This window comes from Oncorhynchus mykiss, chromosome 5, assembly GCF_057628025.1.
Source record: "Oncorhynchus mykiss isolate SJ-2025 chromosome 5, ASM5762802v1, whole genome shotgun sequence".
In the NCBI taxonomy this organism is placed as follows: Eukaryota; Metazoa; Chordata; class Actinopteri; order Salmoniformes; family Salmonidae; genus Oncorhynchus; species Oncorhynchus mykiss.
In genome coordinates, this window is record NC_143026.1 from 12,863,435 (window position 1) to 12,932,097 (window position 68,663).

Below are 68,663 nucleotides of genomic sequence, written 5' to 3' on the forward strand. Positions count from 1 at the left end.
CCTTGTATTTACATAATTTACGTTATGCATGACTGATACGGAACTGTGAATAAATCTTCTCCCCTTATGTTTTCTATATCTCTCCTTTTTTCTTCTTTCATCCTTTCTTTTTTTTCAAAATCTATTTTCTTTCCTTTTCTTCTTTGCTCTCTTTCGGTCTTTTCTGTCTCTCAGATGATCAGGCTGACCCGCGCTTGTGCCTCATCTGTGGCGACCGTGCGACGGGCCTGCACTATGGCATCATCTCCTGCGAGGGCTGCAAGGGCTTCTTCAAGCGCAGCATCTGCAACAAGCGCGTCTACCGCTGCAGCCGCGACAAGAACTGTGAGATGTCACGCAAGCAACGCAACCGCTGCCAGTACTGCCGCCTGCTCAAGTGCCTACAGATGGGCATGAACCGCAAAGGTACGTGGGGAAGAGTAGGAAAATGTCCAAAAGTTTACTGAAGGTTTCAGGAAAGGTGAAATCACTATACGGTGCTAAGCTAGTTTAAACTAGCTGACCTCTGCTAAGGTTATACAGTATTCATACTTATTGTCACTGTGACTGTCATCGAAGTATTGCTCATAACTTCTGAGTAATGACTTCAACTACCTCCAGAACCACTCTGCTTCTGCAATGAATATACCGCATTGAACATCTTTCAGCACAAATCCCTCTCAAATGAGTGTTTAGCCCCACATCCTGAGGGCTTTATCCTTATCCCACGTAGCGCTCTGTCAGCTGTAGTTCAAACGGCCGAGGGCTACAGCTGCTGTGCAGGGAGCAGCTGTAGCCCTCTCGAAACATTCTCCTCATCAAACGCCAAAGAGAAAGACAGCGTGCCGGTATCGATGAGTGACAGGCCCCAAAACCACAGAGAGATTAAGATAAAGAGATCGACGGAGAGGTAGAGGTAAATAGAGAGAGACAGATACAGAGAGGTAACAACAGGGAGGAAAGGAGTTTGGAATTGGACCTCACATGGAGATTACACCTGGGTTCTGTTCATTAGGCACCAAACTAAAGAAAACAGACAAACACAGAGGGACGACCTGACTTTCTCCAATAACAAACAATCTTTTCGCGTTCCCTTCCGTGTGCACTAATGAATATGACACTGGATACCTTCTCAAAGAGGGAAGATTGGAGGGTTGAAGAGGATGATGATGACGATGATTAAGGTTGGCAGTTACCTCTGATAGATCTAGCCCCAATGCATTCTGGTAGAGCCGTTGTTGTCAGTTCTGGTCAGAGTCTATTTGGGTGATTGGATGGATCTGGACCCCTGTCACCCCATCTTGCCTCACCCTACTGTCTTATCTCCCTTGTAACTTAAGATGACATCACGTTCATAGTTAGACACTGCTTGTCATACCGCCCTCTTTATTCTTCTCTCTCTCTCTCTCTCTCTCTCTCTCTCTCTCTCTCTCTCTCTCTCTCTCTCTCTCTCTCTCTCTCTCTACCTCTCTCTCTACCTCTCTCTTTCTCTCTCTTTCTCTCTCTCTCTCTCTCTCTCTCTCTCTCTCTCTCTCTCTCTCTCTCTCTCTCTACCTCTCTCTCTACCTCTCTCTCTACCTCTCTCTCTCTCTCTACCTCTCTCTCTCTCTCTCTCGTTATGGCACTTCATTTTTATGATACACTTACTGTTCAGATAATGTCAATGCTCCCAAAAAGATGAAACAGGGCAGATTTTCAAGCGGTTGTGAGGGTTCAGTTCGTTGGAGCAGGGTGCTTAAAACACCAGGCTTGTGAGTTTGATTTCCATATGGGCCACATGTACTGAATATTAGATTGAACCGTAAGTCGCGTTGGATAAATGTCTGCTAAAACTGCATATTATTAAAGAGAATGAACCATACACATGCGTTCCATTCTTCATCCAGAGGTCATTAGCCATCAGTTAGTGTGATGCTCCATTAATATGACAGCGTCGTTAGGGTTTGGCCGGGGTAGGCCGTCACTGTAAATAAGAATTTGTTCTTAACTGACTTGCCTAGTTAAATAAAAGTATTTTTTAAAATAATAATGGGGCAGCAGAGAAGATATGACACACCGCTGTCCCGAATCACAATTTCACCCTCACCGCGCCATGAAACAACTTACTTTCCCGTTCCGATAAGCCCTCTGGGGAAACACGAGTACTCTCTCCCGTTCCATGTTCTACCTCTACTTACACTCTCTGATCCTCGATGTTCCAAAAGATAAGAACGTGCTGTGTCGAAACCCGAGAAGAGGAGGAGAAATCCTTTGCTTTGATGTCTCGATATGCAAAGTCATTGATAAATATTGCCTTTCGATTTGCCACACCTAAGTGGAGAAGGAAAGGAGGGAGTACGAGGGAGGCCTGAAACAGCTGGTTAATCAATGGCCCCCAGGCAGTGGCTGGAGAGAAACGAGAAGCGTTATCTGATTTGTAAGACCAGTAGATGTACACTTCCAAGCATGGTGAATGAAGCACCTTAAGCAATATGCAGATAATCCAATTAGAGTGTGTAGTCACTGCCAAATATGTGTCTATGAACTTGAAGTACACAGATGTCATTTTCTCTTGGTCTAACCGTAAACTAATGGGTTTATTTGATGAGGGGTGACGGGTAGCAAGGCCACCCTCTTGTGGTACACCATCCTCGTAGTGCACCCCCCTCGTAGCTGTTCTCTTTAGAGTGTGCACTTTGGCGAAGGAATGGTCCACCATTAATTCCCCAAAGAATGAATTTGAACCGATAGCATGGCTGGTCTCCACAACAGTGTCAAACAACTGCAGCATTCCACGTGCAAAATGCTTAGTGGCTTGAGCTGAACTCGAGAGTGTGCCTCCACTGCCTCCCTGTGGCCGCTTCTGAGATCACACCCACCAATGCTCCATTTCACACAATCAGAATAGTGCTAAGGACCTTAGTCAGATCCACAAAGCCTGACCAGTGGCCACCACATCTACATCACCAAGCGTTTGCAACCTTATGTATGCGAGTGACTGAAAGAACAGGTTGAAACCTGCTCCTTTACCTTGTCTGTCAGCTGAGATGGACCCTGTCTCTCAGCTGGAAGTAGTCAGTTAGACATGTGTTTATGTGTGACGTGTAGGGAGGAGGGCAACAGAAAGACGGAGAAATAGAAAGACGGAGAAGAGAGGGCTTCTGTGTTCTATGTTTTTCAAATTCAAATGTTTAGACACATGTACACACACACACACACACACACACACACACACACACACACACACACACACACACACACACACACACACACACACACACCATTCAACTGTTAATTCATCACGCAACTCAATTGATGTCAATCATATGCTCTTTAGGGTATCCTTCTATTTCTGTTTAATCCAGTTCAGACCAGTTAAAACGCTGATGCCTTTTCTCACCATTAGAGGGTGCCACGTCCCTTCCACAAATCTCACAGCTCAGATTCTACAGCCTTCCACATATCTCCCTCAACAGTAAAAAACTTCCAGTCATCCTATGTTGAGTTGCTGAACCCAATTCCAACCCTCCTGTCACCATCTTTTTTCTTTCAACTAGTCTATTTTAAAATGGTTTTGGAAGATGTGAAATGCATTTACAGATTTTCAGAATGGGCTTTCTAAGTTCTGTCTGTGTGTCTTTCCACAGCAATCAGAGAGGATGGAATGCCAGGGGGAAGGAATAAGAGCATTGGACCTGTCGAGGTATGTCACAATTTATTACAATTTATAACTGTTTAAGCAAAAGAAAAGAAGAAATCTGTGTTCTTATTGGACAAGTTCAAGTAGTCCCTCCCTTTTTCTCTCGGTTTCAAAAAGTTTTCTCCATACTGAAAACCGCAGACGCTGTTGCCCTCAATGACTTTGGTTGTGCACTGTGGTGTTAGTGTTTTCTATGTTCCTCCCAGTGGAGGCTGCTGAGGGGAGAACGGCTCATAAGAATGGTCAGAACAGAGAAAATGGAATGGCATCAAACACCTGGAAACCATGTGTTTCATGTATTTGACACCATTCCACCGATTCCACTACATTCATTACCACGAGCCCGTTCTCCCCAATTAAGGTGCCACCAACCTCCTGTGGTTCCTCCCAGTGTGAGACTGTGTTTTACAAAGCAACCAACCTCAATAGAAGAAACTTTTAGTTCCATCATTCTGTTTGTAAAGCGTATTCAGAGAATATATTTCTCACATTACAGGCAACTCGAAAAGGGACATGATTCTCTCTCCAATTGATTCAGAGCCCACGTTTGTGTACGACATGGACTTGAAGTGCTTTATTTTCAGACTATTATTTATTTATTTTATGTTCCATACATTTCAGCCTTTTTATGTTCAGCTACAAAAACTAAAAACTGCTAAAACGTTTTGAGACTCAACACAAAAAAGAGGCTATTTTCCAGGTGTACTTTTAAAGAGAAGCCCCTGGAAGCAGCTGAGTAGCCGAACACAAAGGTTTGATTGATGAGATCTGATTGATGGTGAAAACCAGACCATTTTAACAGTAGCTTTGCATTTCCAAATGTTTTAACAGGCCACAAAAACGTAGTTGAATATGTTTAATTGTTGGCTTGTTGTGAACCAGTAAGGTAGGCTTTCATTTTCACCAACTTTGTTCTTATTGTCATCTCAAAATGTTTAAAACCACACAATAATGACAGCAAAAGTCAGTCTTTACTAGACCACTGTACCTGCATGATATTTTGCAATAGTTGAAATACCTCTGTTTTTTTTTATTTGCCTGGAAAATATCTGCAGAATGGTTTTAGATAACATTCTCTGCCTAGCATCTTTCAAGGAGCAAAATCATTCAGTTGATTCCAGCGATTGCCTCAATATCGGTGTCCTTGCTCCAAAGCTGGATTCAGGCCCTGCGAGACAATCAAGTCTGTCCCTCATTATTGCAGATAGGGTTAACTCATTAGGCTTAAATCACCCTTCTGCTCAGATGTGAACGATAGCGCTGCAACTGAGTAATCAGACGCCTTTCAAACACAGATAATGGGAAGGCACCGCTTGTGCGGCGGAGAAAAAGTTCACCCGCTTCCCGAGGCAAAGAGTGCAAGAGCGAGTGCGAGATGTGTCCGTGGGAGCTTGTTTTGTTCTCCAATCTAAGAAGCTCCTGCCATCTGAAATCCACTCATAGCCACATATTGATTCCACTGTTCACGGGTACACTGATAATATGTGAAAGAAAAGCTGCCCGCCACCGTCTCGGGAACATTCTTAAAATATTTATATGAAACCTTTGTCATTTCTCATGAGCAGGGTTTAGTATGCTACATAGCCGAATAAAGAAGCTTAACAATGACCAATGTGTAACATTTTTCTTATCGTCAGACAAACAGGCTTTTGTTTGTACAGGGACTAATGCATCTGAATCAATAACCCCATGACATACTGAATGACAAGAGAAAATGAACAGAGGCTTTCTCTTCTCTTACCTCCTTCCTTGTTGCCCTCCCTCCTTTTTCCCCTCGCTTCTCTGCTATAGATTTCGAATGAAGAAATGGAGCGCATTATGACAGGCCAGGAGTTCAAGGAGGATGCTGGTTTGCCAGAGCACACCTGGGGAAATAACGGGGACAGCGACCACAGTTCCCCCGACAATGGTGTCTCCGAGGGCAACCAACCCTCGCCGGTCTCCACCCTGTCGTCCAGGTGAGCTGTTGCAGTAGGGGTACAGACCATTACCTCACTACCACTGACTGAGTAACTATGACTTCCCCCAGGAGTGAAATGCATCCACATTTTGTGGCCAAATTCAATATCTTTAAATGAATTTCTGAATAAAATGACCTATATCTGGCAGTCGTATCTCCTATGAACGAATACAGATATATTTTAGTTTGTCCCCTCAGCTTCATGACACCTTTTGAATTTTCCATTGCATGCCTACCAGTACCAGTAATGTTTTTTTGAATGTTGTTGTTATGCGATTGAGTGAAGGTTCCTCTCATGTTAAAATGTAAGGTCACCCACATTTCACTCCTAAGCACATTTATGGGAGAATTTGAAGCTCCACACAACTGGATTCTCCCTGGGTTTGTTGCCGCGGAAACAGAGGACACAGTTTTCATTCCTCTGCCTTTGCTGAAGTCTTGCCATTCCACAATGATAAATACTGTCCTTAACATGATTGTCTCAGGGTCGATGCTTTCTGTCTGCAACCCAGTCCTCTCTGGCGCTGTCTCCATGATAAAGCGTAGAGTTCTATCATGATTTTTTCATGCTTGCCTGTGCCCAGAAAAATATACATTTGGTAGAAAACTCACGCTTCACATTATGGTGCCAAACTCACGCTTCACATTATGGTGCCATTATTCTTGTGTAATTATTTCTGTAAGCACAGTGTAATAAGTATTTATAGTAGAGCAGTTCTTTACTCTGTAATGGTTTCCTGGCTTGTGTCTTTGCAGCAAGTCCCTGGAAATGAATAGCTACACTGCTACCTACCGGGACCAGTACGTGGGCACGCCCGTGTCCTCACACTACAAGTTCCTGCCGCACCTTTTTGGTTATGCCCAGTCAGTCCTTAGGCCCACCCTGGCCCGCAGCCTGTACTCCCAATCACAGACCCTGGTCTCCCAACTGGTGGCAGCTGAGGACCTGGCCCCCCTGGGGACCCCCATGCTCATAGAAGATGGGTGAGTTCCCACGGTGTACACATCTGTGTCGGGAACTGTGCTTTTGACGTTTTCTTTTGGTAGACTTTTAAGGTTTGGAGTCTTGACCCCAGATGTCTTGTTTTGTCTGATCTTTACTAAAAACGTTCTATCAATCACTCTTTTTATTCATTATCTTTGGTTAAAGAGTGCGAAGAAAGTGTGTTATGCCTAACCTTCACACCTCCCTGTCTGCCATGTGTCCCCCAGGTACAGGGTGACCCAGGGGGAGCTGTTTGCCTTGCTCTGTCGGCTGGCAGACGAGCTGCTGTTTCGGCAGATCTCCTGGATCAAGCGGCTGCCCTTCTTCTGCGAGCTGTCCATCGAGGACTACACCCTGCTGCTCAGTGCCACTTGGCAGGAGCTCATCCTGCTCTCCAGCCTCACCATCTACAGTGGCCAGATGTTCGGGGACCTGGCCAACGTCACCACCAAGTACTCACCCTCTGACTACGAGCTGCAAGGGTAAGAGAAGCCCGGGATCTTACGTCTCTAGGTTCTTGAGTCTGGTAACATGGATCTGGGGATGGGTTCCATTGCCATAGCCTTGGCTCAAGGTTGGCCTTTTTGGGAGACTATTAGGAATGGTGGTTACCCAGAGCCAGATTAAGCCTGTAGCTTAATCTGGCTGAGAAATATCGGTCCTGGGATATATCATTAATTAAGTATTTTAAATGCAACTTAAGCCATTCTTTCAAATGATTTTGATTGATTATCTCTCATCTGCCAGGTTTAGTGAAGATGGAATGGATGTGATGGAGAGACTGATATACCTGTTCCGCAAATTTAATCAGCTGAAGGTTAGCAATGAGGAGTATGCCTGTATGAAAGCCATCAACTTCCTCACCCAAGGTATGTCAATTCTACATACTTTTTAAAATATGTTGGAAAATCCAAAAAAGGATGGGATGATAAAATGGGTGCTGGGCTAATTTTTACACTGAAAAAAAAAAATGGAACCTATGAAATATAATCTGAAATGTCAGTAGATACTGTGCATATTATTGTGTGTGTATCTATTTAATTCATATTTTATTAAACCAAGTCTTGGCAATGAAGGCAGCACAACTTGTTTTAAAGGGACGTCTGTATTAGTCGTCATCATAATCCGTAACCCTCTCCTCTGTGCAGATATCCGAGGGCTTACCAACGTTTCTCAGCTGGAGAAGCTGAACAAGCGCTACTGGTATGTGTGCCAGGACCTAGCTGAGTACAAGTACCCTCACCAGCCCAAACGCTTCCCTGAGATCATGATGTGCCTCCCTGAGATCCGCCACATTGCCGGTGAGTACATACAGTTCATTCAATTTTCACCTTATAATGCAAACCCTTTTCAGCTCTGACTGATAGCCATTTTCACTGTAAGGTGTGCAATATGTATTATGCATATGGCTATACGAAACGTGTACAGTGTGTATGACATGGGTAATGTGCAATGTGTGTACTATGTTATGTGCCGTGTTTATTTTGTATACAGCACAGTGTGTCTAAGGTTAAAGTTCATCCTATCCTATTTTAGGATGGCATCAAGGGAAAACATTATACACCCCAATGTATGGTAAATAATGTACTGTAATAGATCTGTGGTTGTGAATACTGTGCACGTCAATGTCCATTGGATTTGCTTGGGGGATAGATGTGGATTAAGAGAGGTTGTTTTCTGTGCTTACTGTCTTTGATGGTGCAGTACAAAAATAAAACAAATTGTATGGAAAATGTATGCACTCTCTGGATAAGAGCATATGCTAAATGACTAATGTGTAAAATGTAATGTAAACGGTCGTTCCTTCCAGGGAAGCTAGTGAACGTTCCGTTGGAACAGCTCCCCCTGCTGTTTAAGGCCGTCCTACACTCCTGCAAGTTCAGCCCCAACACCCTCCGAGCAGGCACCACCACCTGCCTGACAACAGGCCTCATCCCCGGCAACTGAGCCACGCCTCTCAAAACCCACCGTTCACCTGAAGGAGGGGGGGACCCCCTTCTTTCTTTTGTGAATGTGACAGAATTGTTTTTCTAAATGTATTTATTACACGACAGATCTGAATGTATTCTCATCTACGCAGAGCACACGCCTCTGCAATAAGAAATGCACAACCAATGCATCGTTCAGATGTGTAAGTGCAGTTTACAAGTATGTGAAGTGTTAACATGGTAGCTATTTTTCGTATAGATTTCCAGGAAGTTTTTAGTTTGTTTGGGGATCCACTAGAAAACGCTGTTGTAACTGAAAGACTACCTCAGGAAGTGTTTGTTGTGTTTTCAGTGGACATATGCCTGTGTCAGTGAAAAGATAACTTCAGCAGTCTTTGGTATGTTTGTACTATCCTCAGCTACAGTAAAGTACATGAGATATACTTCCCCAATGTGTTTTTTAAAAAATCAATGCGGCGTTAATGATTGTTACCAAAGGTCTCTAAAGATACACTCAGTTACTAAGTGTAGTTGAATTGAGTTTTAATATATACTACATGCTATACATTTAGCTTTTTAAGATTAGTTACATTTATCATGGTGGGGGTGGTGTGGTTTCTCAGGTGGCATTGGTATATCTACTCCCAACACGTCTGCCAATAGTGACAGATGAGATGTCCCAAGCTGCCTTCACTGATGCCTTGTTTCCCATCACCAGTAATGTCAACATAAAGTGGCGGCAAATTCAAGCCTCTTTTTCATTTACATTTCTACTCAAGCCCTTTAGCGAGTAGAAATTCAATTTAGTCAAAATTGATACGGGTATTTTTAAGGGGAATGGTAAGTGGAAGTGAAGGAGAATCTTTCATGTTTCCAACTACACTTGAAAGATTTTCCGATGGAAGATTGCATTTCTTGATCAATCAATTAATTAACTGAAGGACCACTCTGGGATTGGTGATGATAGGCCAGTAAAGTGTTACTGTCCCAGTCGACCTTCTCCTGAGATGTACCAGTTACTCCAGATGCCTGGGAGGACGAGAAGTGCAATATGCACACTGTTGAAAACCCAGGGTGTGGGTGTGTTTTTTTTTTTAAATAGATGTGAAATGCTGCCAATAGTGGCAAGCTCAGCCATAGTTCAAGAGTATTGTTGTTGTGCATTCTACTCTTTCAAGAGACATGTTCAAAGCAAAATCCCACCTGTGACCTCTAGGGTCACAGGGATTGTTATGTCTGCATGTGCATCAACAAAAATGTTGCAGCTGCCAGTTAATTTTTTCTGTGATATTTTCTCACTCGAGTTCGTCAGAAGTTGAGTTCTAAACAGGGTAAGACGGAAGTTTGGTGTACTGCACTCAGAAGTTACTCAGGATCACTTTGTTGAATTGCGCGTTTAGTATTAGTAGTTGTAGGTTTTGGGGGACGTCGTAAGTAGCCGTCTTGTCTTTTGGGGTATTTTTTTTCTGTAGGGGAGTTGTTGTATTTGTGTGGGTGTTTGGACTATATGGAATAGAATACGATTTTAATGGACTAATAAGGACACAATTTGGGTTCTGAATTGATGTAAGGCTCTGTGGTTAGACTCATATTCACTTGTATTCTCAGGTGTGTTACACACAAGGCAAAAAAAGGACAATATGTTTTTTGAGCAAAGTGCAGCAGTGACCAGACTCAGTCAGTTAGAAGTGTTACATCAGAACTGTAAGGAAATACATGTTGTAAGGGCAAACTGGCATCAGATCCACGGAGTGCACCCCTCCCCTTCAAAGCATTCCAAATCCAACTGAATGTATGTGTTATATCTATTGAATGTTTACATATTTGCACCAGACAATGATTTAAGTGAAGGGACTGTGCCAGAGTTGATGGTTTTGCTATAGGTCCTCAGTCGGAGCCAGTTGTGGCATTTTGACTAGAAGTGCCTCTATCGTAGCCATTCTGTCAACATCTTGGATACACATGTCTTTGAACAAACTGGGAATTGATGCGTATTCGTAAGTGAATTAATCACATCTATTCAATGTCCCGCTTTTGTCTGTTTTTATTCAACTTTTAACATTTGTAATTTACTTGGAATGTATTTTGTTGTTTTCTAAGAATGTTTTGCATATCAATTAGATTTGATTGTTTGAAGTGAAGGTGACTAGGATTTTTTTTTTTTTTAAGTCAGTGGCTGAATCTCAAATCATTCCCTTTACCGCACCCCCCTGGCCAGCCATTTGCACATACACGTGTGCCTCTGCCATATGCATAAGTGTCCCAAAGCTGAGGGAGTGGAAATGATCAAGGGTGTTGGGGCTAATTAGACCCTTCTATAGCCACTTCGACCAAGCCAGAAAGGCTGCAGGCTCCAGAGGGAAGTGCTATCCGGGGAGGGGGACAGGAGTCTATCACCGGCTGGGCTGAATGCGTCGACACCTAGAGGTAATACGACGTCAGGAAGAACTACGCCCTCTAGTGGTCTAGGCGCCAACTTGAAGCACCGCGAAATGTTAGGAGTTTGCATAATTTCATACAAAAGAGTGGACAAGTGTTCCTAATTATATATGTGCATTTGTTTGTGTCTCTTTCTGATGCTTGACACGTAAAATATGAAACATCTCCCAAATTAAATGTTTGACTGTTGTGGTCATTATATTGTAAAACAACGAGGAATTGTATCATTTTGAATTTCATGCCCGTTTTATTATTTAAATGTTGATCTGGAATTGCATCGTTCAAGCTAACGCCGAGACCCTTAGTAGTTCTTCCTGACGTCGTATTACCTCTAGGTGTCGATGCAGTCAGCCCAGCCGGTGATACACTCGTGTCACCCGGCGATGAGCAGCTACATAAAGCATCCTCCATTCATGCTGCAAAGGCGTCGGTTTCCTCCTTAACTAGCTTTAATGGCGAGCAGCCCTAAAATACCTGGGAAAATATGCATACTGTCTTAATAAAACACAATTTTCTACCACCATGATGCTACTTCCGGACGTTGCATGCAGCCTTCAGACAGGGGCAAACAACAGACTGGTGCAACCTAGCATGGTGGAGGAAAATTGTTTAATTAAGACAGTACGCATATATTCCCAGTTTTCTTTAGGGCTGCTCGCCATTAAAGTTAGTCTAGGAGGGAATCGTCACATTTGCAGCCTAAACGGAGGATGTTTTATGTCGTTTCTAGTCAAGGGGGGACACAAGCATATTACCGGCTGGGCAGATCACCCTGGGACGTCAGAGGGCAAACGACGTCAAAAATAATATTGCCCTCTGACAGACCTTGGGGCTGCATTCAAGTCACGAGTGTGTCCCAAAGTTGATGGGTTTATTGAGCCCCTCTTTACTCTCGTTTCGTCAAGTGACAATTGAGGGTCCTCCGAGTGAGTTGGTAGGGAAAAAGTGAGAGCCGGTTTGGGATATAACTAGTATTCTGTCCCAGTCATTTACCAGAAACAAGGTAGACATCTTGGAGATGCATGGTTTGCGATGCATGTGTTGGCCTGTAGGTAGGTGCTATCTGTCAGTGGTGCCCAGTTTTCAAGGGGCATCCTGCAGCTCAGGGATTCAAATTGACAGGGAAGCTCTGCTTTGGTTCATGGTTGACATGTTTGATATTTGTTGACCGGTGTGTGTTTTAATGGATGTTGGCTTTATAATTGAGGAACCTTTTAATCTTGCTCAATTGCATCCTGCAGCTCAGGGATTAAAATTGACAGGGAAGCTCATCTTTGGTTCATGGTTGACATGTTAGATTTTTGTTGACCTGCGTGTGTGTGTGTGCCTTTTTAATCTTGCTCAATTTAAGTGGTAACGGTCCCTAACCACTAAGTGTCAAAAAGAATAGGGCCAGATCATCACAACACCTTTGCCTCTGACACAAACAATTACATTTACGCTCATAACTCTTTACTCTGCTGTGCTGTGTTACAATCAACACTTTATTTTATTTGAGGGAACACTATTGGGGTCTTATGCATAAAGCCATTATACACTTTATTGAAGTGGTGACTAACAACCTCTCGCTTATTTTCAATACGTATTTGTCAACATCGTTTTTCTCATTCTCTTTGATAGAATGTATCAATCAAAAGAAAGGCTTTTGAATTGCCGTGATATCAGGTGTCATATCATGTTTTAGGGGGGCACAATGCTTTGTTTGTTTATGTTGTTCTGGGTTTAAAAAAGTTGCAGGCAGAGAAATTAAAAAGTTAAGATGTGATGTTCTACTGTAACATGTTGTTTCTTAAAGCTACAATCCTTTGAAATAATAACAAAGGGTCACCCCACCTCTGTTTTGGTAAAAATCTGAGGGATGGGCCTGGAGAAGTGTTACCACTCTCAAATTCATAGACAGAGCTATGGATGCAAGGACTGACCATCCCATGATATAAACATTCTAGTTTTTGCCATGTTTTGAGGCTATAAAGTGTTTTTTAAATATATTTTCTTTGTTTACAAACATCGGAGCAAAACAAGCTACGTTATATTTTGGATTCTGATGGGGTACAACAATTGAACTCATGATGCGTTTATAAGTACAAATGTTCAAGAATCAATGGCCTATGTATCATTAATCCGTGAGGCCAAAAATTGATGTTGCAACTAAGGATTCTAGCTTTAACCTCCAACATGGGTTTATATACTTTGTGTCCATGTGTCTGCCCTGACTGTAACTTTGACTACCTGTGGCTATCAGAGCAATACGTGTTCAAAGCATGCATAGAATGTCAGGACTTGAAACTAAATAAACATGAACCTTATGCAACTGAGAGACCAAGGCCTCAATGTTTTTATTTCTCTCCCTTTGCCCAAAAATGTATAATTGACCAAAAGTAAAATTTCAGATGAATGACCCCAGCTTATCCATTTAGGATGCGCTCTCAGAATGAATGTCTGTGACCCTCCACTCCCCGTTTGTTCTCCACGCCTTTGAGATGGCATACGACGGGCACAAATGAAAATAGCCACTGATCACCCATCATATAGGGTGCCTATTTTAAGAGGCATACGCATGATCCTTGCAAATACCGATGATAGCCCGGGTTACAGAGGCTATATTAGTCTAAACATGGTGGGGTATTTACCCAATGATAGCGGTGCCTCATTACACTAGAGACCTTAAAATAAAAGAGCTGAGTCGTCGTAATAAATTACGGGGAGCCCGTTTGCTGTGTGACAGTCACATCCTGTTGTTGGCTCCTCCCCTTCTTGTGGACAGGGCAGAGAAAGTGGTGTCGTTTTTAGCATGTGCCTCTTGTCTTGTCAATCTGAACCAAGGAGAAATAATGGCTTCCCATACTGTGCCAAATCGAGCTCCTTTGCCAGGGCCACTGACAGCGTCACTGCCCACCACAGCTCTGGGGAATTTACGTAGCTGGCCACATTTCAAAATGGGCCAGAGGAAGCCAAGGCCTCCACTGCTATTTGAATGATGAAAAACGCTTCACTAATGTCAGATCTATCAACAGTCTTTACTGTGTATGGTAGAGGAATTAAAACGATAGTTCAAGAGGAATTTTCTCACCTCTAGAAGATTAGTTGACTCCAAACACTGATACATTATTGGTCACTTTTCAGAACATGCTCTTTATTAAAGACACAATCTATAAGTTTCCAACAAATCTCCTTTATGGTTTTAGTAATACTGTACTTGCTATACATCATGTCAAATCTTCCCACGTTTTCCCGACTCCATACCCATTCTCAAGGAGGATCCTCTTCCTCTTCTGCCAATGTCAAGTGGCTGCAGAATTGCTTCACTATTTATGGAGTTCCCCACAAATTGTTATAGGAAGTGACAGTGTTTTTTTGGGCCTAATCATTCCTCTCTTCCTGTCAAATTTTCCTGGAAGGGCTACCAGGTCATTCCCACCTTTATCTGCACATCACATATATGTAGACCTCCCTTTAACTGATTCAGTTGGACTCTTCCACCTGAAGAGAGCATACATTATAAAGGATGTGAAAAGTGTAATGCATTTTTGGGCTTTACCAAAATGACATATATAAATATGTATAAAGCTCATTCTTGCAGTTTCTGTGACCGTGAGATGTTCTAAAGGGACATTTTGTCTGCTCCACCAAGATCTGAGCAAGATGTCAAATGAAAATCAGGAGAGGTAACAGAAAATACTTGAGCTTGGCTGTACAAAGATGGACACGTGGTTTGTTGTGTGCTGTTATGGGGACCTTGAGGAAGCTCCGGTGGGCCACCTGGTGTTCAGTAGTTTGCTGAAGAAGCCACATACCGGCCTTCACAATGAGTTAGGCCCTTCACAATGAGTTAGGCCCTTCGCAATGAGTTAGACCCTTCACAATGAGTTAGGCCTTTCACAATGAGTTAGGCCCTTCACAATGAGTTAGGCCTACACAATGAGTTAGGCCTAACTTTAGGCCTTAACACTGAGTTAGGCCTACACACCGAGTTAGGCCTACACAATGAGTTAGGCCTAACTTTAGGCCTACACAATGAGTTAAGCCTACACAATGAGTTAGGCTTTCTCACTGAGTTTGGCCTACACACCGAGTTAGGCCTAACTTTAGGCCTTAACACCGAGTTAGGCCTTAACACCGAGTTAGGTCTTCATACTGAGTAAGGCCTACACACTGAGCTAGGCCTACACAATGAGTTAGGCCTACACAATGAGTTAGGCTTTCACAATAAGTTAGGCCTAATTTTAGGCCATCACAATGAGTTAGGCCTAACTTTAGACCTTCACACTGAGTTAGGGCTACACACTGAGTTAGGCCTACACAATGAGTTAGGTCCTACATAATGAGTTAGGTCCTACACACTGAGTTAGGCCTACAAAGTGGGTTAGGAGTTTCACACAGAGTTAGGTCCTTCACACTGAGTTAGGCCCACACACTGAGTTAGGCTTTCACACTGAGTTAGGCCTTCACACTGAGTTAGGCCAACACAATGAGTTAGGCCTACACAATGACTTAGCTCTCTCACACTGAGTTAGGCCTACACAATGAGTTAGGCCTTCACACAGAGTTAGGCCTACACAATGAGTTAGGCTTTCACACTGAGTTAGGCCTACACACCGAGTTAGGCCTAACTTTAGGCCTTAACACCGAGTTAGGCCTTCACACCGAGTTAGGCCTTCACACTGAGTTAGGCCTTCATACTGAGTAAGGCCTACACACTGAGCTAGGCCTACACAATGAGTTAGGCCTACACAATGAGTTAGGCTTTCACAATGAGTTAGGCCTAATTTTAGGCCTACACACTGAGTTAGGTCCTACACACTGAGTTAGGCCTACACAATGAGTTAGGCCAACACAATGAGTAAGGTCAACACAATGAGTTAGGTCCTACAAAATGAGTTAGGTCCTACACACTGTTAGGCCTACACACTGAGTTAGGAGTTTCACACTGAGTTAGGTCCTTCACACTGAGTTAGGTCCTTCACACTGAGTTAGGCCCACACACTGAGTTAGGCTTTCACACTGAGTTAGGCCTACACAATGACTTAGCTCCCTCACACTGAGTTAGGCCTACACAATGAGTTAGGCCTTCACACAGAGTTAGGCCTACACAATGAGTTAGGCTTTCACACTGAGTTAGGCGTACACACCGAGTTAGGCCTAACTTTAGGCCTTAACACTGAGTTAGGCTTACACAATGAGTTAGGCTTTCACACTGAGTTAGGTCTACACAATGAGCTAGGCCTACACAATGAGTTAGGTCTTTAACACTGAGTTAGGTCTTTAATAGGACTACACAATGAGTTAGGCCTAACTTTAGGCCTTCACACTGAGTTAGGCCTACACAATGAGTTAGGCCTTAACACCGAGTTAGGCCTTAACACCGAGTTAGGCTTACACAATGAGTTAGGCTTTCACACTGAGTTAGGCCAACACAATGAGTTAGGTCCTACACAATGAGTTAGGTCCTACACAATGAGTTAGGTCCTACACAATAAGTTAGGACTACATAATGAGTTAGGCTTTCACACTGAGTTAGGCTTACACAATGAGTTAGGCTTTCACACTGAGTTCGGTCTACACAATGAGTTAGGCTTTCACAATGAGTTAGGCCTAACTTTAGGCCTTCACACTGAGTTAGGGCTACACACTGAGTTAGGCCTACACAATGAGTTAGGCAATGAGTTAGGCCAACACAATGAGTTAGGCCAACACAATGAGTTAGGTCCTACACAATGAGTTAGGTCCTACACAATAAGTTAGGACTACATAATGAGTTAGGCTTTCACACTGAGTTAGGCTTACACAATGAGTTAGGCTTTCACACTGAGTTAGGTCTACACAATGAGTTAGGCTTTCACAATGAGTTAGGCCTAACTTTAGGCCTTCACACTGAGTTAGGGCTACACACTGAGTTAGGCCTACACAATGAGTTAGGCAATGAGTTAGGCCAACACAATGAGTTAGGCCAACACAATGAGTTAGGTCCTACACAATGAGTTAGGCCTTCACACTGAGTTAGGCCTACACAATGACTTAGCTCCCTCACACTGAGTTAGGTCCTTCACACTGAGTTAGGACTTCACACTGAGTTAGGCTTTCACCCTGAGTTAGGCCGACACACTGAGTTAGGACTTCACACTGAGTTAGGTCCTTCACACTGAGTTAGGCCCACACACTGAGTTAGGCTTTCACACTGAGTTAGGCCTACACAATGACTTAGCTCCCTCACACTGAGTTAGGCCTACACAATGAGTTAGGCCTTCACACAGAGTTAGGCCTACACAATGAGTTAGGCTTTCACACTGAGTTAGGCGTACACACCGAGTTAGGCCTAACTTTAGGCCTTAACACTGAGTTAGGCTTACACAATGAGTTAGGCTTTCACACTGAGTTAGGTCTACACAATGAGCTAGGCCTACACAATGAGTTAGGTCTTTAACACTGAGTTAGGTCTTTAATAGGACTACACAATGAGTTAGGCCTAACTTTAGGCCTTCACACTGAGTTAGGCCTACACAATGAGTTAGGCCTTAACACCGAGTTAGGCCTTAACACCGAGTTAGGCTTACACAATGAGTTAGGCTTTCACACTGAGTTAGGCCAACACAATGAGTTAGGTCCTACACAATGAGTTAGGTCCTACACAATGAGTTAGGTCCTACACAATAAGTTAGGACTACATAATGAGTTAGGCTTTCACACTGAGTTAGGCTTACACAATGAGTTAGGCTTTCACACTGAGTTCGGTCTACACAATGAGTTAGGCTTTCACAATGAGTTAGGCCTAACTTTAGGCCTTCACACTGAGTTAGGGCTACACACTGAGTTAGGCCTACACAATGAGTTAGGCAATGAGTTAGGCCAACACAATGAGTTAGGCCAACACAATGAGTTAGGTCCTACACAATGAGTTAGGTCCTACACAATAAGTTAGGACTACATAATGAGTTAGGCTTTCACACTGAGTTAGGCTTACACAATGAGTTAGGCTTTCACACTGAGTTAGGTCTACACAATGAGTTAGGCTTTCACAATGAGTTAGGCCTAACTTTAGGCCTTCACACTGAGTTAGGGCTACACACTGAGTTAGGCCTACACAATGAGTTAGGCAATGAGTTAGGCCAACACAATGAGTTAGGCCAACACAATGAGTTAGGTCCTACACAATGAGTTAGGCCTTCACACTGAGTTAGGCCTACACAATGACTTAGCTCCCTCACACTGAGTTAGGTCCTTCACACTGAGTTAGGACTTCACACTGAGTTAGGCTTTCACCCTGAGTTAGGCCGACACACTGAGTTAGGACTTCACACTGAGTTAGGACTTCACACTGAGTTAGGCCTAACTTTAGCTCTTCACACTGAGTTAGGACTTCACACTGAGTTAGGACTTCACACTGAGTTAGGACTTCACACTGAGTTAGGTCTTCACGCTGAGTTAGGCCTAACTTTAGCTCTTCACACTGAGTTAGGACTTCACACTGAGTTAGCTCTTCACACTGAGTTAGGACTTCACACTGAGTTAGGACTTCACACTGAGTTAGCTCTTCACACTGAGTTAGGACTTCACACTGAGTTAGGACTTCACACTGAGTTAGGACTTCACACTGAGTTAGGACTTCACACTGAGTTAGGACTTCACACTGAGTTAGCTCTTCACACTGAGTTAGCTCTTCACACTGAGTTAGGACTTCACACTGAGTTAGGCCTACACAGCCTTTATTTTGTTTTCAACTGGTGAACAATCGCTAGCCTTTGTGTCCATGTGCTATTTTGTTTTCCACTGTTACTCCTGGGCTAGGAGGTGCTCAGTGCTGGCTTAATCAGTGCATGTGTGTGGTATTGCAGTCATTTTCTTTAATGTGACTAAGCGTTTGTTCAGGAGCTGAAATAAGGAATTACACCAAGGACATGTTATATCGCATGTATACTCCACTGAAACCAGTCCAATGTGTTTTTAGCTTATGACAAACTTCCTTCAAAGTTTTCAGCCAGGAGAGGTGACAGAAGTTATAAACATTTTAACACAGTCAAAACCAATGTATCCTGTTCCAAGGCTCTATGAGGTGCCAGAGGTGAATCCTACTTACGTCAAACCTCAACCATCTCAGGGCCAGCACCAGTGTTTCCTTGCCACAGGGTAACCCTGGCGTACCACCATCAGCGGCACCCAATCACAGGGCTGGCGAGGTGGGCCCGAGGGAAGCTGAGAGTCGCGTGCCAGGAATGCAGGGGGACAAGGGTACATCCATCAGGAAGCTCAGCAGCATGGATTAAAGAAGGAAGGGGGGAGAGTTGGATTTTTGATCAGTGATATTGTTATTGTTCAGGGTGGGGGGGAAGAAGGGAAGTAGAGGGGGGGGGGGGATTTTTGATCAGTGATATCGTTATTGTTCAGGGTGGGGGGAGGGGGGAAGGGTTGTATTTTTGACCAGTGTTATTGTTTGGGGGGGGTCATAAAGTGTGTGTCTATCAAATCAAAGTTTTTTGGTTGCGTATTCAGTTTAGCACATGTTATAGCAGGTGCAACAGTATAATGTCAAACAAGTTCACAAATAATCAAATATTTTCATTAAAAAAGCAACAAGAAATGTCAGAATGAACCAATTAAATAGACTGTACCAAACCCCATGGAAGAATGGATAGAAATGCAGGAAATTAGCTTCCAGACAAGAGTCCGTAAAATAAATCTATACGTATGTGAATGGTGTGTATAGACAGTATGTGAATAGAAAAGGTGTGTATTCAGTAGTTATATAGGATGAGACATGACTAGAATACAGTATATACATGTACAAGTGGGTAAAACACAATTTAAACGTTATTAAAATGAGGAGTGTTCCATCTCTATGTACATACTGTAGGGCAGCAGTCTCTAAGGTGCAGCAGGGTATAGTACCGAGTGGTAGCTGGCTAGTGACAGTGTCTGAGGTTCAGGGCAACATGTGGAAGCCAGCTAGTGGTGACTGTTTAACAGTCTGATGGCCTGGAGATAGAAGCTGTTTTTCAGTCTCTCTTTACCACAAGTGTCCCACCCCCCAGCTTTGATGCACCTGTATTGTCTCCACCTTCTAGATGGCAGCGGGGTGAACAGGTTGTGGCTCGGGTGGCTGAGGTCCTTGATGATCTTCCTGGCCTTCCTGTGACACCGGGTGTTGTAGATGTCCTGGAGGGCAGGCAGTGTGCCCCCGGTGATGTGTTGGGCTGACCACTACTGTTGCAGGCGGTTCAATCGCCATGCCAGGCTGTAATGCAACCCGACAGGATGCTCTCAATGGTGCATCAGTGGAAGTTGGTGAGGGTCTTAGGTGCCAAGCTGGATTTTTACAGCCTCCTGAGGTTGAAGAGGCACTGTTGCGCCTTCTTCACCACGTTGTCCGTGTGAAAGGATCATTTTAGGTCCTCACTGATGTACATGCCGAGGAATTTAAAGCTTTTGACCCACTGCCTGTCGTCATGGATGGGGGCGTGTTCTCTCTGCACTCCGTTAGTCCAAGATCAGCTCCTTTGTTTTGTTGACGTTGAGGGAGAGGTTATTTTCCAGGTGCCACTCCGCCAGGGCTCTCACCTCCTCCCTGTGGGCTGTCTCGTTGTTGTTGTAATCAGGCCTACCACTGTTGTGTAGTCAGCAAACTTGATGATTGAGTTTGACACCTGCATGGCCACAGTCACATGGGTGAACAGGGAGTACAGTGCACGCACCCCTTGTAGGGCCCCTGTGGTGAGGGTCAGGGTGTTGCTGCCTACCTTCACCACCTGGGCTCGGCCCGTCAGGAAGTTTAGGACCCATTTGCACAGTGAGGGGGGTTCAGACACAGGGCCCTGAGCTTAGTGATGAGCTTGGAGGGGCACTATGGTGTTGAAGACTGAGCTGTAGTCGATGAACGGCATTCTTTCATAGGTATTTCTCTTGTCCAGGTGGGATAGGGCAGTGTGCAGTGCAACGGCGATAGCGTCCATGGATCTATTGGGGCAGTGATGCAAATTGGAGTGAGTCTAGGGTGTTAGGTAAGGTGGAGGTGATATGATCCTTAACTAGCCTCTCAAAGGACTTCATGATGACAGAAGTGAGTGATACGGGGTAATAGTACATTAGTTCAGTTACCTTCCCTTTCTTGGTAACAAGAACAATGGTGGACATTTTGAAGCAAGTGGGGACTATAGACTGGAATATGCGGAGATTGAATATGCCCGTAAACACTCCATCCAGCTGGTCTGCACATGTTGAAAGGAATCCTGCAATCCAAACTGAATTGCTCTGTTTCACTGTTGGAAGGCCAGACTGAAATCGTGACGTGAAAAAATCGTGAAATAGAACCCTTCAGTTTGGATCCCAGGTTAGAAGAAAAGCCCATACACTGAAATAACATTTCCGTCCACATATGATAAACTGCATGTAGCCAAGATGGCCTGACCTTGGATTCTGCAGAAGAAGGGTTTTTATTTTGGCCACGTTTCTGCACATCTGTTCATGTGGGAGATACTGTGGTTGAGGTTAAAGTAGGCCAGCATGATAGTGTATTTACCACCACACACTACATTGTTAGGGACTACTCCTTCCAATCAGTGTTCTTGTGAGTGTGATAGTGGTAACACTTCCTATGAATACCCTCTTCAGAATGCATTATACAGATGTAGGATGTTAATTTGATCACTCTTTTGTTGATGAGAATTTTCCAGCACTGCAGGAAATGCAGATGAGCTTTCTGATTTACTGAAAACCCACACTAACACACGGTCATATTAACAGTTGCACTTTTCATGTAGCCTACTTTTGGCTAGCTAATAGCCTAACCCCCAATCAAGCAGCATTATGGACTAAACATTCAAATCCTTTGCTGCAGGATTTATTTTGCTGTGACAATATTGGTCAAATTAAGATCCTAGATCTGTAAGTGTATCTATTTAACCCTAACCACTGGTTAGCATGCCACACTGCATGTAAATATCAGTCATTTTGTGATTCCGACAATGTAAGCGTTTCTCAGGCTGTCTTAGGGCTCGATTCAGTCTGTATTGTGGAAGTTCAGTGCGAAAGCTATTGAAATGTTAACGTAATTTCCCATTGAGCCTTATCGTGAATGCAGTCTCTGCGAATGCGGGAACATTGCCTTTAAATTTAAATCATGCTATAGCGCTGAACTTCCACGATACAGATTTACTGTATGCAAAACCTGATTGACCAAAACGCTAACTTCTCGTCTGGGAAAACAATTCACTTTCTAGATCAGGCATGTTTCTTATCATGTAAGACAACGACTTATCCCATTTTCTCCATTGCATTCACCCCCTTTGACATTATCGCAAGAGTAAGGGTGTTAACACAGGTGTCCTGGCTAAATTGCCAATCTGGCCTCATTTCCATCATGGCCACTGAATCATCCCCCTCATTCCTAATTGGGATATATCACTCCTCACCTTTTCACCATGCTATCTAATGTGTGGTGAGCATTCTGGCACAAAATGGTTGCCGTGCATCACTTTGGTGGTGGATGAGGTGTGTTTTGTAAAGCGCTTTGAGTACCTCAGTTGGTAGAAAGGCCCTATACAAATCCAATCCATTATTATTAATATAAACATATTTGTTATTAACCATATATCCAAATAGAAATATACTAAGCTGGTAACAGGTGTCCAGAAATGGCGGGAAAATCGAGTGAAAGTCAGCAGTGCAAGCCCTTCTGTTTTTCAAAAGACCAGTTAACCAAGTCAAAATTGATAGTTACCTTAAACACACGGCCTCAGTCTCACCTTCTTTGCCCACCTTGAGAGGGTGAATGAGGGCGCACTCAATATGACCAAAATACTTTATTTGAGAGATCCTCAGCAATTTGGAGAGAGGACATGTTGGTTAAAGTTCTTGAAACTTTCAGCAAATTGGTTTGCGGTAGCGCTGTCTGCATCACAGGCTTCAGAGTTCTACAAAACCCAAAAGGTTCTATGTTGTTGAGACAATTTATAATTGATTTGGAGAATGCATTAAGTGAACTATTTTGTCATTCACTCTTCATACATTGAAAGAGTGTCCATAGCCTGTAGGCCTAAACATTTTCTCTGACAGTGAAAAGTGACATTTTTTTCAGGAATGTAAATTGAATTCTAAAAACGTAATGTTTCTATTGTTTGTATGATATACAGTACATTCGGAAAGTATTCAGACCCCTTGACTTTTTCCACATTTTGTTATGTTACAGCCTTATTCTAAAAACGATGAAATGTTTTTTCCCGTCAGCACAATACCCCACAATGACAAAGCAAAAACACGTTTTCATATATTTTTGCAAATGTATAAAAGATAAAACACTGAAATATCACATTTCACATATCACCTTTACTGGGGGAGTTTCGCCCATTCTTCTCTGCAGATCCTCTCAAAGTCTGTCAAGTTGGATGGGGACCGTTGCTGCACAGCTATTTTCAGGTCTCTCCAGAGATGTTCGATCAGGTTCAAGTCCGGGCTCTGGCTTGGCCACTCAAGGACATTCAGAGACTTATCCCGAAGCCACTCATGCGTTACCTTGGCTGTCTGTTTAGGGGTCGTTGTCCTGTTGGAAGGTGAACCTTCGCCCCAGTCTAAGGTTCTTTTAATCAATTTTGAAAGATTCTTGTTACCTTAAGGCAGTAAGGTAACAAAATGTGGAAAAGGACAAGAGGTCTGAATACTTTCCGATTGCACTGTACAGTACAAACACAGGACAGGCCTATAGGCCACCCCACTGGGCACACACAGGTTGAATCAACGTGATTTCCATGCCATTTCAATTAAATTATGTTGAACCAATGTGGAATAGACATTTATTTGACCTATGTGTCATATTTCTCAACTCTTATGTAAGCTAGTCCTGGATAGATTGATCAATCAGAATAACCACAGGGCCTAGCCTACTCAAGAGAGAAGAAAATCGAAGTAGCTTATTCAAAGGTGTACAATAGAGGTTGACCTTGTCAAAACCTCTATTTATCTCTCTGTTGCTGGGCACAAAGCGAAGTTCACTGAAGAAACATTATGCCGTAGGCGGCTGTTTAATTTCCCTATTACCTTGCATGGCATAGAGGACTAACAATAACGGCAGTGTTGCTCTTCAGACAGTCATGGCACAAATTGACTGACGTGATTTTAGGACGAGACTGTCAGTTAAGGCGTCGGCTGTAGCTTCGACGTCTTTTGTTAGTTTCACCTCAGAATAATTTTTGAATTACACAAACGTATTGAATGTGCAAATGACTAGGCTTTAGGATTTATGCAATGTCTGGTTTGCAATTTACTTCAATATCCAGATAACTATGATGCCTACACTCATTAAGGTAGCCTATTCGTCAGCATCTATGCTATGATAATACATGTTACGGTGCTCCCCTTTTTTCGACAGTGACACGAAAAGAAAAGCTGAGGATGGCATAAAAACAAAAAAATACGAAGTCTAAACATTGGCCCAGCCACAAATCTCTTCTTTATTTATTTTACAAATACGTCTCTGGCAGAGAGACAGAGCGTGTCTTCGGCCCGTCCGGCCCTAGCTGTAGCCACAGCACAGTCACAAAACAAAATCCATCCCAAAATATAAACACCAGATTATCTATTTTCTCTGATTTATAGATAGGGAGGGTCGTCCAAATGGCTATATGTCTTGCTCCACCCTTCTACAGTCACAATGCGTGCACATGTGTTTTTGCAGACCCCCCTCTAATCCTCAGAGGTTAAGGTCCATGCCATTTCCGATAGATTTGATTTCCTCTTTGAGGACAATAAATATGAACAACGTTAATAAAGACAGTGTAAATAATTAATTTACAATAATAGCCCTAATATTATTATTACATAAATCAAATATAGTATAATATATTCAATATATAATGTATTATTATTTACCAATAACCAATAATCACTTTCACGGCTCTTAATATTGCTTTAATAAATAATGAACATCAATGAGGAACAACAATAATCCTAAAATAACCAAAAAAATATTAGGGACAATCTGTTAGGCTGATTGATTTATGCACATGATTCTACACTTTGTGTGTGTGTGTGTGCGCGCGTGTGTGTGTGTGTGTGTGTGTGTGTGTGTGTGTGTGTGTGTGTGTGTGTGTGTGTGTGTGTGTGTGTGTGTGTGTGTGTGTGTGTGTGTGTGTGTGTGTGTGTGTGTGTGTGTGTGTGGTGCACGCCTCTGTTGGTGATGTACAAAGAGCTGGGAATACTACCATATGGAGCCTCTTCGTATTGTATGAATGCATCTGTGCAGCAACAGATTGAGATGCGCATACCGTTCCATCACTAAAATGTGGCATTGTATGGTGCACTTTGCTGCTTGGGATGTTTAGGCTGTTGTTGTAAGCCTATCTATTTTAAATTATCGTTTAACTTATAATAAATGTATTGTAGTATTATTATAGTTAGTGACTTGAGAAATCCATGTAACAAGTTGACGCTAGACAGCGCTAAGAAATCACTGTTCAAGTCTCATCTATTTCGTCATTATATGTTTCATTATTCACGAAATCATTTTGTGCTCCTCTGCAAAGAGATATCGGCCACATAGGCTATACTAATGGATTAGTCTTTAGGCCTAGTGGGCTATGCACAATGGTTGAATGTGGATTCGATTTTACACAAGGACATTATTAAGCTCATCCACGACGCTGATTTCCAGTTTACGAGGACTATATTTAACACAATAAAAAAAAACGTCACCATTAATATGAGAAATATTCTAAAATTACAATTTCCAGGTGAGGAGGCTGTACAGAATATTGCTGGCAAATATTTCGTGAATGTAATTTCTCAAATGTTCCAGTTTCCAAGGACTTAGTCAGGCATGCTCAAGTTATGACAAAAGACACAATAAATACATGATAAGTTGCTAGTATCTCTACGTAGACTATTGATTAAAGCCAGAGTCAGACATAATATGTGCAGTCAACCGTTTATTAGCCTGTATTAAATGTACTCATATATGCAACAACAATAAAATAATATAATTAGGCCTACTATCCCTCAACATTCTGGGGTATAGGCTAACATTAATTGTAATTCAAGACTGAAGATTATGGAATTCATTTATGGAAAGTTAAAAAAATAAATTACACTTATATGTTGAGTTGAAAAGCACAAGGCAGGTCAATCTGATATCTTATGTTCTCGTTGATTAGTGTGTGTGCCCTTGACAGAAAGTCCTTTGAATTTAATAGGATTTAGGCTATTTAGCCATGTAATATTTTACATCACAGTTAAAATAATAGGCTATAGAGAAAGTTGTAGTTGTGAAAACAGTTTTTAACAGCATTTGAAAGATTATCCGTGAGGTCACCGTAAGAAGAAAAAACTAAGCGTTATCCAAAGTCAATGTCACATGAGCACAGAGTCCAATCAAAACGTATCCACGCTGAACCCGAGAAGCAGGAGAAACGTAGTTATCGAGTCTTGAGCGCTTGCTCATTTTTAATCCAACTCTAACCCAAAAGTTGCTGCTTTGTTTGTTTTGTTCATGTCTGAGCAGCACATATATTATGCTTATTGAATAAATCTAAACAACATCAGTAAATATACCATCTGAAGTTCCCAAGTAAGTATTTTCAGCTATTAATCATGTGCAAGGTGAATACATTTTAATAATGGTTCCGTTTCGGATCGCTTTTCCAATAATGGGTTAGGTAGGACTGCACGGTGTGATCTGGCTCCATTGCTTCATCCCCCATTATGTTCAGTGCGCGGTCAGAATTGCCAGCCCATAGTCTTCCCTTCATACGTTCCGTGTTGTTATTTACATTTGACATTTTATTTAATCAAAGACGGATGATAAGTGATTATTTATTCATATTGTAGGCCTATAGTATTCGATAGTAATACAACGGTATATATTTTATTGGTTTGGCATGCAAAATATGAGGCCACAAAAGACAGTAGGCCTATTACCAAATAGCGTTATATAATTAGGCCTATTTTGGTTATGCTAGTTTTAGTCATTTTAGTGGCAAAATCAATAAGTAGCCTACGGTTCTTGTGATATTGGTTAGCTCACGATTAAAGTATAATCTAAAATCATTATAATTTTTATTAAGGCACTAATACTTATCTATAGAGTGTCATCCCTCCACATGTCAGTCACTCTATAGACCTACTTTAGCCAAGCAGATAGGAGGTGTCTCCCGTCGCTTACCTCACCAGCGTGACATGCCTTCCAATCAGATCCACCCTCACAATCTGTAAATATGAGGAGGGTATGTCTGTCCGTGGGCATGCACATGGTAGGTCTCGATCAGGCAAAGTCAGTTATTGTAGGGAGCTGCTCACTGCTCCTTCCTCCATCATCATTCCTGCGGGGTGGGCCTATTCATTTCATAAAGTTAGAGCCACAGCGCGTGTTTCGAAGTCGTTTCTCCGTGGATGCATATCCAAACTGACACTGAATAGCCTATTACCGTTCTAGCCAAGAGGAGAACGGACACCGAATACTACCGTTCTAGCCAATATAACGCTGGGGATCCAACAGGTATGGCCTGCTTACGTAGACTACTTTTGCGGCTTTCCGAATGTCATCATTCAACAATTAACTTTGAATTTAGTGCGGTGATTTAAAATAATTATGTAAATGCTGGTAAAGTATTTGTTTTGATGCTCATTTGAAAATATGCATGTTCATAAATGATGTAGCTTTGCTACATGTGCGTAATTTCGGTGCATAATTTCGTAGGCCTAGGGTCAAAATCTGATGGATCAGATTATTGGGGATACAAAATCATTCTTACAATATTAGATTGCTATCGAATATGCATACATGCGCTTTGATTTATTAAAGATTGTAATCAGGTTTTAATTAGCCTTTTCTCCTGAAATAGGACAGGCTACATGTTTGCCGATAATTTTGTTTATGCACATAGGCTACTCACATCCAAAATACAAGCAAAGAAATGCCGTTAATTGTTATGAAATATGACAATGTTTCCAATATTTAGGCCTATTAGTGGAAATACACACAATTGATAGGCCTACATATAAGACAGAATACTGGTGATACAGATAAAGTTTATATATTTTTTTAAATACAGTGATTTATTTGTAAACTACCTGTTGCTCACCGGCATGTGCATTCCCAGGTGTTCCGTTGACCGGAATGGAGTACACTTATGATGTCGATTTGGAAGAGCTATGTCCTGTTTGTGGCGATAAGGTGTCGGGATACCACTATGGACTACTGACGTGTGAAAGCTGTAAGGTAGGCTGCAAAAGACGCAATCATTTATTTTTATACAAGTCTTTTTTATTTACGTCAAGATGATATCTCTCAAGAAATTCGTTATCGTTTTTATTAATTCAAATGTATTAATATTATTTTCGTTTTTGTATTAATTTTATTGCAGCATTGATGATGATCTTAACTTGGCTATTTTGTTAATAGGCGTGTCTATATGAACTCTCTCTCACACAGGGTTTCTTCAAAAGAACGGTTCAAAATAATAAGAGGTATACATGTGCAGAAAACCAGGATTGTAAAATTGACAAAACTCAGAGGAAACGGTGTCCATTTTGTCGGTTTCAGAAATGCCTGAATGTTGGAATGCGATTAGAAGGTAAGATCCTTTTTATTTGATTCATTTAGTTCATATTTTAGTTTAACATGGCATGCAGTCAGATTTTAAAATTCATATATTTAAACGTCTACTTGTTGTATATTTTTTGGGGGCTATAAATCAGATTTGATATCTGATGAAATTGCATATCTATCTCTTTGTGTTGGTGATATATTTTATTTTACAACAGTAGGCTGCATTATAGTCTGTCTGTTGGTAGGCTTATTATCAAATAGGTTTCGTTAAATATTCGTCTCTAATTAATGAAACGTAAGAAAAATGAGCTATATTATAAGTATAGTTTGTCAGTTGTTGCATATATATTTTTGCCAATGTTTGGGTTTTAATTGCTGTATCAACATTGGCATATTAGCTATGGAATTATAATATATGTTTTAAATCTACCTCCGGGTAAACTATTTCAGTAGCCTTTGATAAAACGTGTATGAAGAGTACGTTTTCCAATATGACTGAATAATTAGAAGAGCTTTGGGTGAGGTTATTCTTCATATGTCAGTAAATCATTATGAAACAACAAGCTTGAATGCAAGCTCTGTAAATGCACTTTAAAGTTATTTTGGGATTCAGAATAATAACAAAATGAGAACTAACATTTTTGTTTATCCCTGGAAATTAAATGTACTTTACAATGGATTTAATCCATATCTTCAAATATATACATTCAATCTACAAAAGGATTGCTCTATTAGTGTATTTTTGGTTCACATTTTGCTTGCTACACCAAGAACTCTCACACAGGAACATAAACCTCTGCATAGTGAATGCTAGTAATGAGTGGAATAACAGTAATGGCGTTCGATCTTGCTCTCATTCCATCAGCTGTCCGAGCCGATCGCATGCGAGGAGGCCGGAATAAGTTTGGCCCCATGTACAAGCGCGACCGAGCCCTCAAGCAGCAGAAGAAAGCATTGATTCGAGCCACTGGCCTCAAGATGGAGACCACCCCTCCGATGCTGTCCCCTGACACTCAGACAGACTACACCTTCACCGGCAGTCTCCCGGGCCTCCACCCGCTCCCCAAGGGCATCCTCCACACCACCACGACCCCCATCGCCCCCACAGACTACGACCGCAGCCTCTACGGACCCCCCTCACTGGGCATGGCTATGCCTGGACTCCCCCCCCATGCACCCTTACCCCCCCAGTACCAGTACGCCTCCTTCCCCAGCAGGGCGATCAAGTCAGAGTACCCGGACCACTACACAAGCTCCCCAGACTCGGTAGTGGGCAGCTACACCTACCCGGAGCAGGTATACTCTGGACCGGGCTCTCCGCAGGTCCCCGGGGTGCCTCAGCTGGTGCTGGAGTTTCTGCGATGTGACCCGGACGAGCTGCAGGTGCAGAGTAAGATCGCTGCTCACCTTCAGCAGGAGCAGAGTGGCCAGGGGGGCAAGGGTCAGGAGAGACTCAGCCCCTTCAGCCTAATGTGTCACATGGCTGACCAGACGCTCTTCTCCATCGTGGAGTGGGCCCGAAGCTGCATCTTCTTCAAGGAGCTCAAGGTAGGGAACCAAGAGTCAATCGTTTGTTGTCATACCAAGCAAAGTTGTTAATCATTTGGAAACCTCCACATTTCTCAGAGATGGTTTAGACTGTAGATGATATGCTGTCCTTATACTTTTTTCAGGAAAAAATAATCTATTAGTTCAAAAGTGCTGTACACATCCAACAAACCTCCACAGGGTACAAAATTACGTGAAAATAAGACAAAAAAACCTTCCCACTGGTTTGATGCTCCTGACGTTTTATTAGCATTGTTTCAACCACAAAGGTCTTCGTCAGGCTTACAGGTAAGACCTTTTGTACAGTTAAGGCTGACAAAAGCCCTTTCTGGTTTAAAGGTTTAAAATATTGCGGACCCCGTAGTCTAATATTTATTATTTGCCTGAGTGGGGCCTGTGAGAATCACAACATGGAGGATACATAATGTTATATTTTCCCAAGGCATATGACATATGTTATTGTATCAGTTTTTTGTTTATTGTGTTGAGTTCCCTATATCAGGATGTGAATTGAAATTCAAGTGATGAATTGGGAAAAACTCAACAATGAAAATGATAACCGATTCCTGAACTGAGTGGAAATCGCCAATGCAATAACATTGGGATACACACAAGCGCACCCACATTTGCACATACACACACATACACACACATACACTGTCAACATTTACCATTTTACGCATGGACAGCCATGCACACATCTCTCACACATTATTCTGCTGTTTATTTGGGACTTCCTACTGCAGAAGTGTCCACCATGATGAAAAGACGATGACAGGTGGAATCAAGGAAGCACACCCGTATCCATGACAATTGAGAGAGCAGAGTGATGGCTTTTTTTTCAACACACACAGCCCAGGGGGTATTCCACCAAGCAGCATCAACAAGTTAGCCTTAGCATTACAGTAGCCACCTACATGTAACTGTGTAACACGGTCTCCAATGAACATGTAAAAAAATAGTGACTTTTAACCATTTTAACCATTGTACCATTGTACCATTGACATATTAGTTATATGCAGTGGTGTAAAAATACTTTAAAGTACTACTTAAGTAGTTTTTGGGTTATCTGCACATTACTATTTATATTTTTGACAACACTTACTTCACTACATTCCTAAATATTTTTTAAAAACCTTTTACTCCATACATTTTCCTTGACACCCAAAAGTACTCGTTACATTTTCGATGCCTAGCAGGACAGGAAAATGGCCCAATTCACGCACATACTAAGAGAACATCCCTGATCATCCCTACTACCTCTGTTCTGGCGGGCTCTAAACACACATGTAAATGATGTCTGAGTGTTGGAGCACGCCCCTGGCTATCTGTAATTTAAAATAACAAGAAAATTATGAAGTTTGCACAATATATGAAATTGGACTTTTGAAACCAAATACTTTTAGACTGGCCTTCTAGGCAGAGTTCCTCTGTCCAGTGTCTGTGTTCTTTTGTCCATCTTAATCTTTTCTTTTTATTGGCCGGTCTGAGAGACGTCTTTTTCTTTGCAACTACCTAGAAGGCCAGTATCCCGGAGTCACCTCTTCACTGTTGACATTGACGCTGGTGTTTTGCAGGTACTATTTAATGAAGCTGCCAGTTGAGTACTTGTGAGGTGTCTGTTTCTCAAACGAGACACTGTAATGTACTTGTCCTCTTGCTCAGTTGTGCACCGGGGCCTCCCACTCCTCTGTCTATTCTGGTCAGAGCCAGTTTGCGCTGTTCTGTGAAGGGAGTAGTACACAGCGTTGTACGAGATCTTCAGTTTCTTGGCAATCTTTCGAATGGAATAGCCTTAATTTCTCAGAACAAGAATAGACTGACGAGTTTCAGAAGAAAGATCTTTGTTTCTGGACATTTTGGGCCTGTAATCGAACCCACAAAATGCTGATGCTCCAGATACTCAACTAGTCTAAAGAAGGACAGTTTTAATGCTTCTTTAATCAGACAACAGTTTTCAGCTGTGCTAACATAATTGCAAAAGGGTTTTCTAATGATCAATTAGCCTTTTAAAATGATGAACTTGAAATAGCTAACACAACGTGCCATTGGAACACAGGAGTGATGGTTGCTGATAATGGGCCTCTGTACGCCTATGTAGATATTCCATAATATGCTGTTTCCAGCTACAATAGTCATTTACAACATTAACAATGTCTACACTGTATTGCTGATCAATTTGATGTTATTTTAATGGACAAAAAATTGAATTTCTTTCAAAAACAAGGACATTTCTAAGTGACCCCAAACTTTTGAATGGTAGTGTATGTCACTATGGTGACATAGAGTAGTGACATTATGAGAGAGGTCTGAACTTTACTATATATTCTGAAATAACTCCACACAACCTCATAATGGGCATGCTATAATTGACCTTAATAAGTCATATCCCACTTTAGAATTCTTTACACACCATTGAATTGTAGCACACTATTTGTGAGTGTTTATTCAAGCTAACTGGCTAATCCATCGATTTTCGCTCTGTGTAATGCTACCATGAGGTGAACGGCTAATTGACTTAGCTTCAACCGCTGCCCTCCCGCAATGCTCTCCTCAAGACCCATTCTGGTCAGGCGTGACTCGGGCTACCGACTATCAGCGGTGAACAAACAGATGCTCTGACACGTTGTAGCTACTTGAGCACCGGGTGCATGCTAGTTGCAGCAGGGACTGTGTGGGCGCACATCGCTGCCATTCGGTTCACACATTGAGGAGAGGAGCCAGGAAAGGGCAATCTCTTCACTGTGGTTCCGTATGTCACCCAACGCTATTCATTTCAGTCTGACCTTCATCCATTCCTATCTGGAAGAGATTTTATGAAGTCGACCCTTCTTGGCCATCCTGAGAGGCAGAATGGAACAGTGTTGTCAGGAGAAGAGATCTTTGAGAGATCTTTTATAAAGCAGCATTTTATTTCAAATGATTGAATTATGCCTCAATCTGCTTGTTATCCTTCTCCCAAGGTTCACGGTGATGTTGACTGAACTAATTTAGAGTGAGTTAGGGAGGATATTTTATTTGTGTGTGTGTGAGTGCCAGTGTGTGGGAGTGTGTGTGTGTGTGTGTGTGTGTGTGTGTGTGTGTGATAGTGATGAATGGTAATAGCGTACTTGCAGTGATTTAACCTGGTTAGGTCGAGGTCGGCGTTCATCTCTCCTAAAATAAAACACTTGAGTTTTATGCTGATGTAAAGGAAATGGACCCTCTTAAAGTGCTGTATAAAGCAATACCATGTCCCTACTCTCAATATTTTCATCACAATGGAAGCATTGTTTGGTTTGATAAGGTTTAGAGCAGTACAAAGGCTGATGGATGAAATGTTTTATTTTTCAGGGTCTGGGTGTTTATTAATACTTGAATAGTTAACAGTTTAGTGTGGCTTATTGTTCTTAAGGTCAGTTAAACATTTTGGTATGGTATGGCTTTCCTTTCACGGCTGAAGCAGACAATAGCAATTATATTACTGTATTCAATTTATAACACATTACATTGTTTTAGATTAATTTATATATAATACCCTTTGCCTTTGTTGTCCTGTATCATATAGTAGATACAGTATATACAGAGTAAATAACACTAAATAAGAGGTGTAGCACAAACTACCTTCATGTAATGTGAAAAGCTTCACCACAAGAACCTACGAGCCAAAGTCAACTTTCACTTTCTGTAGGAGGAGCAGTAAGACATAAAACCAGTTGACTATGAATAACAGGACTATTTGCCAAGAAGTCCCCAGTTATTTTTGCCGGTACTGAAGGCATTCCTTGCAGTAGATAAGAGTGGAATGTGTACTCCAGAGTGTTTAGTTAATGTGTTTGGGTTTTCCATGTGGAGGGATAGACAGTATTTCTAAAAGATCAAGTTTTATTTGAGATTTTTACAGCTTTCTGCGTAGTCAAATCGTTACAAAATCTATTTCAGTGTTTTTAAAAGTGATCATTAATTGGCGTCTTCTTCTTATCAGTCTACAGCTAGACTTCTGAAAGTTTGTTTGATCTAAGATGAGAGAAAGCTACTAAATAAGCTGTGTGATATGCATATTATCTGATTGTTATCATATATGTCTAATAAATCATTTTAATTGTGATATTTGTTATCCATTCACTATACTATATAATACATAATCACTATACTATATAATACATAATCACTATTTAATATACTGAACAAAACTATAAATTCAACATGCAACAATTTCTAAGATTTTACTGAGTTACAGTTTATATAAGGAAATCAGTCAATTTAAATAAATTAATTAGGCCCTAATCTATTGATTTCACATGACTGGGCAGGGTTGCAGGCCTGGGAAGGCATAGGCCCACCCACTGGGGAGCCAGGCCCAGCCAATCTGAATGAGTTTTCCCCCACAAAAGGGCTTCATTACAGACAGAAATACGCCTTCTCTAAAACGAAGTTGGAGGCAGGTTATGGTAGAGCAATTAACATAAAATGATCTGGCAACAGCTCCAGTAGCTTTACACATGCACACACACAAAAGGAGATATTTTAAATGATTGAAATTGCAATTATCATACTAAAATGCATTGAAATACATGATCTTCCTTCCAGTCAATAAGTATGTTTACATGCACATTTTTTAAACCTTTATTTAACTAGATAAGTCAGTTAAGAACAAATTCTTATTTTCGACGACGGCTTAGTGGGTTAACTGCCTTGTTCAGGGGCAGAGCCACAGATGTTTACCTTGTCAGCTCTGGGATTAGATCTTGCAACCTTCCGGTTACTAGTCCAACACTCTAACCACTAGGCTACCTGCCGCCCCATTTTACTATGATTATTGTGGATAGTAAGATTAATATAATAATTTGATTTAAACATTTACATGTTTTGCAATAAGAAACATTTCCAGAATAATCCTGTTTACGTGGACACATTTGAAATCAGGCTACCTGATAGGACTTTGAAGTGCCAAAAATGCCAATCAAAATAAACGTTCTACCACATATTATTATATTCATATTTAGCCATATTATAATAGTATTATAAATATGAAGCCTATTTGAATCTGAGTTCAGACATATAGAGTTTAAATGTGAAAACTATTTCTAAGATGCATACCTTTCCATTTTCCGAACTCACTTCACTAAAGCGAGAGGCTCGCGCTGCTCATGCTAGAACAAATACACTGCTGTTTACATGTCCTAATAAATCGAAATATTGCTAAAAAATCTAGGTGTTTTAGTCGACGTATGCTTACTTCGATTAAGACCTTAACGACCATTAAGATAATCAGAGTAAGGTGTTTACATGACTAATGCCATACTTACCCTGCTCCCATAATCAGTTTAATATAGAATTATTAGTGTGCATGAGAATTTATTCAACAGTGCTATGCTGGTGCTACGCCGGTACGCTGGTGCTATGCTGGTACGCTGGTGCTATGCTGGTACGCTGGTGCTATGCTGGTACGCTGGTGCTACGCCGGTACGCTGGTGCTACGCCGGTACGCTGGTGCTACGCCGGTACGCTGGTGCTACGCCGGTACGCTGGTGCTATGCTGGTACGCTGGTGCTATGCTGGTACGCTGGTGCTATGCTGGTACGCTGGTGCTATGCTGGTACGCTGGTGCTACGCCGGTACGCTGGTGCTACGCCGGTACGCTGGTGCTACGCCGGTACGCTGGTGCTATGCTGGTACGCTGGTGCTACGCCGGTACGCTGGTGCTATGCTGGTACGCTGGTGCTATGCTGGTGCTACGCCGGTACGCTGGTGCTATGCTGGTAACAAATAGCAATATCTGGAGATGGGTTACCATGTGTTTTTCATGCCAGTACTAAGCTGGGCTGTGTGGTATGTGTGTGTTTGTGTGGGATGGTGGATGTGGCATACATTAGCTTATTGACTCTCTTCACCACGTGTTGATGGGTAGTTTCCAGGTCTTTGTGTCTACGTCTGTGTTGGACAGGTGTGTGTCAATCCCCTCACAGTAGAATGGCTTCCGGAAGGAACTTCTACCTCATTTACCAGGTGTAATGACTTGCTAGCATGGCATGCTATAGCAATAGAATGAGCCAGGTGGACATTAGCATTGCACTATGTGCACTCAAAACAGCTGCTCTAGTTTAGCTGTGTATCAAGACAAAAATATAAAACATGTTGTTCAGTATGTTGGTTAATAGTACAAAATAATCACTTTCATGAATTCAGACTATCTTTTTTTCCACACTCACAATAATTTTACCTAAACCGGCACCTCAATGGTTGTACAATAGGCAGTATACACTTCATATTAAATGCTAGAGTGGTATTCACCATTGACTGTTAGAAATAGTTCACGGACTCACCCATGGGCGAGTGAGAGCTGGGAGATGGAGAGAGAAGAAAGAAAATCCATCAAAATTCTGAGGTACTTGACATTTTCAATAGGTGCAGATGGGGGAATAGCAGTAGGATGGCACAGTCTTTATGGTGTGCACTGTATTCCCAATGAAAAACCCCAACATATTCTGTTGCATTCACATAGCTGTGTGTCAATGGTTTGTTGTGCAATTCCTGAAGTGTGTATTGAATCCGGTCTGGTATTTGTGTTAAAGAACTCGCTGTGCTACAGCAAATAAATGAAAAACTGACCTCGTGGTGACAGAGCTCGACTTGGTGGTTAATAGCATCCATTTGCCATGGCAACAGAAAATCCAGACTAAATGGGGCCATGTCTTGATGGGTCTCTGTTCATATACTATATCTAGGTATCTTTGGTGATGTTGACATGCTTTTGTCCCTGGTTTGTGAATTTCCATAAAATGGTTGACAACTGATATTCAAAGAATGTCGACGTTTGTCAAACAAGCATGCTCGCACTCACGTCATGTGATGAGATAGGCTGGTTGTTAAGCTGTATTGCAATGAATATTGATTTTGTCTTTACAGTGGGTTTGTAGTTGTTTGTGATATTTACCCAAAATGCAACTTCTACACAGGAAATGGATAGTGGATAACAGATAATGGATAATTCATAATCCATAGCTTGACTATGCCACAAAAAGCAGACTACAATAATCTTTTGTCATATCAGAAAGGTTTTCTGGATTGTACTGTATACATTGTATTTTATAAAGTGACACTGCCCCCATGTTTACTGTGAATGCACCCACCATTGTTTGGTTAACCATTTTATGTAGCCTGGGAACTAATCTGAATTTTCACTTCACAACATCAGTCTGGCCATGGACTTTCATTACAACTGTTTGCTTCTATCTGTAATGGTGCATTACTACTAATTCTGGTTAACCACATTAAGTTCATTTATAGTTAAAGGGATGGTTCACTTTAGTTTAGCAAATGTTTTTACTTACCCTGGGTGTTGTCATTTTAACCAAACCATTTTAAGTCTGTTACCTTGTTATGTAGCAAAGCCATGGGGAATCAAAAGCATGGGAATCTGTGTATTTGGAACACACCCCAAATATGTGTGTTTGAATGGATTCCTTCTGTCTTCTATCAGGTAGGAGATCAGATGAAGCTGCTTCACAACTGCTGGAGCGAGCTGCTGGTGTTGGACTTCATCTCCAGGCAAGTCCAACACGGCAAGGAGGGCAGCGTGCTACTGGTCACAGGGCAGGAGGTGAGTGCAATGATCACCAAGCATCATCATCACACATGCACGCACAGAAGTTGGAAGTCAGTCACACTTCTCCTCATGGTAAACGCATATCACTGAGTACCTTTAATGAGACCAGAGCTAAAACAAACTGAGGAAAGTTCCTATGTTGAAACTCATGCATTTGTATGTTGTGGTCTAGGTGGAGCTGGCGTCCATAGCGTCCCAGGCAGGAGCCACTCTCACAAGCCTGGTGCAGAGAGGACAGGAGCTAGTTGAGAAACTACAGACCCTACAGGCGGACCGCAGAGAAATTGCCTGCTTCAAGTTCCTCATCCTCTTCAACCCCGGTGAGTGGGTGATTCAATTGCATGTACAGGGGACCAACAAATAATTCTCTCCTAATTAAGGGTTGAAAATATGGTTGAAAATGTTAACTTTATATTAAGGTCTGTGGACCAATCGCCATTAAGTTCCTTGTCCTCTTCGACCCCTGCGAGTGGGAGATCAGCCATGGGTTCTCCATAGGTTAGTGCTATCGGGGATCCTTGGGACATCCCAACTCTAAAACCTAACCTTAACCCTTACCTTAACCATTTTAAATGTAATCTTCAATGGGGTAACGTCAGTGTTGGGAAGTCCCAAGGAACGTGGATAGCATGAACCATTCTCCATATATATTTATTAAAAAAGAAATACAGAAATAACTCATTCACACCCCTTTCTGGGTAGGTCTCTAAGAGCTTTCCACACCTGGATTGCAATATTTGCCCATTATTCTTTAAAAAAAAATTTCAAGCTGTGTCAAATTGGTTGTTGATAATTGCTATGCAACCATTTTCAGGTCTTGCCATAGATTTTCAAGTATATTTAAGTCAAAACTGTAACTCAGCCACTCAGGAACATTTATTGTGTTCTTGGTAAGCAACTCCAGTGTAGATTTTGCTTTGCGTTTTAGTTAATTGTCCTGCTGAAAGGTGAATTCATCTCCCAGTGGCTGGTGGAAAGCAGACTAAACCAGGTTTTCTTCTTGGATTTTGCCTGTGCTTAGCTCCATTCCGTGTATTTTTTTTATCCTGAAAACCTCCCCAGACCTGAACAATTACAAGCATACCCACAACATGTTGCAGCCACCACTATGCTTGAAAATATGGAGAGTCGTACTCAGTAATGCGTTGTATTGGATTTACCCCAAACAGAACACTATATTCAGGACAAAAAGTGAATTGCTTTGCCACATTTTTTTGCAGTATTAATTTAGTGACTTGTTGCAAACAGGATGCATGTTTTGGAATATTCTTTATTCTGTACAGGCTTCCTTCTTTTCACTCTGTCATTTAGGTGAGTAATTGTTGATTAATAACAATGTTGATGATCCACCCTGTTTTCTGCTATTAGAGACATTAAACTTTGTAACTGTTTTAAAGTCAACATTGGCCTCGTGGTGAAATCCCTGAGCGTTTTCCTTTTTCTCTGGCAACTGAGTTAAGAAGGACGCCTGTATCTTTGTATTGACTGGGTGTTTTGATACACCATCCAAAGTATAATTAATACCTTACTCATTATCAAACGGATATTCAATGCCTTCCTTTTTAAAATTTTGACCCATCTACAAATAGGTGCCCTTTGCGAGTCATTGGAAAAACCTCCATGTTCTTTGTGGTTGAATCTGTGTTTGAAATCCACTGCTCTACTGAGGGACCTTACAGATAATTGTATGTTTGGGGTACAGCGATGAGATAGTCATTCATAAATCATGTTAAACACTATTATTGCACACAGAGTCCATGCAATTTATGTCTCTTGTTAAGCACATTTTGACCCCTGAACTTATTTAGCCATAACAAAGGGATTGAATATTTATTGACCCAAGACATTTCAGCTTTTCATTTTTAATGAACTAAATAAACTATTATAATAGCACAATTCCACTTTGACATTCTGGGGTGTCGTGTAAGCCAGTGACAAAAAATCTCAATCCATTTCAAATTCAGGCTGTAACACAACAAAATGTGGGAAAAGTCCAGAGGTGTGAATACTTTCTGAAGACATATTAACTCAATATTCGCCATCCGTGGACCAATAAGGAATGTCAAGTCCAACCTGGTTTAAAGTGCATCTTCACAAAGTTTCAATACACTTTGAAACAATAATAAGCAATTCTCTGGGATTCCCATGGTGGCTCTTGTTTACTGTATGTCTCTTGGCACAGTCATATAGACCCTTTTCTGTGTTTGCAAACATTGCCGCAGGAGGGTGGCAGAACACGAACGAGTTCTTACAGAACGCAAGCAAAAAAAGCCTGTATTTACATGTTGCTTATGAGTGCATTTCATACTACTTTTGGATTATAATGGGATTTTAAGGCTCGTATGAAAGTCCAGCTTAATATGATGCTAGTCCTCTTCGCATATCAACTGCATTACACTTAAAAAAGAGCTTATATTTCAACCAGTAAAATGGCTCTTTGGCTAGCTTTTGCTACAGACTATATCAATGAGCGTTAGCATTCTAGCTACCAACTGCTGCATCCAAAATAGTTATTTTGCAAAGATCACAACCAAATATAATCTTAACAACTGTTAAAGCAAGAATCAAAATATCATTGTAAGCGTATGAGAGTGTAAATATTTTTATTTTGTTTAGAAGTAATAAAACCGTAAATCTAGGCTATGTTGAATGGGTGCAGATGGTGATGGCTTTCTTATTGCCGCCAAGAGTCGTGGACATCTGTGCGTGACGTCAGTGTGTCGTGTACTGGAAAAGGGTCTATTAAATGTGAAATTCATACAATATTTTTTTGTTCTCTCATTTGGTATAATTGTTAGGTGTAATTGAGTTACAGATGTTTTTAATGAGCACTGTTGGATAATTAGTGAAATCATGTGATTAAATGACATTGAATTAGTGAAATCAAATGGTCATGTGCTTAAATTAGGTTGAATTAGTGAAATCAAATGGTCATGTGCTTAAATTAAAGTAATTGGTGTTGTAAATTAAATGCCCCACAACGGCTTCTCAACCTCACCTCATTTATCACATTTTGAAACATAACTGGCAATTCCTTCGATTTGAGTTTGATCCAAAGCAATTCATTTGTCAAAAGAAGGATGGCGCGCTAATATGTCGGTATATATTTGGGGGATTTGAGCATATTGGCAGTTTGTCCCCTTTATGGCTCTAAGAGGCTAAATGATTCGTCTCAATGGAGTGGCGCTTTGCACAGGTTATGGGCTTAATTCGAATTAGGCTGCTCTGAATAGGCTATGTTTACAAAGGCAACGAGCGTCGCCCTTGTTGCGCACCACGCTCAAAGAAGGCTTAATGGATTGACCCCCACATCGGTTTTTCTCCAGACAGACACTAGGCCAGAATCCGCTGTGCTCGGTAGATGGGAAAATGGCCTTTTATCATCTACATTCCCCTAAGCGGTAGCAATTTAGAGCTAGCCCACCGTGAACAAAAGCTGCTTTTAATAATAAGAGTGCTTGAGAGGGCCCCGGCGTTTGCGCAGAGTGTGGATCTTTGTGTGGGTTCTGAGTGGCTTATGTCTGTTTTCTGCCTCCCTCTCTCTCTCTCCATCTCCCTCGCTCGCTCACTCTCTCATCTCTCTCTGTGTGTCGTCATTCGTTCATCTCTTTCTTCCTCAGGCAATTCGGTAATATTTGTAGGGGCAATTTTTGCTTCACCTTTGAGCCGTATTGAAAATATTATCGACAACGTTTGATTCAATTGTGAGGGGCTCCCCCCAAGGTGCTCTCATGCTGAACCCCAGGAAAGGAGCCTCATCTGGGAAGACGACAAGCTGTTGTCCCTCTCTTAGCCAAGCTAGTGCTGGAGCTATGCTCGTGTGTGCTTCTATACATAACAGCCCACGTAAACAGACTTATGTTAGCTAGTATCTCTATAGTACAACATATCCTTGTGCTGGGTGCACAACGTCATGGAAATGCTTGAGATACTCTCGAGCATGCACAGAAACAAAGAAAGACTGACAGGCAGACATGCACAGAAACAAAGAAAGACTGACAGGCAGACATGCACAGAAACAAAGAAAGACTGACAGGCAGACATGCACAGTTGGAGCCATGTTTTCACTAAGATAATGGCTGGGTTTCAATCAAAGGATTGATGGCCACTGTTTGTCATGCTTCCACATGCCACCTCAAGTCACAATATGTCATTTTCAAACACGTTCAAGAGCAGCACTTAAAGTTACAAATTGTGCGTTTAGGGTAAAAATAATAACTTTCTGTCTCTTCTCCCCTCAGATGTGAAGCTACTGGAGAGCCAGGCATTCGTGGAGGGCGTCCAGGAGCAGGTGAACGGGGCTCTGCTGGAGTACACCATGTGTGCTTACCCCCAGCACCTGGACAAGTTCAGCCGGCTGCTGATGCGCCTGCCTGAGCTCAAGGCCTTGTCGGCACAGGCCGAGGACTACCTCTGCTACAAGCACCTGAGCGGAGAGGTGCCCTGCAACAACCTGCTCATCGAGATGCTGCACGCCAAGAGGGCCTGCGCTTGAGGAGGGCACACGTTTGTGTGTGTGTGTGTGTGTTAGTGTTTTTGACGAGGGAAGAGAGGAGGTGTGTGTGGGTGTCCACATTTTAGAGAGATAAAGTGTGAGAAAGGCAGAGGGAAGCAAGAGAGAGAGAGAGAGAGAGAGAGAGAGATCACCCTTCTTGCCCCCAAAGTGCCAATTACTGAGGTCCCGGTCTCAGCCATTCCAGACCTCAGATCTAACTACAGTATGCCCGAAACCTGGACTGGATTAATTCAATTCACCACCAAGAGTGATTCAGTGGTAGAGAAATGCACTGAGTTGATTCACTCACCCTTCAGAGATTGAAATGGGATTTACATTTGAAGATGATGATTCACTGTGCAGGAGGTAGTCATTCTAAGAGTCATTCAAGGAAAACGATTGTCAGAGACCTGATTCATCTGCAGTTCATATTCAGGCAATGATGCACTAGAGTTGTTGAACAGAGATGCACTGTATTGATGTACAGTGCATACAGAGAACTGATTCATTCTGAATAATTCCATATCAAGTTCCAAAAAACGATCTTATGCTAAAGACATGCTAATTAGTTACTTGTTAATTAACTTGTAATTAAAATGCATACTGGTTTACTCATTATGTAATATCACAGTTAATGAACTAATGACAATCACTAAACAACTAAAGACATACATTTCAGCTGGGTATAACCTACCTGAAGGGATCCTAAAAGAGGAATACCACATCTAAAGTTAGCTGTATGCTAATGTTGCATAGATGCTAATGCTACTAGCTAGGTTGACACAACCACAATGACAGCATTTTGTTTAAAGAGAGAAGAAAAAACGCTCCCGATGCGTGTCTACGACGAGCAGTCTCTCTGAACCTTACTACTGTGCTCACATAGCCTTACAAATTCAGACCCCTGTTATATAGACTAATATTTATATTCTAAGCTGACAATTCTCCGTTTCCAATGCTTTTTCTTCTACTTTACTTCGGATGAGTCTGTATTTTAAACATTTCGTAAGTCAAATTTTCTTGTGTGGTTGCTTTTGAATTCTGATCTTTGTGTTTCCTAAAAAAAAAATATGAAAAATGTAAAAGCCACAGGGAGATATTGTAATAGAAATATAGCTGTCACAGACTTGGTGTGTATCAGTGCACTAGTGAATAGGGTAGAGAGCTGAGGACAGGGAAAGAGAGAGAGAGATGGGAGGAGGGCAGAGAGAAAGCAATTTCATTCTCAATAGAAGTGACTTGCACTGTAGTTTCCCATTTGCCAACAAGGTCCCTGCTACCCCCGGTTATAAAGTCAGATCAACAGAAAGGTCAAAGGGCACATGTAGATGTGCATGGACACATGAGTACACATGTAAATAGTGTGGTTGTGTGGTACACGACAGGGAGTTGCTGTAAGGCGCGTAATGAAAGAGATATGCAGCGTAGTACACCTACGCCCTCGCCACTTCCTGGCTGCACACAAACAAACACACACACACACACTGAGGACAATGACACACACTCATCCAGGTGACGAAAAGCTATGAAGAGAGAATCGTTCTGAATAGACAGCTACTACACGAAATGTACAAATACGATGTTGACTACTGTAAATTGAAAGTGGAACTGAATACTGAATGTAGTTGGAGACATTCTGAACATTTTTATCACTTTCTCTCGCTCTCTCTTTCTCTCGCTCTCTTTCTTTCTCTCTCTTTCTCTCTGTAGATACATGCTCAATGTAAGTGATAAATTAACTGGAGAAATGTATATACTATACAGTATGTAATGAATGTACATGACATGAAATCGTACCCATTAATGAATGGTTAACGTTTTGGATGCAGCCCTGAAACTCATAACATACATTTGATATCAATGGTATAAGTTATGGCATGTGTGTGCTCGCATGTGCATGTGTGTGTGTTTACACACCTGTACCGTTGAGTGGGTAAAAGTTCTTAGAATATAGTACCTTAATGACTTGGCAAGGACCTCTACTAAAATGGACTTAATCTTTGCCTGATAGAAAATAACCATTTACAGTTTATCCATACCAGAAGACAATCACCTCAACTACATATTGAATGTGTATTTTCACAGTAAAAGTTGCCTCTGCAATGCTTTTACTGTTTTGGGAATTGAAATTCAGTCTTTCACTAACTTGCACTCCCACTCCCCAATAAATGCTTTCTGTTTGGGCCTTGCCCCTGGACGCTGGACCCTGGCCCCTGGACGCTGGCCTCTGGCCCCTGGCCCAACACTCTATATTCCCTTGCTGAACTTTCCTCTATTATGTTAAAGTTGCTACATCCATTTTCGGACATAAACATTCATGATATGACCCATTGATTCTTGAAGAATGTAACTTATAAATGCCTCTTCAGCTTAGTTCCACTGTCATACCCCATCAAAACCCCCAAAATAAGTTTGCTTTATGCCAACAAATGTAAACAAACACTGCGTAGCCTCAAAACATGGTTAACACTTTTATTTTCATATCATGGATGGCTAGTCCTTGCATCCATAGCTTTGTCTATGAATTTGAGAGTGGTAACAATTTCTCCAACCCCTCCCTCAGCTTTTTGCCAAAACAGTGGCATGGAGTGCTTTGTTATTGTTTCAACTGCTGATTGCTCCTTTAAGTGGAGCAGACATTTACTGCCTTGCACTGTGTGATCTGGACATATGTAATCATGTGACCTCATTTGTCTGATACTTGTTTATATAGCTTGATTCAATCACATGATGTGTTTATTTTGGTTAATCCTTCTGACTGTGCTTAATTGTAATTGTTTCAAATCAATAAAAGCTAATTATTTAAAACTGGATGCAAGAATGTCAACTGATTTGGATTAAGTGGATTGTGTATTGGTTTCTTCAGCCTCATTTATACCTGAGGTGCGTTTAGTTTGCTTGAACGTTTGCTACATTGTGGAACGGTTTGTACTGAAGACATGTTTTCCCAAAACCTTCTTGTACGTTTCTGAAAATACTGTGAGGTATGTGTGCTGTCATTTGGTGGGTGTGGCGAGGTGTGGCTTGAAGCAGTGAGTGACGTATTTAAAGGACATTGGCCATGCTGACAGCGTTCCCCAGCCCACAACCTAATCTTTCCCCATTTTTCAACGGGTTGATCAGTACAGCACCGTTTCCATTCAATTGGACGTTCCAGAACGTAAAAACATACTAAATGCAGCTTTGGTTCTAACTTGCGTCCTTTGTCCTGATCTTGTCCACATTAATTTGTGCTCAGATTAAAAGACGCATTGTGATCTGATTGTGATCAGATTTTCCTGACCACTTCTGGAGGTAGCCTGGGACTTGTGTAGACGAATCTGGACAATGTGAAACCATTTAAATCATCATTATACTGCACTCTTAAAATCATTGACAAGTGGCACCATTGACTTGTGTCAAAAAATGTGTGTACACGGAGGGACCAGGAAATCTGGTCACAATGTAGACACAGTGAAAGGCACATTGAAAAGAAAATCTGTGGTGAGTTGCCAAAAACCATAAGGTCATGTAATAGATTTGAGTACCCATGCAGAATCACAACACTCATAGAAGAGTTTGTAAAATGTTCTAATTTTTTAATTGGTTCTCTTGTTCATAGCAAACATTCCCATCTAAAAAAGTACTGGTACAACAGAAATCTGGCTTTATGTGTACTGCATAGGGGTTGTCTGAAAAGTACTCTGGATTGAAAAGATGGAAGCGTGATGCTTAATTTCACGGCTATCTGCTACTTTGTCCTCTTTTTGTTTTTCTGTGTAGCATTGTTGTAGCATTGTCTTGGAAAGAAAAGGAGAGCCTCACACTCTTGGAGCTCAGATGCAATAATTTAATAGCCAATGTTTCAACAGACAAGCTGTCTTCATGAGGGTATAATGACTAACACTGCAGGTCACTAGTTTATATCATTTGAAAGGACACACACAGGTGTCTGTACTTATGGCCGGCTGTGGCTTTATTTAATTGGTGGATTTACAGATATAAATAGATATAAATAGAACATATAAAACATTTTAAAAAAGCATGAATAACATAATAATAATAATACATAAGATATTAGATACAATGTGGCTACGTAGACTTACAAACATTTACAATGAAAGAAACATCACAACAATCACAAGAATGGCATCAGATCAAAGTCTACGTTGAGACCGAAGGGAGCAAGGGTCTTTAAATTAAAGAACCACGTGGCCTCTCGTTTTAACAGTAAATTGTCAGGTGTCTGACAGGAAATAAATCTTCCCCAAAACACTGTGGACCTCTGGGAACATTGGCTTCCCAAACAAAAGGTGAGCCCAGACTCATGTCTAGTAGTGTGTTGTGCCGTACATATGTGTTTGTGTGTGCATATGTGTGTGTGAAAATAAGGTAAAATACAACATATTGCATACCTCCCTCCAAAACAAACACACGACACAAGTGCATTGACAAGAATCGGCACAGATGGGGCCCTTTTAGAAAGACACAAAATTAAAAGGTAGAAGAACCTGGGTGAGAAGAAAAAAAAGAGAAACATATTTCTCTTTGAGCCAACCTTCAAATATTGTACCTGAAAGAGTGAGCGAGAGAGAGAGGGAAAGAGAGAGAGTGACTCAGTAGGCAATTAAGAAGAGAGTGTCCTTTATCACTCTGTAATTGTGTCTGTGTGAACTGGAGGGAGAGAGAGAACGAGGGAGAGAACGAGGGAGGGAGGGGGAGGGAGGCGAGGAAGAGGAGTAGGGGGGACGCTGTGCTGGGAGCAGGTGTTTAAGTGGCTGATGTTCCGGGGCTCTGAAAACAGCATTACCTCCGTCAGAGAGAATGGGGCCTTTTCACTGCGGCCCCCTCCCGGTCCACACAACAACATGGCCAAACAACATGGCCGCCTGAAAGGACCCACTTCAAAGTCATTAATTGGCAGTTTGACATGAAAGGGGAGGCGTGTGCCGCCATGTAATGATGTGTGTCGGAAAAAGCTCAGAAAAACTTTTGATTTTCTAAACTTCTGCACTTTTCTAAAGGCTGTAAGCAGTGAATGGACATCCTTGTCGATTTCATTACCGCTTAGTATTGGCTTTTTATTGTTGACTTTTTCAATTTGTGGAAGGTTTTTGTTGGAGTTTTTAAAACTATTTTGGAATCTTTTTCAATGTCTGTTATCATTATATATAGCTTTAAGATTCAGAATTGCTTGCTAACAGTTGGACAATATGAAGGCCATTAAAAACTCATTAGATATACACTAGCGTTCAAAAGTTTGGGGTCACTTAGAAATGTCCTTGTTTTTGAAATTAAAGCAATTTTTTGTCCATTAAAATAACATTAAATTGATTAGAAATACAGTGTAGACATTGTTAATGTTGTAAATGACTATTGTAGCTGGAAAAGGCTGAATTTTAATGGCATATCTACATAGGCGTACAATGGCACGTTGTGTTAGCTAATCCAAGTTTATAATTTTAAAAGGCTAATTGATCATTAGAAAACCCCTTTGCAATTATGTTAGCACAGCTGAAAACTGTTGTCCTGATTAAAGAAGCAATAAAACTGGCCTTCAGCATTTCTGGGTTCGATTACAGGCTCAAAATGGCCAGGAACAAAGACCTTTCTTCTGAAACTCATCAGTCTATTCTTGTTCTGATAAATTAAGGCTATTCCATGCGAGAAATTGCCAAGAAACTGGAGATCTCGTACAACGCGGTGTAATACTCCTTTCACAGAACAGCGCAAACTGGCTATAACCAGAATAGAACGAGGAGTGGGTGGCCCCGGTGCACAACTGAGCAAGGGGACAAGTACGTTAGAGTGTCTAGTTTGAGAAACAGACAAGTTCACAAGTTCTCAACTGGCAGCTTCATTAAATAGTACCCGCAAAACACCAGTCAATGTCAACAGTGAATGCACGATTCCGGGATGCTGGCCTGCGTATGCTTTCACTGTTTTGAACAGATTAGATTATATTTATATGATTATACAGAGTAGATTTTACTGATATGTACTGCAATGTTTTAAAATTGTATAAACTGCCTTAATTTTGCTGGACCCCAGGAAGAGATAATGGGGATCCATAATAAATACAAATATTTTGGGCTCCCGAGTGGCGCAGCGGTCTAAGGCACTGCATCTCAGTGCAAGAGATGTCACTACAGTCCCTGGTTCGAATCCAGATTGTATCACATATGGCCGTGATTGTGAGTCCCATAGGGCGGCACACAATTGGCCCAGCATCATCTGGGTTTGGCCAGGGTAGGCTGTCATTGTAAATAAGAATTTGTTCTTAACTGACTTGCCTAACTAACTAACTGCCTAACTTTTTTTCAAATTCTATTTAGAATGAGCAGCCAGCTCATGTTACGAACGAACAAGTGCACCAGGGAGAATGCAGCAAGCAACTGGGGATAGCTAGCTAACATAATGTCAAAAAGCATGATGCGCTAGCCAGTTAACTTTCTTGCTGAAACTTCATATTTCCGAGTTAGTCAGATATTAGTTTAGAAATACTTGAAATTTGCATGGGAACTAACTATCTAGCAAGCTACCAGCTAAGCTGCTTTTCAAAGGTAAATAACTGGTTGATTTGACTAAAAATCTAACCAAACTGTGTCTCAATGTTTCTCAGAATTACTGTAGCTGGCTTTGTGATAAACTCGGTTTTTATTAAGTTTGAATTAATTGAAATGCATTAAGAGTGACTAACTCATGGAGCTGGTTGAGAGAATGCCAACAGTGTGCAAAGCTGTCATCAAGGCAAAGGTTGGCCACTTTGAAGAGTCCCAAATCCCAAATATATTTTGATTTGTTCAACACGTTTTTGATTACTATATGATTCTATATGTTATTTCATAGTTTTTACAATGTAGAAAATAGTACAAATAAATAAATAAATATATATATATATATATATATATATATATATATATACAGTGCCTTGCGAAAGTATTCGGCCCCCTTGAACTTTGCGACCTTTTGCCACATTTCAGGCTTCAAACATAAAGATATAAAACTGTATTTTTTGTGAAGAATCAACAACAAGTGGGACACAATCATGAAGTGGAACGACATTTATTGGATATTTCAAACTTTTTTAACAAATCAAAAACTGAAAAATTGGGCGTGCAAAATGATTCAGCCCCTTTACTTTCAGTGCAGCAAACTCTCTCCAGAAGTTCAGTGAGGATCTCTGAATGATCCAATGTTGACCTAAATGACTAATGATGATAAATACAATCCACCTGTGTGTAATCAAGTCTCCGTATAAATGCACCTGCACTGTGATAGTCTCAGAGGTCCGTTAAAAGCGCAGAGAGCATCATGAAGAACAAGGAACACACCAGGCAGGTCCGAGATACTGTTGTGAAGAAGTTTAAAGCCGGATTTGGATACAAAAAGATTTCCCAAGCTTTAAACATCCCAAGGAGCACTGTGCAAGCGATAATATTGAAATGGAAGGAGTATCAGACCACTGCAAATCTACCAAGACCTGGCCGTCCCTCTAAACTTTCAGCTCATACAAGGAGAAGACTGATCAGAGATGCAGCCAAGAGGCCCATGATCACTCTGGATGAACTGCAGAGATCTACAGCTGAGGTGGGAGACTCTGTCCATAGGACAACAATCAGTCGTATATTGCAAAAATTTGGCCTTTATGGAAGAGTGGCAAGAAGAAAGCCATTTCTTAAAGATATCCATAAAAAGTGTTGTTTAAAGTTTGCCACAAGCCACCTGGGAGACACACCAAACATGTGGAAGAAGGTGCTCTGGTCAGATGAAACCAAAATTGAACTTTTTGGCAACAATGCAAAACGTTATGTTTGGCGTAAAAGCAACACAGCTGAACACACCATCCCCACTGTCAAACATGGTGGTGGCAGCATCATGGTTTGGGCCTGCTTTTCTTTAGCAGGGACAGGGAAGATGGTTAAAATTGATGGGAAGATGGATGGAGCCAAATACAGGACCATTCTGGAAGAAAACCTGATGGAGTCTGCAAAAGACCTGAGACTGGGACGGAGATTTGTCTTCCAACAAGACAATGTTCCAAAACATAAAGCAAAATCTACAATGGAATGGTTCAAAAATAAACATATCCAGGTGTTAGACTGGCCAAGTCAAAGTCCAGACCTGAATCCAATCGAGAATCTGTGGAAAGAACTGAAAACTGCTGTTCACAAATGCTCTCCATCCAACCTCACTGAGCTCGAGCTGTTTTGCAAGGAGGAATGGGAAAAATTTCAGTCTCTCGATGTGCAAAACTGATAGAGACATACCCCAAGCGACTTACAGCTGTAATCGCAGCAAAAGGTGGCGCTACAAAGTATTAACTTAAGGGGGCTGAATAATTTTGCATGCCCAATTTTTCAGTTTTTGATTTATTAAAAAAGTTTAAAATATCCAATAAATGTCGTTCCACTTCATTGTGTCCCACTTGTTGTTGATTCTTCACAAAAAAATACAGTTTTATATCTTTATGTTTGAAGCCTGAAATGTGGCAAAAGGTCGCAAAGTTCAAGGGGTCCGAATACTTTCGCAAGGCACTGTATATACAGTTGAAGTAAGAAGTTTACATCCACCTTAGACAAATACATTTAAACTCAGTTTTTCACAATTCCTGACATTCAATCCTAGTAAAAATTCTCTGTCTTAGGTCAGTTAGGATCACCACTTTATTTTAAGAATGTGAAATGTCAGAATAATAGTAAAGAGAATGATTTATTTCAGCTTTTATTTCTTTCATCACATTCCCAGTGGGTCAGAAGTTTACATACACTCAATTAGTATTTGGTGGCATTGCCTTTAAATTGGGTCAAACATTTCAGGTAGCCTTCCACAAGATTCCCACAATATGTTGGGTGAATTTTGGCCCATTCCTCTTGACAGAGCTGGTGTAACGGAGTCAGGTTTGTAGGCCTCCTTGTTCGCACATGCTTTTTCAGTTCTGTCCACAAATTTTCTCTAGAATTGAGGTCAGGGCTTTGTGATGGCCACTCCAATATCTTGACCTTGTTGTTCTTAAGCCATTTTGCCACAACTTTGGAAGTATGCTTGGGGTCATTGTCCATTTGGAAGACCCATTTGCGACCAAGCTTTAACTTTCTGACTGATGTCTTGAGATGTCTTATCAATATATCCACATAATTTTCCTGCCTCATGATGCCATCTATTTTGTGAAGTGCACAAGTCCCTCCTGCAGCAAAGCACCCCCACAACATGATGCTGCCACCCACGTGCTTCACGGTTGGGATGGTGTTCTTCGGCTTGCAAGCCTCCCCCTTTTTCCTCCAAACATAACAATGGTCATTATGGCCAAACAGTTCTATTTTTGTTTCATCAGACCAGAGGACATTTCTCCAAAAAGTATGATCTTTGTCCCCATGTGCAATTGCAAACCGTAGTCTGGCTTTTTTATGGTAGTTTGGAGCAGTGGCTTCTTCCTTGCTGAGCAGCCTTTAAGGTTATGTTGATATAGGACTCGTTTTAGTGTGGATATAGATACTTTTGTACCTGTTTCCTCCAGCATCTTCACAAGGTCCTTTGCTGTTGTTCTGGGATTGATTTGCACTTTTCGCACCAAAGTACGTTCATCTCTAGGAGACAGCACGCGTCTCCTTTCTGAGCGGTATGACGGCCGCATGGTTCCATGGTGTTTATACTTGCGTACTGTTGTTTGTACAGATGAATGTGGTACCTTCAGCCGTTTGGAAATTGCTCCCAATGATATACCAGACTTGTGGAGGTCTACAATTGTTTTTCTGAGTTCTTGGCTGATTTCTTTAGATTTTCCCATGATGTCAAGCAAAGAGGCACTGAGTTTGAAGGTAGGCCTTGAAATACATCCACAGGTACACCTCCAATTGACTCTAATGATATCAATTAGCCTATCAGAAGCTTCTAAAGCCATGACATAATTTTCTGGAATTTTCCAAGCTGTTTAAAGGCACAGTCAACTTAGTGTATGTAAACTTCTGACCCACTGGAATTGTGATGCAGTGAATTGTAAGTGAAATAATTTGTCTGTAAACATATGTCGGTAAAATGACTTGTGTCATGCACAAAGTAGATGTCCTAACCGACTTGCCAAGACTATAGTTTGTTAACAAGAAATATGTGGAGTTGTGTAAAAATGAGTTTTAATGACACCAACCTAAGCATGTGAAAACCTACGGCTTCAACTGTATATATATATATATACTGTATATATATTTATAATGTATGTATGTATATATATATATATATATATATATATATATATATATATATATTTTTTTTAAGTGGGAAGCCACCCCCTAACTCTCTAATGGGCAGGCCGTCACTGCTTTAAAACTGAAAATAACCATTCAGTAGAGCAGTGAATGCCTAAAACTGTAAAAGGTGAGAGGTCTAAATTAGTATTGGGGTCGGGAGAGGTGAGGGTGGGATCTCTTTGGTTTTGATGAATCTTTGTTTAGCCCTAATTTCTGAAACCAGCAGGGTCGTATTCATTAGGAAACAGACTTTATTCCCAAACAGGTGTAAACTTTGTTTTAGTGCATAGGCTTAGTAAATCTATACCTAAACACTGAATAGATCAAATTGGACAAGCACGCTAGTCAAGAGATAAGGACATTTTGGATAAGACCATTTGGAAACTGTTCAATTGAGTAATTCAATGCTGTATGTGGGTACAGTAATGGAAGGAGAGAAAAGAGAGAGGATCAGGGAGAATGAGAAGAGGGTTATGAGAAAAGATCGCCTTGACACACTTCCTGGATTAAGCCCGAACATGATAACCCTTTTCCATCCTAGGCCGCGATCCCTCCGACGACACCTAAATCCTCCTCTTCACCCACTCCCAGTTCATTACGTAAATCAGTGTAATTCTTTAGACATGTTTTGATTCAGGGGGATGTAGTTTATCCCGCGCCCCTCGCCTTTCTTTTAAACGACCTCGCCCTCCAGCTGGCACCAGGTTGGCATGGGTCCCATCCCCAGGCAAAACATGGCGCAGGTAACTACAACGGCGCTGATGTTGGCTTGAGTCTCCAATTAGTCCACATCACTAGCCCTACCACCTTATAATGCATTGCTGTGGCAATGCTTTAATCGTTGTAACTTACTGCTAAACTGATAAGGGGGGTTGAATTAAATGAAAAAGTAGAAATGTGTCTGGGGCTCTTTTGAAACACTCTGACGCTATCTAAATGTCAACTTTTCAAAGATTGGTTGTCTAGAATAAAAAAGACTCTGACATTCAGAGTTTGTTCAAATATAGTAATGTTTACTGTCAATAGTTTTTTTGTAGGAAGTGGGGGTGAAACAAAACATGAAGGTATACCAATCCCAATAATTCGGACAAGGGTTTTGACTGAAACAGCTAATTTGAACAAGTGTGTGATCCAGGTATTCTACTTGAAGCTACTTGAAATGTGTGCTCAAGATGACTGTAGCTGTAGGATCAATGTTCTGTCCTACCAATGCACTCAAAACTCACAATGGAGGGGCCTCCTGAGTGGAGCAGTGGACTAAGGCACTGCATCGTAGTGCTTGAGGCGTCACTACAGACCCTGGTTCGATCCCAGGCTGTGTTGCGATCGGGAGACCCATGAGGCAGCGCACAATTGGCCCAGCGTCATCTGGGTTAAGGGAGCCTTTGGCCGGCCGGGATGTTCTTATCCCATCGTGCTCTAGTGACTACTTGTGGCGGGCCGGGTGCATGCACGCTGACTTGTCACCAGTTGTACGGTATTTCCTCAGACACATTGGTGCAGCTTGGCAGGGTCATGTTTCGGAGGACGCATGGGTCTCGACTTTCGCCTCCCTTGAGTCCGTACAGGAGTTGCAGCGATGGGACAAGACTGTAACTACCAATTGGATATCACAAAAATTGTCATTTGGTGTGGGCGTCGATAAGGACACAGGCTGACTCACCGTTGTCGTTGGGGAACTGTACCCTCCCATGGTCCGGTTCTAATGTCTGCCCTTGCAGTCCCCACACTCATGATATTTCGAGACCTGAAAGAGATGATGCAGGATAACCCTGAGAGGCTACGAAGCCCAGAACCAATTACCATGACGATAGAAAACACACAGTCTCTCTGCTTGAGGTGCTCTAACAGGAAATGAAGAGGGACAGTATGTTTATCACTGATAGATTTGAGCCACGCTTGATGAAGTTTATGCCTGGGCAAGTTGATAATTGATGTTGTTTGACGCATTAACAGTTTCCCTCCATATTTTCTATTTTAGTTAATGTGGCCTTATGATCCTATCTGTTTTATCTGTGGAACTCGTCTATGAGTGTCTCTCTCCAACACCCACTGTACTCATCACAAAGGTTATCCCAATCAAGCCTTTTTGAATGACACCAACAACCGTTGATGATGACAATGTTTTATTGTCACATAAATAAAAGCATCAGGTGCAGTGATGTGTTGTTTTACAGGGTCGGCTATAGTAGTGTGGCACTCCTGGAGCCTTGGTGCCTTGTCAAGGACACATCGACAGATTTCTCACTTTGGATATTCGAAGCAGTGACCTTTCGGTTGGAGGGATGAAAGCTCTAACTGCTAGGCTACCTGCCTCCCTGCTTTTGTGTGTGGACAGACTGGCTTGTCTGAACCACTTCCAAGCTCTGTCTCCATTTACCACAAAGACCCCAGCACCACTGACCCCATCCCTGAGGTGATTCCACAGTACCATCCTCAAGTCCTCCCCGAGATCCCTTCATCCAAGACACTTTTCACCCACCCTCCCTTTTTTTTGATTCCTCCTCTGAATCTGCAGTAAATCTGAATTAACGAGCACCCTGTCTGGGGTCATCTCTGGGCCAGGTCATGTTGGCTAATTAAACGACGAGAAAGGAGAAAGGAGAGAGGATAGGTGGGTGCATAGACGGAGGGGGGGGGGGGGGGGGTGCACAGGAAGTCTGTGTATAGCACCTGATTTATGCATAATCGCGGGGATAGGAGGCCAGGGGGCCACCGGTAGACAGAGAGCAGCCCAGCTGTGACCTGTCCTCCCAGATCCAATTGGGGAGGGTTGGTAGAGGAGGAGGGAGGGAGGGAGGGAGGGAAGACAAGACTCCCCCGTATTCCCATTCTGTACACAACAGTCCTCTCTTTTCTATTTGTAGAATGGATAGAGAATGTTCTACAATCAACAAGTTTTCTTGGCACAATGGTACAAAATATATATATATATATTGTGTGTTGACATTATGTCATCACTGGAGACACATTTCACGAATGCTATTCAGGAAAAACGATTGCTTATTTTGTTATTTTGGGCGCAGACAAGTACAGGCCATACAGACAAAAAAGACAGACACATACAGTCAACTACAAAATGATTTGCACCCTTGATAAAGATAAATAAGACAAATACTGAGCCTCATTATATGATATTTGTATTTATTTATTATTATATCATTTTATACCAGTACAGTTGCCCAGAGAAAGATATTTTGTTTAGCAAGTAATCTTTTTAGGGGTGCCAATAAGTAATTATTATTAAATAAAATCAAACAAAATGTTATCTATATTAACGTTTGACTTATAAGTTCATCTAATTTTATGAAACTGTATTGAGGCCTTCCATGGTTTCCTGTGCCACTGGGGTATAACAATTAGGTGACACACATGTAAAAATCCATTTGTCATCCATCCCCATTGGGAAAGGCAAAGTACTCACAAACGAAAAGAGACATATGGTTATTGACCTTCATAAATCAAACAATAGGTACAAACAATAGGTACAAACAATAGGTACAAACAATAGCTAAAAGCCTAAATATACCACTTACCGATATTGAGGCAATAATGAAGAAGTTTAAAACCAGTGGAACAGTGGTAAACATGCCTGGTAGAGGACGCATGTGTATGTTGTTCCCACGCAGATGGGAGGCAATGTAAAAGTCAAAGGGACACAGTTGGAGAATTCAAAAACTTAGTTGCATCTTGGGGTCACCAGGTCTCATAATCTATAATTAGATGCCACCTCTATGCTAATTGGACCTTTGGCGGGGTTGCCAGAAAATACACTTCATTGAAATCAACCAACACATGTAAACGCATGGAGCTTGCTAAATGGCATCGGCACTTGGATTTGAACCAGGTGCTATGGGGATATGAGACTAAAATAGAGGTCTTTGGCCATGCACATCAGCCTTTGTTTTGACATCAAAAGATGGAGGCATTGCAGAAAATAACCTCATACATACTGTAAAATATGATGGTGGAGATTTTATGTTATTCGGCTGTTTCACTTCCCCTGGTCCTAGGGCCCTGTTAAAGTCAACGGCATCATGAATTTTACCCAGTACCAGGACATTTTAGCCAAAAACCTGGTTGCCTTTGCCAGGAGGCTGAAACGTTGCCACAAGTGGATCTTCCAGCAAGACCACCCCAAGCACACTGTCACGCCCTGACCTTAGAGAGCCTTTTTATGTCTCTATTTGGTTTGGTCAGGGTGTGATTTGGGGAGGGCATTCTATGTTTTTGTTTTCTATGATTTTGTATTTCTATGTTTTGGCCGGGTATGGTTCTCAATCAGGGACAGCTGTCTATCGTTGTCTCTGATTGGGAACCATACCTCCAGTGATGATCCATGGCAAGAAGCCTCCAGTGATGATCCATGGCACGAAGCCTCCAGTGATGATCCATGGCACGAAGCCTCCAACGACGGCCTCCAGTCCGGGGCCCGCAACGAGAGTCCCCAGTCCGGGGCCGGCTACGAGGGTCCCCAGTCTGGGGTCGGTGACGAGGGTCCCCGCACCAGAGGTGCCACCAAAGTGGGGTGAGCCAGTGGTGGAGCGGGGTCTGCGTCCCGCACCTGAGCCACCACCGCGGATAGATGCCCGACCAGACCCTCCCCAATAGGTTCAGGTTTTGCGGCCGGAGTCCGCACCTTTGGGGGAGGGGGGGGGGGGTACTGTCACGCCCTGACCTTAGAGCCTTTTTATGACTATTTGTTTTGGTCAGGGTGTGATTTAGGGTGGGCATTCTATGTTTTAGTTTTCTATGATTTTGTATTTCTATGTTTTAGCCGGGTATGGTTCTCAATCAGGGACAGCTGTCTATCGATGTCTATGATTGGGAACCAGACTTAGGCAGCCCTTTTTCCCACCTGTCTTTGTGGGTAATTAACTTTGTTTGTGGCACATAGCCCTTAAGCTTCACGGTTGTTTTTGTATTGTTTATTGTTTTTGTCGGCGTAATCCTGATAAAAAGGAATATGGACGCTCACCACGCTGCGCTTTGGTCCTCTTCTTCAGACGCCTGTGACACACACATCAAAATCCACAAAGTAATAGGACCCGTCAATAAGCGCAGACCGAAGGATATCAAGGATCTGGAAAGATTCTGTAAGATGAAATTATCTAAGATCCATCCCAACGTGTTCTCCAGTCTCATAAAACATTATAGATCCATCCCAACGTGTTCTCCAGTCTCATAAAACATTATAGAAAACATCTCAGTGCCATTATCATTGTAAGGGAGGGTGCACAAAGTACTGGAAACGGGTGTCAATAATTTTGACAACTATCCATTTGAGAATTTTTTGTATTACTTGTTAAACAAAATCACTTTCTCTGAGCAATTGTATTAGTATAAAATTATATAATTTTCAAATTTTTGGAGCATTCAATATGTCGCAGTATTTGTATTATTTATTTTATAGTATTTTTTGCTCATCTTTATCAAAGGTACCAATAATTTTGGAGATGACTGTATACACTAAACACACACACACACACACACACACACACACACACACACACACACACACACACACACACACACACACACACACACACACACACACACACACACACACACCCTGTCCATCTGTCTAGACTCTCACAGCAGAGAGAGGGGAAAACTCCCCTTCCCCTTGGAAAAGGGAGATGTTACCTTTCCTCCCTCAGTATGGAGAGAACAGAGCAACACATCCTGGTCTCAGAGCGTTATTCTGAATGGAAATTCGAGAAACATTATTTAGTATGACATGTTACATTTGTCGATGTCGATCACCCATTTCATATGATATGTTACTAATTACAATACATGTTATGAATTTGCAAACGTATGATATGTTATAAATTCTAGCTCTAGCTGGCTAACGTTAGGTAGGCTAGGGGTTAAGGTTAGAGTTAAGTTTAGGAGTTAGGTTAAAGGGTTTATGTTAGGTTTAGGGGAAGGGTTAGCTAAATGGTTAAAGCTAGGGTTAGGGGAAGGATTAGCTAATATGCGAAGTAGTTGCAAAGTAGCTAAAAAGTAGTAAGAAGTTGCTAATCAGCTGAAATGCTGAAGTTGTCCGTGATGACATTCGAACTCGCAAGCTTTGGGTTGCTAGATGTTCACATTATATGACCACCTATCCTCCCCGACCAACCACCCTACTGTCCTTTTACCTTAAGTAACCATCTGTCTTATGTAATCATACCAAACGTAATACTAATTTGAGTGTTTACTATGTTACGTCTAGTCTAAGAGACCAGGCTGAGCAACAGGAAGTGTCACTAGGATCACAGTAAACCTCAAAACACTAACTCTGCTGTGTGGTCCCTGTTAAGACGTGGTGTCATTTTTATATTCAATTGACATTCTATTGGTAACGATGGGGCAAACAATGGCAGTGACTTCACAATGCGTTTATCACCCACATTGATTAACGTGGGTACGCACTCACACACACACATTGAAGTAAAAGAGAAGTTGAGAAGTAAAACATTTTAATATATAGACTCCCCTAGCCACACACACACACACACACACACCGTTTCTCTTGTACACACAGACCCCTACCACCTAGTTGAAAGAACTCTTGGCCTTGCTGTCTTTCTTTCCTAACCTTGTGCATTTTGTCTGTAATTATCTATCAAGTATCTATATAAATACTATGCTGTGCTGTGCAGCCTTAAGGTGAAGTGCAAGGGGAATGGTTGTCTTTGTTAGTTTGTAAATTGTTGAACACTATATGCACCTGGAGTTTTTCCACATACAAGGCCACAAAGAGCAAATCAAATTTTCCATTAAAATGGTTGTGGGTGAAATAAGTTCTTAACTGTGTTTTTTTACTAACTATTTTCTGTCCTGTTGCATCTGGCAAATTATTATTACGTTTGGTACTATATTCACAAGTATGTGGTACATTTTCTCAACTTTAAGTGTGAAACTCCAAACTGTCACACTTGTAACACAGCCAGTACTTCATTCAAAACCTACCATTGTGCATTCATTTGGATTGTAAACATCTCTCATAACACAACCATTGATTCAAAATACAAAACATAGAACATAGGTTGAATCACCTAAACAAAACCTATTTTCAATTTAGTATTCCTAACAACCTGTTAATCCAAAAGCAAATAATGCTAGATACAGTGTGTGTTTCAAATGGCCCTTAGAAGTGTTGAAAGTAATATGCTACAGTTCTGAAACAGTATATTACAGCAGATTACAGTTTATTACAGCAGATTATAGTAAATTACAGTAGATTACAGTAGATTACAGCAGATTACAGTAGATTACAGTAGATTACAGCATATTACAGTATATTACAGCAGATTACAGTAAATTACAGTAGATTACAGTAGATTACAGTATATTACAGTATATTACAGCAGATTACAGTATATTACAGCAGATTACAGTAAATTACAGTAGATTACAGCAGATTACAGTAGATTACAGCAGATTACAGTATATTACAGCAGATTACAGTAAATTACAGTAGATTACAGTTTTCACATTAGGTAATACATTACCCAACAAAATGTCCATAATATCTATCCAAAGTGTAATCAAAAGTGTGATCAAAGATTTTATTTTTCAGATATAATTGCAATATAGGTGTCCTGTCTGCAATCAGATGTAATAATTTAAATTAAACAAATTAAATTAATAAAAATAAAACATTACATTTAGCACGCATTCATTGGCATCAAGCCTGTCTTGAGTATTTGGCCATAAATTCTCATCCACATTACAGTGAATGTCCTCATTGTTCATGTGTCACAGGAAACAGCTTTTGGCACGGCGAATCCAAGCATAACATTGGCCTGTATTGATGTTGACGCATGCCTCATCCATGGTCAGAAGTAGGGTGGCACGCTCATGGGGATGGCGATCGTACACCTTCTACCTCCGTGCGGAAAATATTCCTCAATAGGGTTGAGGAAAGGAGAGTATGGGGGCAGGTATAGGTTCACGAATCAGGGATGGGCCGGAAACCATGCCTGAACCACTTCTGCATGGTGGAATCTGACATTGTCCCACACAATGACATAGGTGACCCCTTCACCTTGACAGGCCTGCTCAATTTCATTGAGAAACACATTGAGGTGTGCAGCGTTGTAGGATCCAAATAATGACCTACGTCCTACCACACCATCTTCAGAGATAACTGAGCACATGTTTTTCCAGGCACTTGGACGGTTGTCCATTGGCCAATGAGGTTCCGCCCAAGGCGTCAAGTTTTGGCCAGGTTGAAGCCTGTTTCATTAACAAATATATACTTGTGATGGTTCACAGCAGCATCAAGCACCATCACTCTCTAAACACATATTTGGGTTAGTTATTTTTACAGTATAGTTCCAATATGATATTGTGAAGTAGCATGTGCATCAAATTGTAACCATTATACAGTATATAGTGCTGTACCTGAACATACTCAGCCCACAGTTGTTTCCCCCAGTCGTTGTTTAACTCAAAAGGCACCAGATATATATGTTTCATAGATAGCTGGTGCCTCTTCAAAAGGCGTGCAAATGTTGGTAGTCTGATGGATGCCACATTGGCAAAGGTGTCATCGTTCTCCTCAATGGCCTGATTTATTTCGGACAGCCGTATGTCATTCCTGGCTCTCACCATTTCCACCACGGCCCACTCCTGCTGGTCGGTCAGCACATAGCCATGGCCACCACCATGGGGTCTTCTGTCAATTCTGAGGGTAGAACAGAGTATACTGTCAACATATCATACTGTAATAATTCTGGAACATGTTTTGTGAATTGACGTGCGTTCCAATAAATTGTGTAATTTACTGTAAATGTAGTGGTAAAGCATAGTGCATATCCTGCAGATTTACAGGTTTTCTTTGCGAAGTGTTCTCATGATCGAATTAACAGTTGATCTTATCAGTCTCTGACATGTTTTTTTGTTTGGGGGTGGGGCTATATTTTGGTTCCAAGATGGCGTAGCAGTTAGGCGTCCTTTGTCCTCGTCTTGTCCCGTGTATATATATTTTATATATTTTAATATTTTTCTTCGCATATCTTTTTCTATATTTTTTCTAAAACCTCACCTTCAAAACACTCTCCTGCAACCCGCCTCACCAAATGTGGTGGGGATCTGTGTTTTTTCAAAAGTATTATTCACCTCCTATCTGAAATCCACAACAGAAGCTAGCCAGAACTTAGCCAGCTCACTAGCTAACGTTAGTATTCAGCTAACCACGGCTAGCGGTCATCAGCTATCCTTTAGCTCGGAAAGCTATCACCAACTCAGACCAGAGCATACCGGACCTATTTTCTCTCCATATCCCCGGAGTTCTGGACATCGGGCCTTCATGACTGGAATACCGACGTTATCTGCCCGAGGGAGTTATTGTTCAATTTAAATGTTTGAATATGAAATTATTTGTGATGGGATGAAATGTGATTTTAGCTTCTAAAACGTGAGATTTGGGTTTTCATGAGTGAATTAGGCCCGACTCAGTGGCCCGCCCACGTGAAGAGACATAGGTTGTAAACTATGAAACACACCCCTTTTCTCCCTTCCTATATAAAGCCTTGACGACAATATAACCTCCTGTTCCGAGGATGTGATGACGACGGTCCGATGTCAGAATGGTTCAGATAATAGGTACAGAATGAAGCCAACATCAGCATGAGCTTTGGTTGCGAATGGTATGAACTTTGAACTCTTATTCACTACAGAAGGGATGCTTCCTAGCCGTTGAGTTAGCAACAGCAGCTGCAAACGCAGGTTAGGAAGGAACAGACAGAGTATCCCATCTACCACGCAACGACGTTACTACAACGTATCCAATTGACCACCAGAGACATTCTTCAAAGGACAAAGGACTCGGTTTGGCAACACGGCCTTCCATCTACCACCAACCTACCGAAGCGCAGCTCAGAGTAAATATTTATTGCATTTTCCTTTTCCAAATGGGCGGTAATTTAGAATGCATAAGATACTGTATTTACGATAGCACAGCTTCGCCCTTTGTTCCACAGTCTTCCCGCTCTTTCACTCAAACCCAGCCCCTTTTCTTTTGTGTAACAAGTTGTCATATCTGTTCCGCCCGCTAGGGACGTTTTCCTTTATGACGTCATTTGTAATCAAGGTATGATTAATTATGTGTATGTGTAATTCTGTGTGATTAGTTAGGTATTTAGTAAATAAATAATTAAACCCAATTTTGTATTGCTGATTCAACTTGTTAGCCAGGGTTCGTGAAGATAACCAAGAATTTACAACTTTCAGATGAGACTGAATTAAGGTGAAGATTAATATTGACTGCTATTGATGTAAAAAAATTACTAGGTCTTTAAGAGTTTATTCGGAGGATAACAGCTCTATACATTTTATTTTGTGGTGCCCCGACTCTCTAGTTAATTACATTTACATGATTAGCTCAATCACGTAATATTAATTTACGGAGAAATTATTTTATAGAATAGCATGTCATATCACTTAATCCGGCATAGCCAAAGACACGACAACCCTTATGATCACTCGGCTAAGCATGCCTCTCCTTAATGTCAATATGCCTTGTCCATTGCTGTTCTGGGTAGTGTTTATTGGCTTATTTCACTGTAGAGCCTCTAGCCCTGCTCATTATACCTTATCCAACCCTTCAGTTCCACCATCTACACATGCAATGACATCACCTGGTTTCAATGATGTTTCTAGAGACAATATCTCTTTCATCATCGCTCAATCCACTGTATTCACATCCTACCATACCTTTGTCTGTACATTATACCTTGAAACTATTTTATCGCCCCCCCGAAACGTGCTCCCTTTACTCTCTGTTCCGGACGTCCTAGGCGTCCAATTCTCATAGCTTTTAGCAGTACCCATATCCTACTCCTCCTCTGTTCCTCTGGCAATGTAGAGGTGAATCCAGGCCCTAAAACCTAGTGCCTAGCACCACTCCTATTCCCCAGGCGCTCTCTTCTGATGACTTCTGTAACTGTAAAAGCCTTGGTTTCATGCATGTTAACATTAGAAGCGTCATCCCTAAGTTTGTTTTATTCACTGCTTTAGCACACTCTGCCAACCTGGATGTCTTAGCGGTGTCTGAATCCTGGCTTAGGAAGACCACCAATAACTCTGAAATCTCCACCCCTAACTACAACATTTTCAGACGAGATAGAACGGCCAAAGGGGGTGGTGTTGCAAACTACTGCAGAGATAGCCTGCAGAGTTCTGTATTACTATCCAGGTCTGTACCCAAACAATTTGAACTTCTACTTTTAAAAATCCACCTCTCCAAAAACAAGTCTGTCACCGTTGCTGCCTGCTATAGACCACCCTCTGCCCCTAGCTGCGCTCTGGATAGCATATGTGAACTGATTGCCCCCCATCTATCTTCAGAGCTCGTGCTGCTAGATGACCTAAACTGGGACATGCTTAACACCCCGGCCATCCTAAAATCTAAACTTGATGCCCTCAATCTCACACAAATTATCAATGAACCTACCAGGTACCACCCCAAAGCCGTAAACACGGCACCCGCATAGATATCATCCTAACCAACTTGCCCTCTAAATACACCTCTGCTGTTTTAAACCAAGATCACAGCGATCACTGCCTGCATCTGTAATGGGTCAGCGGTCAAACGACCTCCACTCATCACTGTCAAACGCTCCCTGAAACACTTCAGCGAGCAGGCCTTTCAAATCGACCCGGCCCGGGTATCCTGGAAGGATATTGACCTCATCCCGTCAGTAGAGAATGCCTGGTTATTCTTTAAAAATGCCTTCCTCACCATCTTAAATAAGCATGCCCCATTCAAGAAATGTAGAACCAGGAACAGATATAGCCCTTGGTTCTCTCCAGACCTGACTGCCCTTAACCAACACAAAAACATCCTGTCGCGTTCTGCATTAGCATCGAACAGTCCCTGTGAAATGCAACCTTTCAGGGAAGTTAGAAACCAATATACACAGGCAGTTAGAAAAGCCAAGGCTAGCTTTTTCAAGCAGAAATTTGCTTCCTGCTACGCAAATTCAAAAAGGTTCTGGGACCATTCTGGGACCAAAAGTCCATGGAGAATAAGAGCACCTCCTCTCAGCTGCCAACTGCACTGAGGATAGGAAACTTTGTCACCACCGATAAATCCACAATAATTGAGAATTTCAATAAGCATTTATCTACGGCTGGCCATGCATTCCACCTGGCTACCCCTACCCCGGTCAACAACACTGCACCCCCAACAGCAACTCGCCCAAACCTCCCCATTTCTCCTTCTCCCAAATCCAGTTAGCTGATGTTATGAAAGAGCTGCAATATCTGGACCCCCACAAATCAACCAGGCTTGACAATCTGGACCCTTTCTTTCTAAAATTATCTGCAGAAATTGTTGCAACCCCTATTACTAGCCTGTTCAACCTCTCTTTCTTGTCGTCTGAGATTCCCAAAGATGGGAAAGCAGCTGCGGTCATCCCCCTCTTCAAAGAGGAGGACACTCTTGACCCAAACTGCTACAGACCGATATCTATCCTACCCTGCCTTTCTAAGGTCTTCGAAAGCCAAGTTAACAAACAGATCACCGACCATTTCGAATCCCACCGTACCTTCTCCGCTATGCAATCTGGTTTCAGAGCTGGTCATGGGTGCACCTCAGCCACGCTCAAGGTCCTAAACGATATCTTAACCGCCATCAATAAGAAACAATACTGTGCAGTCATATTCATTGACCTGGCCAAGGCTTTCGACTCTGTCAATCACCACATCCTCATCGGCAGATTCAACAGCCTTGGTTTCTCAAATGATTGCCTCGCCTGGTTCACCAACTACTTCTCCGACAGAGTTCAGCGTGTCAAATCGGAGGGCCTGTTGTTCGTGCCTCTGGCAGTCTCTATGGGGGTGCCACAGGGTTCAATTCTTGGGCCGACTCTTTTCTCTGTATACATCAATGATGTCGCTCTTGCTGCTGGTGAGTCTCTGATCCAACTCTACGCAGAGAACACCATTCTGTATACTTCTGGCCCTTCTTTGGACACTGTGTTAACAACCCTCCAGACGAGCTTCAATGCCATACAACTCTCCTTCCGTGGCCTCCAACTGCTCTTAAACGCAAGTAAAACGAAATGCATGCTCTTCAACCGATCGCTGCCAGGACCTGCCCACCCATCCAGCATCACTACTCTGGACGGTTCTGACTTAGAATATGTGGACAACTACAAATACCTAGGTGTCTGGTTAGACTGTAAACTCTCCTTCCAGACTCACATAAAATATCTCCAATCCAAAGTTAAATCTAGAATCGGCTTCCTATTTCGCAACAAGGCATCCTTCACTCATGCTGCCAAACTTACCCTCGTAAAACTGACCATCTTACTGATCCTCGACTTCGGCACCCACCCGTAGCACGCGCTCCAGCAGGTATACAGTGCCTTGCGAAAGTATTCGGCCCCCTTGAACTTTGCGACCTTTTGCCACATTTCAGGCTTCAAACATAAAGACATAAAACTGTATTTTTATGTGAAGAATCAACAACAAGTGGGACACAATCATGAAGTGGAACGACATTTATTGGATATTTCAAACTTTTTTAACAAATCAAAAACTGAAAAATTGGGCATGCAAAATTATTCAGCCCCCTTAAGTTAATACTTTGTAGCGCCACCTTTTGCTGCGATTGCAGCTGTAAGTCGCTTGGGGTATGTCTCTATCAGTTTTGCACATCGAGAGACTGACATTTTTTCCCATTCCTCCTTGCAAAACAGCTCGAGCTCAGTGAGGTTGGATGGAGAGCATTTGTGAACAGCAGTTTTCAGTTCTTTCCACAGATTCTCGATTGGATTCAGGTCTGGACTTTGACTTGGCCATTCTAACACCTGGATATGTTTATTTTTGAACCATTCCATTGTAGATTTTGCTTTATGTTTTGGATCATTGTCTTGTTGGAAGACAAATCTCCATCCCAGTCTCAGGTCTTTTGCAGACTCCATCAGGTTTTCTTCCAGAATGGTCCTGTATTTGGCTCCATCCATCTTCCCATCAATTTTAACCATCTTCCCTGTCCCTGCTGAAGAAAAGCAGGCCCAAACCATGATGCTGCCACCACCATGTTTGACGGTGGGGATGGTGTGTTCAGTGTGATGAGCTGTGTTGCTTTTACGCCAAACATAACGTTTTGCATTGTTGCCAAAAAGTTCCAATTTGGTTTCATTTGACCAGAGCACCTTCTTCCACATGTTTGGTGTGTCTCCCAGGTGGCTTGTGGCAAACTTTAAACGACACTTTTTATGGATATCTTTAAGAAATGGCTTTCTTCTTGCCACTCTTCCATAAAGGCCAGATTTGTGCAATTTACGACTGATTGTTGTCCTATGGACAGAGTCTCCCACCTCAGCTGTAGATCTCTGCAGTTCATCCAGAGTGATCATGGGCCTCTTGGCTGCATCTCTGATCAGTCTTCTCCTTGTATGAGCTGAAAGTTTAGAGGGACGGCCAGGTCTTGGTAGATTTGCAATGGTCTGATACTCCTTCCATTTCAATATTATCGCTTGCAGAGTGCTCCTTGGGATGTTTAAAGCTTGGGAAATCTTTTTGTATCCAAATCCGGCTTTAAACTTCTTCACAACAGTATCTCGGACCTGCCTGGTGTGTTCCTTGTTCTTCATGATGCTCTCTGCGCTTTTAACGGACCTCTGAGACTATCACAGTGCAGGTGCATTTATACGGAGACTTGATTACACACAGGTGGATTGTATTTATCATCATTAGTCATTTAGGTCAACATTGGATCATTCAGAGATCCTCACTGAACTTCTGGAGAGAGTTTGCTGCACTGAAAGTAAAGGGGCTGAATCATTTTGCACGCCCAATTTTTCAGTTTTTGATTTGTTAAAAAAGTTTGAAATATCCAAGAAATGTCGTTCCACTTCATGATTGTGTCCCACTTGTTGTTGATTCTTCACAAAAAAATACAGTTTTATATCTTTATGTTTGAAGCCTGAAATGTGGCAAAAGGTCGCAAAGTTCAAGGGGGCCGAATACTTTCGCAAGGCACTGTATCTCCCTTGTTACCCCCAAAACCAATTCCTCATTTGGCCACCTCTCCTTCCAGTTCTCTGCTGCCAATGACTGGAATGAACTACAAAAATCTCTGAAACTGGAAACGCTTATCTCCCTCACTAGCTTTAAGCACCAGCTGTCAGAGCAGCTCACAGATCACTGCACCTGTACATAGCCCATCTATAAATAGCCCAAACAACTACCTCTTCCCCTACTGTATTTATTTATTTTGCTCCTTTGCACCCCAGTATTTCTACTTTACACACTCATCTACAGTCAAATCTACCATTCCAGTGTTTTAATTGCTATATTGTATTTACTTCGGCACCATGGCCTATTTATTGCCTTCACCTCCCTTATCTCACCTCATTTGCTCACATTGTATATTGACTTATTTTCTACTGTATTATTGACTGTATGTTTGTTTTACTCCATGTGTAACTCCTCCCTCACACTTGTGTAATCAATTTCTATGTTTTTGATAGGAGAGATTCTTCTACAGCTTCTATCAGCACAGTTAGTTTCTGTTATTACCATTTCTCTTATAACTGAAGGATCTTGCGTTTGCAATGCACAAGCATGTATACTGTATGTTTGCGCTGCTATGCTGGTTTTGCTGGTGTGTGTGTGTGGGTGCGTGTATGTATGTACGGGCATGTGTGTGGGTGCATGTGTGTGTGTCTGTGTGTTTGTGTGTGTCTGTGTGTGTGGAAGGGAGTGAGGGGATATGTGTGTGTGTTTTAGGGCTTCTGGAAAGGCCTTATCTGTCCAGCACCTGGGCTGTGAAGACAGGAAAGGGCAGGGGAGAGAGGCAGTCTGCGCTGTACCTAACAACACTGGCCAGACTGCCTGGTACTTCCCAAACTGGGCCAAAACAACAACAAGAGCACATTATAACAATCAGCAATGCGGATACTTTTGTCAATGGTCATCTTTCCTGGAAGTGTGTGTGTGTGTGTGTGTGTGTGTGTGTGTGTGTGTGTGTGTGTGTGTGTGTGTGTGTGTGTGTGTGTGTGTGTACATGTGAATATGCAGGTGTTTGAGGGAGATAGAGTGATGAGTCTACCAACAAAGGCTTGAGGTTCTTCACTATATGCAGTAGATGAATGAAAATCTTTGTATTCTATCACCATGACAACCCTGAATGTCCTCTGTGATCTGGGGAAGAGTTGTCAATCAACATGAAAGGAGACACAAACATTTCCTCTATACTGTACATGGAACATAGTCAATAAACAGTGTAGACATACTCACTTATTCATTCAACACCAAACACACACTTATATATATATATATACATCCAAACGTGCACAAATACATT

General features: G+C 41.8%; 2 protein-coding genes across 4 annotated transcripts in view; both read left to right on the forward strand.

Annotated features, from left to right (window-relative positions):
- The window catches only part of LOC110523216 (nuclear receptor subfamily 6 group A member 1-A), a 180,810-nt gene extending 167,523 nt beyond the window's left edge, over positions 1-13,287 (forward strand). For all 3 annotated transcript variants that reach the window (XM_021601715.3, XM_021601716.3, XM_021601717.3), the window contains 8 exons: positions 175-405; positions 3,606-3,661; positions 5,450-5,616; positions 6,375-6,602; positions 6,831-7,085; positions 7,351-7,472; positions 7,752-7,904; positions 8,414-13,287. In XM_021601715.3, coding sequence (XP_021457390.1) covers positions 175-405; positions 3,606-3,661; positions 5,450-5,616; positions 6,375-6,602; positions 6,831-7,085; positions 7,351-7,472; positions 7,752-7,904; positions 8,414-8,550 — 1,349 coding nt within the window. In that variant the 3' untranslated portion in view covers positions 8,551-13,287. The remainder of the gene's footprint in view (positions 1-174; positions 406-3,605; positions 3,662-5,449; positions 5,617-6,374; positions 6,603-6,830; positions 7,086-7,350; positions 7,473-7,751; positions 7,905-8,413) is intronic.
- A 13,932-nt stretch (positions 13,288-27,219) lies between these two features.
- nr5a1b (nuclear receptor subfamily 5, group A, member 1b) lies at positions 27,220-44,933 on the forward strand. The gene is made up of 7 exons (XM_036976809.2): positions 27,220-27,441; positions 28,046-28,164; positions 28,378-28,519; positions 29,360-30,042; positions 37,505-37,624; positions 37,803-37,950; positions 41,872-44,933. Exons 2-7 carry the CDS (start codon positions 28,063-28,065, stop codon positions 42,123-42,125), a joined length of 1,449 nt encoding a protein of 482 aa, XP_036832704.1. The 5' UTR covers positions 27,220-27,441; positions 28,046-28,062; the 3' UTR covers positions 42,126-44,933.
- Positions 44,934-68,663: the final 23,730 nt, after the last annotated feature.

What these genes read in the sequence shown, in the direction of transcription:
- nr5a1b (XM_036976809.2), top strand. Translation starts at nt 28,063, where the DNA reads ATGGAGTACACTTATGATGTCGATTTGGAAGAGCTATGTCCTGTTTGT. An exon ending in TGACGTGTGAAAGCTGTAAG is followed by an intron (nt 28,165 to 28,377) that starts GTAGGCTGCAAA and finishes TCTCTCACACAG; the next exon opens with GGTTTCTTCAAAAGAACGGT. An exon ending in CCTCATCCTCTTCAACCCCG is followed by an intron (nt 37,951 to 41,871) that starts GTGAGTGGGTGA and finishes TTCTCCCCTCAG; the next exon opens with ATGTGAAGCTACTGGAGAGC.